The 70649-nt window shown below is 36.0% G+C and overlaps 6 protein-coding genes across 11 annotated transcripts; all 6 read right to left on the bottom strand.

Annotated features, from left to right (window-relative positions):
• Positions 1 to 18668: 18668 nt before the first annotated feature.
• Positions 18669 to 22209, bottom strand: LOC113781233 (transcription factor KUA1). The gene is made up of 3 exons (XM_027327137.1): positions 21566 to 22209; positions 19843 to 20051; positions 18669 to 19396 (listed from the first exon to the last, which is right to left on the bottom strand). Exons 1-3 carry the CDS (start codon positions 21870 to 21872, stop codon positions 18899 to 18901), a joined length of 1014 nt encoding a protein of 337 aa, XP_027182938.1. The 5' UTR covers positions 21873 to 22209; the 3' UTR covers positions 18669 to 18898.
• A 6989-nt stretch (positions 22210 to 29198) lies between these two features.
• LOC113781608 (2-oxoglutarate-Fe(II) type oxidoreductase hxnY-like) lies at positions 29199 to 38306 on the bottom strand. Of its 2 annotated transcripts, none has more exons than XM_027327568.1 (11): positions 38124 to 38306; positions 37320 to 37512; positions 32621 to 32686; positions 32331 to 32382; positions 31808 to 31929; positions 31349 to 31449; positions 31194 to 31252; positions 31033 to 31089; positions 30883 to 30928; positions 30408 to 30468; positions 29199 to 29579 (listed from the first exon to the last, which is right to left on the bottom strand). In XM_027327568.1, exons 1-11 carry the CDS (start codon positions 38205 to 38207, stop codon positions 29464 to 29466), a joined length of 957 nt encoding a protein of 318 aa, XP_027183369.1. In that variant the 5' UTR covers positions 38208 to 38306; the 3' UTR covers positions 29199 to 29463. The 2 variants fall into 2 exon arrangements, with proteins under 2 accessions (XP_027183369.1, XP_027183370.1); XM_027327569.1 differs by having other exon boundaries at positions 29200 to 29579; positions 30389 to 30468.
• A 1667-nt stretch (positions 38307 to 39973) lies between these two features.
• On the bottom strand, positions 39974 to 41854 carry LOC113780840 (probable transcription factor MYB58). Its single transcript, XM_027326623.1, has 4 exons — positions 41661 to 41854; positions 41231 to 41468; positions 41033 to 41110; positions 39974 to 40525 (listed from the first exon to the last, which is right to left on the bottom strand). Exons 1-4 carry the CDS (start codon positions 41852 to 41854, stop codon positions 39974 to 39976), a joined length of 1062 nt encoding a protein of 353 aa, XP_027182424.1.
• Positions 41855 to 42462: 608 nt separating this feature from the next.
• On the bottom strand, positions 42463 to 49466 carry LOC113780963 (E3 ubiquitin-protein ligase HOS1). Of its 2 annotated transcripts, none has more exons than XM_027326757.1 (10): positions 49141 to 49466; positions 47887 to 48277; positions 47423 to 47557; positions 47161 to 47336; positions 46355 to 46765; positions 46120 to 46278; positions 45029 to 45523; positions 44275 to 44412; positions 43180 to 43856; positions 42463 to 43058 (listed from the first exon to the last, which is right to left on the bottom strand). In XM_027326757.1, exons 1-10 carry the CDS (start codon positions 49249 to 49251, stop codon positions 42884 to 42886), a joined length of 2868 nt encoding a protein of 955 aa, XP_027182558.1. In that variant the 5' UTR covers positions 49252 to 49466; the 3' UTR covers positions 42463 to 42883. The 2 variants fall into 2 exon arrangements, with proteins under 2 accessions (XP_027182558.1, XP_027182559.1); XM_027326758.1 differs by lacking the exon at positions 49141 to 49466 and having other exon boundaries at positions 47887 to 47996; positions 48073 to 48103.
• Positions 49467 to 57456: 7990 nt separating this feature from the next.
• On the bottom strand, positions 57457 to 59473 carry LOC113781295. 3 transcript variants are annotated; one of them, XR_003469572.1, is made up of 5 exons: positions 58449 to 59472; positions 58241 to 58306; positions 58030 to 58080; positions 57830 to 57901; positions 57457 to 57510 (listed from the first exon to the last, which is right to left on the bottom strand). XR_003469572.1 is itself a non-coding variant. In XM_027327209.1 (4 exons), exons 1-3 carry the CDS (start codon positions 59175 to 59177, stop codon positions 58075 to 58077), a joined length of 801 nt encoding a protein of 266 aa, XP_027183010.1. In that variant the 5' UTR covers positions 59178 to 59473; the 3' UTR covers positions 57608 to 57933; positions 58030 to 58074. The 3 variants fall into 3 exon arrangements, 2 of the variants coding, with proteins under 2 accessions (XP_027183010.1, XP_027183009.1); XM_027327209.1 differs by lacking the exon at positions 57457 to 57510 and having other exon boundaries at positions 57608 to 57933; positions 58449 to 59473; XM_027327208.1 differs by lacking the exon at positions 57457 to 57510 and having other exon boundaries at positions 57608 to 57901.
• Positions 59474 to 64796: 5323 nt separating this feature from the next.
• Positions 64797 to 69289, bottom strand: LOC113779818 (high mobility group nucleosome-binding domain-containing protein 5). 2 transcript variants are annotated; one of them, XM_027325547.1, is made up of 8 exons: positions 68887 to 69289; positions 67700 to 67807; positions 67347 to 67616; positions 67122 to 67268; positions 66880 to 67017; positions 66659 to 66756; positions 66076 to 66286; positions 64797 to 65076 (listed from the first exon to the last, which is right to left on the bottom strand). In XM_027325547.1, exons 2-8 carry the CDS (start codon positions 67797 to 67799, stop codon positions 64991 to 64993), a joined length of 1050 nt encoding a protein of 349 aa, XP_027181348.1. In that variant the 5' UTR covers positions 67800 to 67807; positions 68887 to 69289; the 3' UTR covers positions 64797 to 64990. The 2 variants fall into 2 exon arrangements, with proteins under 2 accessions (XP_027181348.1, XP_027181349.1); XM_027325548.1 differs by lacking the exon at positions 67122 to 67268.
• Between the last annotated feature and the right edge of the window lie 1360 nt (positions 69290 to 70649).

Here is a 70649-nt window from a genome sequence, read left to right as displayed (position 1 = left end):
TTCAACATGTCAGCTGCACATTCATCGGTTGATAACATTAAATAGACTTTTAAATAATCACCGAGGCCAAAAAGAAAAGAGGAAATTAACTGGAAAGTGAAAAAGCAACCAGAAGCGAGGGTGTGGTTGCTACCGTCATCCACCACTGCCACCGAACTCAGCAAAGTAAAAACATTGGAATATTATTGTATTCTTTATGCGTGCCGTGGTCTTAAAAAAGTGTTGTACTGATTTCATTCAAGAAATTGTTAGACTCTTCTCTACAAAACATACGATCGAAAGTGAAGTTTAGCATGCTAACTGATCGTAAACATAGGATACCGATGATGGTGATCATTGCTGGCCGCTTCACCATCGATGATGCCGATCGAAGAACAAAAGGCATGGATCGCATTATTTTTATTCTAGTCTTGTCCTCCTGAATTTTGGTGGTACGTATTTTCTTCAAACTCACACTTGTCCCCAAAAGTGTCGAGATGTTTTTACAATTTTTTTTTACGCTTCATACTTTTATTGATAATTAAGCTGATGAGTTTACACAAGGATTGAGGGCTCCCGTACCAATTTACATCACAGATTGAACGGTAATCCAACACTATTGCTAAACTATATTGTTTACAAAAGAATGCAGCAAGGGAAACTCCTAATTCCAAACATAGCTGAGATGTTTTTACAATTATCCTCACTATTTCTACAATGGTGAATCTCGAACTGAAGTATATGATATGATGCTATTTTTTTCCCCTCTCTATTAAATGTAATTTACCTTATTCTGTAAGCAAATATTTATTTATTTAGTATTTAACTTTTCTCCTGTTTATATGAATTACTACAAGCCAAGCAAACAGTGATTGTGTACAAATTATTTGCCTACCGTATACGTTAATTAGTATATACATCTTGTATTCTTATGCATATTTTTATATCATTGAATGATCCGAAAAATAATAAATTTCAAACTATAGCATTGGTTTACTATAACAAATATTTATTAGTTGTCCTAGAAATCTACAAGCCAAACAAACATCTTATAAATCTAAATTAATATTATTGCACCCCTGAATAAAGATGCTAACCCCGCCATTGCTTATACCTGCTCTCTCTCTCTCCCTCCCTCTGCACCCTACCCATCTCCTTCTCTCTCTCTCTCTCCTTGCTCCCTCTCCTTGCTCCCTCTTTTGCCGCCTTGTTCCCTTGCGCCAGTTCCTTTTCTCCAGTTAACTCCTACCTTCTTGTTCTGCAAAATGGCCATTGCTGTCATGGGCCTCATGGCGAGGAGATATGCTTGGGAGAATTTTTCTGAATTAATTAAAGAATATATATGTTTTATTGGATAAAACTTTTGTCTAAAAAAAAAAAGCCAGGAAAGTAGACCCTTAATTGATTGCTCCATTTGCTGTGAGTATTGCAATCTTAACTTTAAAGCCATTAAACAATTTGTTCTGGGTTTTTCGTGGTGGCAACATCATAATTCTTAGTCCACACCAAAATTTTGAAGTAATTGTTTTTTATGTTCAATCCATCTGAACTTGGTAGGGAACTATTGGTAAGAGAAGCATGAATGCAGCTCAAAGTTGATTAAAACTAATACTAATAAATAGTCCCATGTCTTAGACATAAAATGGAGAATCATATCTATTTTGCTCATCATTTCGACAGCAATGACCATCAAGATAGAGCCTACTGAATCGTCACATGAAAAATGCAAAAGGAAATCCAAATAATTCCCGAATTGAACTGAATAGTCAAATCGGCTTTTTTGTTGGTTGTTAGTTGTATACTCCTTTTGACCAGATTGAGATGGAAATGTTCCAATTCCCAATTCCCAATGCCAATTTGACTATATGTCTAAAAGTTGCGGCAGGTTGTACAAGTAATGATAAGATATGAAACTTCAATGCTTTTGTAGAGATAAGATATGATGAAACTATTGTAAATTGTAACTAGATGTACGCGATTTATGGGGAAAAAGAAATATATGACGTGATTTCATTTAAAATCTAGCTAGAGAAAATTTTCTTTTTCGATGGAATATGGAAAAATAATTGGTCCATTTGGATCCTAGAAAAAAAAAATTCCTGTCTTCTTATTTTATTATCTATGTAATCCGATTATTACCCAAAAAAGGAAAAAAAAAAAAAAAAGATCCTCGAACCTTGAGCATTCCAATCCAAGGCACGTAGCACAGCACAAGTTGCGGCAAAGCCCTCCTGTAGTTTGAGGAGGACCATGTGGTCGAATCCTAGGAAGACTTCGTATGGACTTTGTTCCGACTTCCGACCGGGACTTTTTGTTCAAAGAAACATTTATACTTTGTGAAGATCAACTGATTAAGTAAGGATTAGTGCATGTAATTATTGATTTGTCTGATGAGTGTCTCATTAACATGTAGTTCAGGTGTTAAATATTTTTTTTTTAAAAAAAAATTATTAGAAAAAGTACATAAATATGAATAACAGTTATTATATAATGTGTACACTCACATGACAAAATTAAGTGTATATAAATGTACTAGAAGAAAAATGTTTTAATTGATTATTTACATCCCAGAGGAAAGATTGTGAATTCAAGGCTTAGAAATAGGTCACCTAGAATTTAGGGAAAATTTTCTGATAGTACTTAGAAAGAGCAAAATACTAAGATGACAATCTATTTCTCAGATTGGTGCCCGTGAAGGCATATAAAAACAATTTATACTACTAATAATAGTAATCAGTGTTTCTCTTGTTTGGACAAGCGTAATAGACTATTATAAGTTGGGAATAGAAACCCGCACTCTATATATATTCATGGACCAATCGCGGTTCAATCTCATGACAAACAGCTATGACCGTTTAAGATCACAAATTTGTTCTGAACACCTCCTAAATGGCATTGGACCGGCGACAAAAAAGCATTTTGGTGAAGGTCTTCTGTACAACTTTTGTTTTTGGAACCCATCCTGAAAAGCATTGGAAGTGCCCAAAAACAAAACGACAAAGTGCATTTTAGTGTGAGACCTCTACTCAGACAATTTCGGGGTCAATTTCGGTGATGGTAATAGAAAGGTTGAATTCTTCCTATTGCCATCACCCAAAATTTCCCCAACTTTTATATAGATAATAATAAAAAAAACTTTACAAAGTTTTTTTATTTTGGGGAGAAAGTTGTGTGAAATGATATGGAGAGAAAAGGTGTAAGTGAGAGATTTCGGATCGAGATCTTCTACTTATACTAAAAAAGAGTTCTTTTTTTTTTTCTATTTTGTATATCCATATATACATCTCTCTCTCTTAAATGGTTGCTAAGATATTCTAGTTTATGTGCAAAAAGAAAACTGTACGAGTTAAGGCATACTGCAAACTATAACAGTTTGTGTAATTAAAAATCAGATATTTTTTTACCAACTAAACTTGTATGGAATGGATTTTCGATTTGTTCCTTGTATGTTTCTCATTGTACATTTGTACTCAATTTCCCGCAAAGAAAGTGCACCCACTTCTTTCATGTAGAAGAAGGGGTACTTTCTACTTCTAGGGTTTTTCTGGATCTAAAAATCTCGGGTTTTCCTAATTAATAAAGCACTAATATTCCTACAAACCCAAAAAAAAAAAAAAAACACTAATATAGTCTCTACAATAATCAACGAAATCAATAACAGTAGTAAATTTTGCAAATTTACAAAAGAGCAAGAATGGTTTTCCTCGTCAATGCTAGGCTATAAATAAAGCTAGGATTCGAAGTTTTCCTACCCTATTCAGATCTCTAACTCTACCCTTATTCATTTTTTTTCTTCTGCTGGCGCATATCTATATCTCATGCCATTAATGGACGCCGAGGAAACCACTATCAGTACTAAAAGAGACCTCTATGCTCCACAGGCTATTTTCATCTTCATTTTCCCCGCGTTGCTTGGTCTTCTTCAAATTAAGTACCAAGGAATAGTTAAATCCCCATTTGTAACCCACCCAAAGACCATGGAGTTGGCTATCTCAAGCTTCTTTATTTCCTGTTTGTCATTTTACGCCAGGTTAAGGATTTCTGCTGGACTTCCCTCTTCCCCAAGAAAGAACATTTACTACTGCTTTGTTCAAAGCGTCACGTTCATTTTTGGGCTCATTTCGGTGACATCTTTGCTCTCCTTCCTTGTCCCTGCGCCGGTTTGCTCGCTCTTAGTTTCACTGTGGGTTCTGATTGCAATCTCTCGACTGCTGCTATCCCAAATTAAAAGAATGTGGAAGAAATTACAAGCAGTCATCATGAGCAGATACACTAATCAACCCCGAACTGCAGCAGCAACAACGACCACTGAAGCTACAGATCATGTTTCATATCATGATCATATCAGAAAATGCACGGAGGTGGTGGAAATGACTGCAGCAGCAACATCCTGCTTAGCTGAAAAATAATGCACGGAGGTGGTGGAAATGACTCCGTAACAAATGATTCAAGTCTACATGGACCTTTAGAGCAAGTACTTCACAATGGACACATAAAACCCTCTTCCACTAAACCCCTTCCTATAAAATCTACCTTATCGTGTAAAACTACATGTGCAGTGGAATGTTTGTTGATATTTACTTCTAGCGTCTTTTGATATCACCTCCACTTTTAATCAAACTTGTGTATTACCCTGTGTTGATATTGCCTCCAGCGTCTTTCAATGTATACGTCTCTTCGACTTTCACATTCCTTTTTAATCAAACTTGTTTGGCAGCATTTTGCTACCTTTCTTGTTGTACGACGATTCAATTCTTTATTTTTTTTTCTCTCGATTTGATTCAAAATTCTTTTTTCCCTACGCTCCCGGAGCTTATAGGGTTTTTCTTCTTTTGTCGTGTTACTTAACAAGTGCATCTTATCAAGTAGGTTCTAACAATCCATCGATGGTAGGTTCTCTTAATCAAGTAACGAGTAGAGTTATACACAAAAGAAGTGGAAAGCTTTAAATTCAACTGTGCCGTTCAAAAAATAAATAAATTCACCTGTGCCTTGAACAGCATTCTCAAAGGAACACTTCCTGGGCGTAATCTATTATCTTTGTGATTTTAGGGTAAAGTATGGTACATACATAACAGGTCAGCCCTCTGCTTATAGTAGAAAAAGTAACTCATCCAATTGTCTGTGTAAAGAGAGAGAGAGAGAAGAAAAGGGCAAATATAGAAACTGCAAAGGTATGATATGATCATCATATTTTGTTGTTGACTAAAACGGGATTTTTGGGATTTCCCCCACAGATACTTTCATTAAGCCCGAAAAAGCATCTTAAATTCCTGTTACTAGAATAATGCATCCATAAAAGTAACGAGTCTTTGTCCATCATCGATCAAATCTCAATTAAATTGGAACTCCGCATTCATTAGTAACTTAGCTGAATTTGAATGTAAATTATGTAATGCACAGACTCTGTAGAGTAAATAAATCTCACAATCACGGACGAATGCTCCATGAAAACTGGAAATTTAGTGTAGTTTTAACAATATGTAAATTAAATTTCGATTAACCGATTTTTGGATTGCTAAAATAAAGTGAGTCCAATCGAATTTCGCTCAAAAGCAACACCAGTTTTAAGAACATTTTGGGGTACCATAGCCTCAGATTTAAAACAAATGCTGTCTAAATAATGTATAAGATGATAGTATGAAACGAAATTTCTGTCGTCATCGCAATAAAGATGTGCAAAGCTATTTTTAAGACTTAATGATCGACTCACTTTTGTACAAAAGGGAATGCCTAAATCCCCGCCTACCGGTAAAACTAGCACTTGCGACCTGAGCCTGCACGGTTTTAAAAGCCTCAGCAGCCCATAACTTTTATTTGATCTTTTTGGCCCAAACGTCAGCCTGCATCTGGTCCTCCATGTTTTGTTTTTTACCATAAGATTTTAAATTCAAAATCTCCCTTTTACAATACTTTTTATCTTTGTCACGTAATCTAAGATCCGTAATTAGTTAATGTAGAATGAATTAAAGAAGGTCTCTGATCACGATTTTCCACTAGGCTATGTATCATGAATTCATGAGATGCTTGACTGTTGGAGACATTGAAAAGATAACATAACCGATGCTCTGTCTCCTAGATTTCTGGTAGTTAGTTCTGCTTAGAATTAGTCTCCGATAGGTATATCTGTTGTAACAGAACACATCCTCTAGGCTGTATTTTGTGTTTAAATACTAAGGCAATCGCTAGGAAAGGGGGAGGGGAAAACATTATATGCAAGCCTCTCTTCTTCCTCACCTCTCTTCTACATGGTATCAGAGCCTATCTCATACGAGATTAGGTTCTGATCTGCAACATCCATGGCAACTGGAAATACTCAGGTTGTTCTCCCAAATACTCATGACCCAAACAGTCCTCTAACCTTGATCACCATCCACAACTCCATCAAACTTACCTCCACAAATTATCTCTCTTGGAAAACTCAGATCGAAGCCATCCTCATAGGTTATGACCTGCACAAATTCATTGACGGTTCGCATCCGTCTCCTCCTGCCACCATCACTGCCAACAATGCAGCTTCCCCCAATCCGGCATATCAGACATGGCTGAGACAAGACAAGCTTTTGTTTGGCGCGCTGGTGGGCACGATGTCACCCAACCTTGTTCCGCTCATTGCTCAGTCAAAAACATCTCATGATGCTTGGAAAGCCCTCGCCAACACCTATGCTCGTCCCTCTCGTGGACATATCAAACAAATCAAGGACAACCTGAAGAACATCTCCAAAGGATCACAATCTGTTACCGATTACATGCAAGCCATCAAGACCAAAGCTGATGAACTTGCCACCCTTGGAAAACCACTTGATCATGAAGACTTAATTGAGAAAGTCTTGGACGGCCTTGATGACACATTCCAATCTGTCATTGACATTCACAAACCCATTCAAAAACTCAACCTCAATGCTGAACTCCACCATCCCACCCTTGTGCCCACCACCGTCAATCAAGCATTGAAAGATCCTCAATGGCGGCAAGCCATGTCCACAGAATTTGATGCTCTTCTTCGTAATGGCACGTGGGAACTTGTTCCATCTCATCCTACCCAAAATTTGGTAGGGTGTAAATGGATTTTTCGCATCAAGTACTTACCTGATGGCTCTGTTGACAGGTACAAAGCGCGTCTGGTGGCCAAAGGTTTTCATCAACGCCCAGGGGTTGATTTCACCGAGACCTTCAGTCCTGTCATCAAACCAACCACTGTGCGTCTGGTTCTTAGCCTTGCGATAAGTCAAGGCTGGTCACTTCGCCAACTGGATGTCAACAATGCCTTTCTTCAAGGCACACTTTCAGAAGTGGTGTTTATGTCTCAACCTCCAGGCTTCATTGACCGTGATCATCCTCACCATGTCTGCAGGCTTCGCAAGGCCATCTACGGCCTCAAACAGGCTCCACGCGCCTGGTATCATGAATTACGCCAATTTCTGCTCACTTCAGGCTTTCATAACTCCACAGCAGATACCTCTCTATTCATATTCACCACTCAAGGAGTTATTCTTTATCTTCTTGTTTACGTTGATGATATCATTGTTACTGGAAACACAGCTCAAGCTGTACATCAGTTTCTTCAGCAACTCTCTATGCGCTTCTCCTTAAAGGATCTTGGGGACTTATACTACTTCCTGGGTGTTGAAACGCTTCCCCATGACGATGGTCTGTTTCTTAGTCAACGAAGGTATATTGTTGATCTTCTTCAAAAAACTCGGATGACTGAGGCAAAACCAGCCACTACACCTCTAGCAACAAGTCCGCCTCTTACCTTGCATGCTGGTACTCCCTTATCTAATCCTACAGAGTATCGCACCATTGTTGGAAGTCTTCAGTACCTCTCCTTGACCCGTCCAGACATCACTTACACCGTCAATAAACTTTCTCAATTCATGCATCAACCAACGAATGAACATTGGACGGCTGTCAAACGCTTACTTCGCTATCTCTGTGGCACGTTAGATCATGGCATAACACTTCGTCGTAAGTCATCTCTTACTCTTCATGCTTTCTCCGATGCTGACTGGGCCGGCAACAAGGATGATTTTACTTCCACCAATGCTTACATTGTTTATCTCGGCCATAATCCTGTATCTTGGAGCTCCAAGAAACAAAGAACTGTTGCCCGCTCTTCAACCGAAGCTGAGTATCGATCAGTTGCTGCCACGGCCGCTGAACTCCGATGGATTTGTTCTCTCCTCACTGAACTTGGCATTTCTATTCCCCATCAACCGGTGATTTATTGTGACAATGTTGGAGCCACAAACCTCTGTGCCAATCCAGTTTTTCACTCGCGTATGAAGCATGTTGCCTTCGACTATCATTTCATTCGTGAACAAGTACAAAACGGTCTCCTCAGAGTCTCTTATGTCTCAGCTTCTGATCAGCTTGCCGATGTCCTCACCAAGCCCCTGTCTCGCCAACAATTCACCATGGTTTTGAACAAGATTGGACTCACTCCACCACCGTCCATCTTGCGGGGGGATGAAAAGATAACATAACCGATGCTCTGTCTCCTAGATTTCTGGTAGTTAGTTCTGCTTAGAATTAGTCTCCGATAGGTATATCTGTTGTAACAGAACACATCCTCTAGGCTGTATTTTGTGTTTAAATACTAAGGCAATCGCTAGGAAAGGGGGAGGGGAAAACATTATATGCAAGCCTCTCTTCTTCCTCACCTCTCTTCTACAGACATTTCTTGGGTAATACTCCTAATTCTGTTCAATGTGGACACCACCATTTTCAACATTCTTGCGCCACCACCTCTGGGCTATGGCAAGGCACACGGGATCTTCAGTGTCACTTTTTGAGTGGTAATTCAGTACCACTTCTATATTTATACTAAGTGTCTTGTTTATTTAATTTATTAAATTTCTTCTACCATCACGTGATAAGTGGGATTGGCACTGGATTTGATACCGAGTAATGGCATAGAGAATCCCAACGAATGGCAAGTACCCAAGGTTTGGCAAAGTTTGCCGTTAATATTACTACGTGAAGGAATGTTTATAAAATTCATCGTTTAAGAACAGAGAGAGAGAGAAAGAAAAATTCAGGAATGAATCTCTATAAAAACAGTATTATAGAATAAATCAAATTTATTGAACGTCATCCCCGTCTCCAAACACATGTTAGAACACATCTGACCGCTCAATTGAATAATGCCAGAGTCAGTCCACCCATGAAATTGTAATGCATGCTTCGTCGGAGTTTGAAGATTACAAAAATCAAACACTCCCAACTGGGCAAAAGCCAAAAGGCCAAAAGATTCTATACAGTTTAAATTCTTTTTCCTTTAAGCCATCAGTTTTATTTTTTTTTTTGGAGGATTTCAACTGGAAAACACGAACCATTTGCGAGTTTCGTCATGCATGGACATGTGAGCCGTGCACTTTTATGTACTAGTTTATAAACTAATTTGCTGTTGGAGAAGTTCCACTTAGTTGCCAATGTAATCAATGTACTACGTTGCATGGAATACGCTCTACAATAGGAGTTTATACACGAGCTTTACTAATTAACTAGGATTGTGACTACTCTAGATGACTGACTGCCTGCGTTTAAAAATTGTGCTGAATATATAATAGAATCTAAAGTTTAAGAAGACAAGGAGTGGATATACCTTATATTTGGATTAATTTCACTTTGCACTTTGGACGTTTCCAACAAGTATCTATTTGCACTGTGAACTTTGGTTCTTGACATTTTGTACTTTAAGGGTGTCTCATTCCACCTTCTATTGTTTTTTCTTTAATGCCTTAAATTATTATCTTGGTTATTTTATACACTGAAGTTACAAACCCATAAAAAATTACTGCTCCATAATCTCGCACATCATCAATCGAAATCCACGAACAATATGTGGTTGGTTAAACAGCATGCTGCTGACTATGTTAGAACACTACGAACAATATTTATGTGGTTACACAGCATCAGTCGTAGAGGATCACAATGAAAAAACAAAAACAAACAGAAGAAGAGTACTGAACTCATCTGCTCTGGCGTACTTCCGCAATTTCTTTCATGCATGCAAGAGCTCACAATCGTCACTTAGCCCATAAAAATCATCTCAAGTCAACGAATGGAATGAAGCACAAGCCAATTTATATCTGCTCTTTTTTTAATTTTCTTTCAATGAGGTTTTTTGACCCCAAAGTAGGGATGTAATCGAACCGAGCTGCTCGCAATTTTTTTAATTTTCTTTCAATGAGGTTTTTTGACCCCAAAGTAGGGATGTAATCGAACCGAGCTGCTCTGCAAAAGCTTGACTCGAACTCGGTCAAACTGAGTTCGAGCAGTTCGATAAGGTTATCGAGTCGAGTTCGAGCATCCAGAAGCGATACTCGAAGGCTCGACGAGCATTATCAAGTATTTTAATTTTAATTATTTAATATATTATTATTATAAAATTACTTTTATACCCAAAAGAATTATCGAAGTTACAAAATATTTCAAATCATATAAAAATTTTAAAAGGGCAATAATGTCTTTTCGCTAAAAAATTATCAAGAAAATGAATTTTAATAACTCGAGCTCGACTGAGCTCGATAAGGCTCCCATGGACTCAAGCCCATGCGAGTCGAGCTCGAGTATTGCGAGCAATCATCGAGCTCGAGCTCGAGCAGCTTTCTTGCATGTCGAGTCGAGCTCGAGTATGGCGATACTCGGGCTCGACTCGACTCGATTACAACCCTACCTCGGAGTCATCCCCCATGAAGGAGGTTGTAGCGTATTTCATTAGTAATTCAAAACGCATGGCAGTAGGTTGCCACCCTGCATGCATAACCTCAGCAGCAATTTTTTTCCAAAAGCAGATGGTACTATTTTTTTTTTCTTCTGCCTACTTAGGTGATGCTTCCATTCTCCTTTTGTCACTCTCAGCAGTAAATAGTAATTGATCTCGAGGTATGCTTTATTGTTTTGAAGTAGTAAAAGTTATTTTTACTCAAAATAGAATCGTAAAAGTTCAATTCTTTTGGCAATCTTTTCTTGCATTGCAATGGCTTCAAATGCAACATTAATGATTCTCAAAAATTCCAAATCAAATTATTCTCAAGTCTTAACTTATATACAATATCAAGTGTCCCATTCCTTTGTCATGGAAAGTCAACCATGTAATGTTGGACAAATTGATGGCATGTCTTCTGCTTAATCATTTTTACGTACGCCACTGATCACAAACCGGCCAAACGGCCAACCCTACCATATCATGTGACTCACCAATCAGACTAAAGAGGATTAAAAATGCCTTTGAATTGAATTCTGATGTTGCTTTCAGAGGTTAAGTTCACACGGATGAGTGAAATGTTTATTATTTGATGCATCCATGGAAGATTAAGGAGGGTTTTCCTGAGGCAGAAAACTCATTTTAATTACACGGTCAACTCCCTGAATGAAAAAGCTTCCACGCACGCTCACTGCTAAACTTCCATGTATGACCAATAGAATAATATGCCGTCAAATTTCAAATTCATAATACAATTTTCAACTTACTTAGAAGGTGCCATGGCCAGCCAGGGACACCTTTTTTTTTTTTTTTTTTTTTTTTCCTTATCATTCTTTTCAATCATTTTATTACCTTTGTTGCTTGTGCTACAGAAAATGAGCAGGACTTTATTTGACACAGGAGACAAGCAGCCAGCAGGAACCAGATTTTATCGACATCCATGTCATTCCTACCGTTAAGGATGTCAATCAATCTCTGTAGACCAGGCACTGACAAATCTGATCTCCGGATATTGTAAGATGAACCAGGAATTGGAACGGTTACCAATGTAATCGTGATAGTTCTTGAATAATAATTATTTGCATCTCAATAAGAAATAAATGTGCCTTGTTTTGGATGTAAATCATTTTAAATATGATGTAAGTTACATTTTTCTTATATAGGATCAACACATATTGTTAAAATTGATTTACAATTTGTAATTTAAATCGTACATTTTTTTTCTTAACAAATCTTGGCCGTAAACCTTTCACGAACCGTTGCTATTGCAACAGTTCCTGCCCCAAATCCTGGCCTAACTTTGGTTAGGAAAGCTCACGATATATTTGCCTTATTGGCCAATATTGAGCTCACATAATAAATTGGATTTCAAGCTGAGTTTGGATTAACCCGAGCTCACTTTTTTAGCCAAGTTATTTCTTATACAAAAAACTAATCCAAAAATAAATACATTCTTTAAAACTATACCAACTAGCCTATGATCTACGTGATTTTCATCAAAGAACTGAAAATATTCTATTCCGACGTACGATTGACTATAATTGCACTAAGTATGACTAAATAACTAAGAAATTGCCGATTAATATATGCAAGTATTATTATAAATAGAAACGAAAAAGAATAAACTTACTTTGTGTGGGAAATCTTCTTGACCATATCAAAGTTCCAATGAGGTTCTGAGCAAAAGAAAAAAAAAATTTGTCAATGAGGTTATCAACGATGTAAGATGCTGAGGTTATACGTGATTATGAGCAATGACTTTTAAGTAATTTCCTCATGGGGTAATTAGGTGCTTAATTTGCCAGTTGGTTGCCATCCAGTTGTTCATGAATTTGGAAAAAATCCATGACGTCTTGGCTGAGATTGCCGAGCTAAGCATGGCCTAAGCTCAATGCTGCCCTTTCTTGGCTCCCTTGAATTGAATTCAAGCAAATATTAACAGTCCTACTCCTACCTACCACTGCCAGCAGATTTCAAGATGAAATTCGTCAAAGCCGAGTTAGCAAGCGCAAGTAACCCGGCCCTTGTGATGGAGCATTAGGTACAAATTTGCCTACGTTAGAGCGCAATAGAACAATCGTATTCGTACCTACTATAGTCTATGGCAGAGCAGACTTGAGATCAAATTAAACCCGCCAACCGGCTTTTTTTTATTCTCAATCATCAATTGTGGTTAAACAATGAAAGTGTCAACTTCAATTAAACAATGAAAATGGATCAATTGGTGGAAGCTGAACATAAGGTTCATACTCATAGCCTTTTCGTTGTTAGGCTCTATAAAAGGAGAAGTTCTAAAAGACAGCAGGAACTATCTCCACAAAGAGGCAGGCTTTTCTCTTGTATCGTGTACGTTCTCGCTCTCTTCTTGTTCTGCTTCTAGTCATCTACCCCATGGCACAGGCTACGACCTCAAACTTCTACAACATCCAACAACACACAAACTCGAATTCAGATGTGAGATATTATTACTACTACTATTTTCCTCAATCTCGAGAATTGATCGTGTCCTCTAGCCAGGCAGCTTTTGCCTTCATGGTTTCAGTGTTGCTTAATTTTCTTCAAGTGAAGTATCAAGGCAACCATCAATCACCATTTGAAACTAATCCAAAGACCACCTTCTTAGCCGCTGCAAGTCTGCTCCTATATTGTCTCTCATACCATGCTGATTTGAGAATCTCTCAGAATCATCAGCATCCCGAAAGTACTTCAAACTACTATACCTACTACTGCTACCTAGTAAGCAGCAGCATGGCATTTTTTGGATCGCTGTCGTTGGCGTCTATATTATCTCTTCTTGTCCCTGAGTCACTTTCTCCAGTGTTGTATTCACTAGCCATTTTCTTGATGTTCTTTCGATTACCTGGAGCCCGGATTAAGAAAATATGGGACTGGCTACGAGCAGTTATTGCCAGGAAATTTCTTCAGCGGCGAACAAGTACAGCACCTGGAGTAATTGCACGAACACTGGTTTCAGTTCAGTTGCTTCCGATGCCAGAAGATGGCATCATAGACCAAACCGGTCTACTTCCTGTGTAATTTTAAAACGGATAGCAACCAAGGATAGCGGAACGAACTATAACATGAATGCAAATTTAGCTTTCAATTAGAAGTTACAAATATGTGCACTCTTCCATGAAGGCGCGTTTCTGTGTTTTACTATTACGTTGTCAAATAGGCACGCCTTTAATCGAGTTTGCAATCCTTTACTTTTTTTTTTTTTTTTTTTTTCTCTCTTCTTGGATCCAGTTTCCAATCCTTGACTTGTTTTATAAAGTTTAAAGTTGACTATTCAGCCGAGAAAATAAGTGGTAATCCTTCACCTTCATGCGGATCAACCTTTTTCTCGGACAAGTCTTACTCAACTAGTTGTACTTTGTCTTCTTGTTGTGCAATATTGTTGGATATCCAATTAACTTTTTTGTTCTATTTTCAATTCCTCATTTTTGGGCATGAATGTTGAAGGCGAAGGGGAAAACTGAAAGAAAAAGACTTGATGAATCGAAAATTTTTAAAGAACTTCGATTCCCTTGCTATTTTTATTAGTAAAACGCAGGATCAAATTAGAAAAAGGTGGTTAGTGCTAAATTATAACATCTCACAATTTGTGTTGAGCGCGTAGTTTTTCTTCCTCTTCTTCTTCTTTCTTTCTTTTTTTTTTTTTTTTCCTTTTTATGCTTTTTTAGTACTTGAAACGTAAAAGTCAATCCAGAGTTTCCGAAACCAACTTCAGGATTGGAAAGAACCAAAATTCCAGTCTTCCCTCGAGACGGCAAAGTCTGCCATAAACGTTAGGTGAAGAATTTCACAAAACTCACCCAAAAAAAAAAAGGAGAGAGAAGGAGTCTTTCCCAAAAAAAAAAAAAAGGAATAAATCTAATTTTAAGAAAAATAAAAAGGATCAAATCTAATTGAATAACGATTATCTAAATCTTGACTATATGCAACAGCGTTATCATGAAGTAATGACACGTCAATTATGCATGCAATTGCTCTTAAAAGGGAGAAAAAAAAAAGCATAGAATTTACTAAATCTCACAGTACCTAATTAACCCGGGGCACCCAATATTTACAAACTAGAACACACCAGAGTGACCAGACCCATCAATTTAATAAGGGTTAATTTGGGAAACCTTCCCTGAGGTTTTCCCTAATCACACCTGGCACCCCTTAACTTTGAGAAATTACACTTACCACCCTTGGCAGAAATGAAGTGACGTGCTGTCCCAATCAGTAGCGGAGAAATTACGATGCTATCCCCTATTATTAAGGAGAAATTACGATGCCATCCCCTATTATTAAGTAATTCTTGCACAGGAAAATGCTGCAAAAATAAATAAAAAAATTGAAGGTACATTAATTGAAAATTGAAAGAACAAGATTGCTATATCATTTTTGGCACACAATATGAGTGCCATTTTTGGAGTATATAAGCCTGATGGTGGGCTTTCTTAGCTAATCCCACCTGAGCATATAGTTGTCGATGAAGAGGTGGTGATAGTTAGACGAAAATCAGTCATCTGGTGAAAGACAATTAACAAATGCTGTTGAATGCGAAAGAGGCTGGGGTGCTCTTGAGGTTGTGGGTTTTTCAGCTTCAACTCCACTAGAGTAGATAAAAATCAGTTTCACCTCCCACTTATACATAAAAAGAAAAAAAGCATGAGCTTTTTAATTTCTGCAGATTTTTTTTTTTGTTGATATTAAGGAATATGGTGAAGATCTTAGCTAATATATAGTATGCATGTTAACAAAATTGAGATAAAATGATGTTTTGTAGTGGTAATCAAACGAATATTTCTAAAACTACAAAAATAGCTAAAGGATTGGGGTCTAATTATGTTCATCCTTACTAATATTGAGTAGCATTGGTACTTAGTCTAGGCATGAGAAATACTTGACTATATATTTAGAGCTATGCAGTTAAGAGTCTGGTCATGTTGTACTTGGATTTCATCAAATTGATTTTGTAATCTAAATAAAAAAAAATGTCGAGAGCAATCAATATTTGATTGATGGATCAGTTGCTGCAATTTGCCCAAGGAAAATTGATGGTGAATGGTATTGGTATCTTGTCTCCAGGCTATTTTATACAGCTTAAGCACCCAACGGTCCTCTACAGTAGCATAGTTAAGAAATTTCTTGTGCTTATTGCACTTACCCCGTTTAGCTTCAAAAACAATATCACAACATAGCTTTATTTTTATTTTCATCTTGTAAATTCAAAACTCATCTTCCCAGCAGGGTAAAAGTGGAACAAAAAATAGTCGCTCTCCTATAAATAATTTTTAAATACTATTCTTACACAAAAGGGCTGACAATGTGATGAAAGTTGCCATTCTAAGGGTGGTAGGTGTAATTTCTGAAAGTTGGGGGTGCTAGGTGTGATCAGAGAAAACCTCAGGGGAGGTTTCTGAAATTAACCCATTTAATAATCCAGCCGTCAGTCCACCCATGAAATTGTAAGGTTGCTTCCAATTCCAAACATGACGTCTTTGGAGTAGTAGGATGAATCAACTAAAAATCTAACACTACCAATTAGCCAAAACACCACGAGATTTTAAACAAATTATATTAATTCTTTTTCCTTAACAACCTTGGAGTTTCAAGAAAATATGAGAGTATGAAATATGTGATGAGTGATTGAGCTTTGGTGAATAGATCCCTACTTATAGTTGTAGAATAGGATAGAGGTTACAAACATGTATGCCGCCTTATTTGTCTAGACATACAGTCATATAAGAACTGCATCATTTTAAATATTATCTCTCTCTTTTTTATATTTATTAATAAAAAGATAATATTAATGAATATTTCTTTGATTGGCCAGGTTTATAGGGACATATAAAGTGGCACAATTTAAGTGGATAAACCATACATATGTATGGATCAAATAACTCTAAATATTATCTCTTTAATAAAGAAATAATTATTTAGATATTTATCCATAATTTTGTCAAATCATAGATACATATGACATGGCATAATTTGATTGGTGGAGGCACCTCAACATTTTCAATTGATCAGGAAACCTCAACTTGACATGTGGAGAGATATAATTGGCCGTTTAATAACCAAATTTCTAAATATGCATGACATGTGCAATATTCGAATGAGTAACAATAAATCATATAAATAATTTAAAGACTAATAGTAATTTTCAATTCATTAAAATTTTATTGTCTACATTATCTACTACATATTCACATACTACACTATGAATTGTTTATTTATTTATTTTGTTTTAAGTGAAAATTCAAGCTTTATATGGGGAAGAGATAAGGTAGTAGGTTTGAGAGTTAAATGGAAATGGATAAATGTTTTCATGTGAATACATTTCATGATTAAAACAATGGGCCTATCTAACGAGTATCCAATTGATGGATTTCAGATATTCATATTTTGGAAAAGCAATGTTAATTAGGAAAATATCTAAATGCAAGATAAGATAATAATTGTTAGTGTATAAATATAAAATAAGATAATAATTATTAGTGTGTGAATTTTAGAGTGTCTATTGTGCACCCGTTAGAAAAAGCCCTAAACATTCATAACGGGTCCAATATTTTTGTCCTATAAAATGTACACCAGGACTTTGGAACTATGTGAACTGCGTGTACATGTCAAATGGAATTGAATGCAATAAAAAATTCTTTCTTTAGCAAAGAGTGTATTTTTGTGTAAATTTTAGTAAAGAATTTGAGTTTCTTATTATAAACAGTTTTTTTATACCAAAGCATGGCATGCTTACGTAGCCAATTTTCAACCGCTAGTGTCCGCGCCGCCTGCGTGATGGTTGATAAGTACAAGATACCCATCCTAGTTCATAAATACTTATATTGTACCCGCCTAATGTATCTTCCTACATATCATTCAATAAAACTTTTGTATTTCGTACATTTTAAAAGTATGTTGAAAAATGTTCATACTTTTTAATTTAATTAGCCGTATAAAATATATAATAAACTTTCAACGTATTATATTTCACAAATTATAATTTATTTTTTTTATTTTTAAATTTTGAATAAAGAGAATGATATACTTTTGGATTTTTACCAAAAAAAATAATAATAATAAGAGTGACACATATCATAATAACTCCAAATGTATACAAATTTAAGTAATAGGGTGATAAAAATTTCATGGGTTTAAAATTGCTATAAATGTAGCATATTAGGGTAATACATATTAAAATTTAACGCATGAAATACATCTTAACGAGTTCCCACAAACAAATCCAAAGTTTAATTACCTGACAACAAGATGCACTTATCTAAGCACGAAAAGTAGACGACGAGCATACAACACGTATCCACTAGCATCTGTTTGGAGGGCGTCTATCTGGAATATAAATGTTAAGCCAAGTAGTATTGTAGTAATTGCCTTTCCGATAATCCATCACTCTCGTACCATCTGTGGTGTTGTTTTCCCTCCCGTCCTTGTTCGAACGTCAAATTTTCAGACGAAGGGAACCCCCCAAGCTACTTCAAGTAAATGTTTTTATCATAGTTATTATTAAACCCGGGGCCAGACGGGACCAAGTCTTCTAAGCTAAAGGAAAACAATTATGGGCTGTTAAATAAGGGGCACATCATGCATTCAGTTACTTGAACCACAGCAAATCGGAGTTCACTAAAAAGTTTTCCAGCCTCACGAAAGCAGAAGAAATAGTAAACGAACCATCTCCATTTCCTGCACGCCATGTATTCTCAACAGGGCAAGTTTCCAGAAATCACACTTCGTTCATTTACCAATCTCTGGTATCTGCTAATCAACAGAGCCCTCTTTCAAAAGCACTCTGGGATGGCATCACAGTTGGGAAAAGCATCTAATATTTATCATGCTGTGAGGCTACGATAAGCAGAGGGCATTTTACTACAAGGCTGTGATTAGAGAAAAGCATCAAACCTTCAATTCTTCCTGCCATAAAATAATAACTCCCAAGTGCAAAATATATAAGAGATTGTGGGCGGGAATAAAATGTCACAAAAATGCTAAAGATTTAAATTCAAATAATTTTATAAAGTAGCTAAAGCATACAAAGTAACATTACTGACTACTTAAACATAATCTAACAGCCCCAGAAACCAACCTTATTATGCTGATCCAACAAATAAAACTAATAAACTTAAACCATGCTAAAAACTAATCCTACGTATAAACAGAAAGCCAACAGGCTCTGAGATATTCTATGCAGAAGAGAGTACTTCTCTAGACTGCATGAATAGCACTATGGCTTGAGTTCATGCCTGAAGTGCCAGAAGAAGGATTTGCATGGAAAGCTGACTGCCTCGAACCATCGGCCAATTTTAAAGATAGAGGAGGTCTTCCATCTCCAAGTGAATCCCCTAAGCTAAGTTTCGACATGCCAACCAGCTCATCCACATTAATTGGGCTCTTTGAATGAACTGCTGTTGGTTTGACCACTTCATGGCTCTCTTGTCTTGTTGGCTCTGTGCCATAGCCCGACCACATTGGGAATGCCACTGGGAAAAAAGGAGCAACATAAGTAGGATAGACAACTGGATAAGAGTACTGTGAGCTATCTGGCTTAGGAGGCACAGCTTCAACGTCATTGGAATTTGCAGAATCTACTGATTCAACCTCTTCCTCCATAGCAGCAGTAGGCAATTCATTGTTGCTTTGTGTCTCAGCTTCAGGAGGATTTCCAGAGAAGAAATCTCTAGAAACCATGGGAGCATCGGCCGACTACATGTGCAAGGAAAAAAAAATGAAAATTCAACATTCTTATACTCTCCTAGAAACATATAATACAAGTAAAACTACTAGGCTATCATTTCAGTTAAATACATAGGATGCTTTTGCAAGAAAAATTTACAATAGCAGAGTCTCAAAACACTTTCCATGCATTTCTCAGTGAAAGCATGATGTACATATGCTATACACCAAAAAGTGCATCTCTCCAGACCATTTGACCAACCTAACAAGCATCACAACCTAAATATTGTCTAGTGCCTATATGAGACTTGCAATACTTTCTAAATATTAATTATTGAAAAGGTAGCAGAAACTCCTCCAGAAGTAATGCTCTCTGACAGAAGATTTTAATAATCCAGGACCACAAGAATTACTGCAATTTTTTAGACAATTTACTTGTGTAATATTCTACTACTAGAGATAAATAATATGCTTACTTCATCAGGCACAATATCAAAGAGGCTGGAGCGTCTTTTTCTCCTGGATACATTACTTTGCCGGATAAAATATTTCTGGGCATGGCTGGCTACCTGGGTAGGTGTTCTAGAAATCACATAATTACGTGCAATCCCACGCCAATCACCTTTACCAAGCTTTTGTAAACCAAGCAGAAACATCCGATGTTCCTCCTCAGTCCATGGAACACCTGCAAATCAAATTGTACAACTAATATGTTAAGTCATCTTCAACCAGTCACACTAGTGATTGTAACAAAGACAAACATGAACAATAACAATTAGATCCCTAGCAAGAAAGCAAACAACTCCTTCAGTCATGCAAAAAATGCAAGTATCCTCGATAAGAGTCATTTCCCCATCTTCCAAGTAGGGGCTATATCCACAATAAAAACATTCACCATTTTCTCCAATGATCTCTGAGCAGGCATTCTCTGTTCTTCAGGATAGCAGACTTCATTTAACAGTATGCTTTTCATCTTCTGTACCCCTTCACCTCTTTGCACGATCATACGTAATACATGCAGTGCACCATACAACTCAATACTTAATGGGATCATCATTAAATGATTATAAAAGAAATTGAAGTTGAAAATTGCTGCAATATTGATACTAGAATCACATCGAGTGGCCGGTGTCCCCAAGCAACTTACATGCAACAAAAAGTATTCAATCTTGAAGTTCAAGTAGCAAGCAAAGTAGCAAAGAATTTGATTCATCCTAGATTAAAAAAGTTGACCAACTCGAAAACATGAAGTTCACAGATTATAGGTTGACTAACAACAAGACTGACTCCTGAAACGCAATTTGATATCTCCGCAGATAAATTGCTTAGACCAAAGTTAGAATCCAAAACTGCATCAAACTCAAAACAAACGTCAGTTCAGGGATCTCTTTTTCGTTGAAAAATAACAATCTTGCCTGATTTGTGAAAATACATAGAACTCAATGGATATTCTAGGCATGTTGTTTCATTTTTTTTTTGTCATTTCAACAATCTTAGACCTATAAAACATTACAATTTATTCAACTTGTCCCTGTAATCAACAATTTGAATATCTCAAGAGCTCCTGAAAATGATCCAACCCACTGTCCTGATTTTTCAGTCTCAGCATAATGTCCCCCATTCTCAACCAAAAGAAATTTTTATTTCTTTTGCATTCTTAGTCCTTTCCAGGTAGTCAGACAAAAATAACCATTTAAATATGCAAATAGTAGGCCATAAATTTGAAAAGATAAGAACAAAAGAGTTTCTCCAACTTCCTTCTTTGCCATTATCATTCAAGCTCACCAGCAACTTCAAGCTGACTCTTGGGAAAAGATGATAACAACAGGCAGGACATTCCATACACAAATAAATGCTATTGCATTTGAGCCTAAAATTATCAGCAGTCAGAAGCAAAAAGTTGCCTAGCATTAGTTCCCCGGCTTTCCAATAAGCTTCAAAACCCTCACGCGTATCAAAACCCATAACGCATCAATACAATTGCACAATCTTACAGTTCCAGACAAAATCCGGAAAATCTTTAAATCTCAATAACACAAAATGAAAAGTTACCTAGCATGATAGTCTTTTTTACAAACCAATTGTAATAGAGAAACTAATTACACCGCCGGCACCACCATAGATCCAAATTGGTACGAATATCAAAAGACAAATAAAACAAAAAATCAATAGAAAATAATTGCCAAAAAAAAAAAAAACCTTTCTTTCTTTCGCGGCTGGATGAAGACCCGGCAACAAAATCTTCAGAAGCATAACCATCGGCGGCGGCGGCGGCAGAGGGATGATCAGGGGTGTCGCCCGGAGAATCATGAGCAGCCAATCCATTTTGAGGAGTAGCACTACCACTACCACTACCGCTACTACTATAGTGGGACAAGTTACCCATACTAGCACTCTTTCGGATCAACCCATCAGTTAATCGGACCCCAAATAGCTTCACGCCCCTGTTCGGACACGTCCTAGAATTATGCCCGTTTTGGCTGCAATGTGAACACCTCCTCGTCATCCTCGAAAGACAGTATCTCACTAATTCTTATCCTTATTCACCTGAAATTCGATCAGACCCGGGTCGTATCAGGATTCGAAATTTTCCCGGACTACCCAATTCGAAACGCCTATCCTGAGCAGCGAAGTTCGGATTTTTACATGATCTGGGAGATGGGTTTTTGATGAAGATAAGCGGGTTCCTTTTGGTTTCTTTTTCTCGGTAAAGATTGATTGAAAGAATGTTTTCTCTGCGTGTTTTAGTGTGTGTTTTTGGTGTAAAGGGAGAAATGGAGAGGGGTGGATACAGATAATGAAATAGATATAGAGAGAGAGAGAGAGAGGACAACAAGGCAAGGAGTACAATATAGGAGGGGGGAGAAGATGATGAGGTTATTAAATTTAGGTCAAGAGATACATAAAAAAGGTTGGAAAATGATTTGGCGTGGGAAGGCTTATGTGGTGGCCTCACAGGAGCCGTTGGTTTAATTTCTACATTTTACATGAATATATTTTTTAATTATTTTTTCATGCATATCAAATTATTACAGTGTCTTTTTTACAAAAATTTTAGAAAATTGAAATCCATTTTTCTTTTTTTTCTTAAGTTATGATAAAGTTTTCTTTTTGGATTTTCTTTCCTCGTCTTTATTTTGATTATCTTTTGAAAAATCTTTCTATTTATTTTGAGCAATAAAGCTACCCTTAGTTATTGTTGAAAGTGAGGATAGTGAAAGAAGAGAAGAAATGAATGCTGCCTCGATGGACATATTATTTAAATTTTGATAAGATTATTTGTATTTCATCATTTTTATTGATAATTGACATTTGGAAATAACTCAAATTAGTTGCCCATCTTTTCATTAATATTACGAACAGAAGAAGTAGATATTTTCACACTTCTTTGAATTATTTAGCTTTCTTCTTTCATACCGTAAGAAAATTATTTATTTTGAGTTAGAGAAATTTTTTTTTTCCTCTTAAGGGGCAATGGGATTTAAAAAATAAAGAGAGAAATGAGGGATTGAAATCTAGAATCTCTAAAATTTAGGACTTCAACCTAAGCTTTCGAGCTGGACAACTTATGTACTGATGTACATAGATTCTTTGATTGGATAGTGTAGCCTCAGTTTGATAATTTTCGATCTTAATGAATTGTCTGGTCTAGTACCATACCCTTTGCGATAGATACTTCAAATCTAGAGCTAAATCCTTCAAAAAAAAGAAAAAAATCTAGAGCTAAATCAAACCAGTTGACAATTTGTCATTTAAAACACTGGAAAGGATAATATAATAATACATTAATGCCATCCAAGAAAAGGAAAAAAGTCGTTTCATCCTTCCCTTGAGCAAACAAGCTTTCTTCTACTCTATGCAACAAGTTATTTAAGGCGGGTTGGTTAGGGATCTCCTCTTAATTGTTTATCAGTGTACCAATTTCAGATTTTGTTTTGCTTACATCATATACACAATTTTCAATCAACTTTTTATTTCACATACATCACATCACAAAAAGTACTACGGTAATTATTTCAAATAAGTATTTCAAATAACCTCCTTTCCAAAAAAAAAAATCTGTTTGAAAATAATGATCTTCCTAAAAACTTGTTTATGCTTGGATGACCATTTCAAACCTCCCCGTTTGGCAAGTGCATTTTTTGGGTATTTGTCTAAAACTTTACTGTAGTTCACTGTAAAAGTTTTTAAAAAAAATTTTTGAAGTGTGTTTTTTTTTTGAATATTTTGAAGTGTATAGTTTAAAAATTTTAAAATTTTTTTTTAGGTTACTGTAGTTAAAGTTTTTAAAAAACTTGTAGTAGACAAACTTGACAAAAAACTTGTCTACCAAACAAATTTATTTGGTTTTAGACTCATAAAGTTATTAGAGTCTATTTGATTGAAACAAAATAATTTCGTTGACAATTTGACTAGTAATTATGGTGTCTATGTCTATAACTACAAGAGAAATGTGTGTGGAGTAAAAAGAGAAATGCATACTCTCTTCTTCTTGGAATTCAATTACCTGTCCAAACCCTCACGGGAGATGTCATCTTTAACCCCAGTCAAAGGCCACAATTATATGTCACCATGCGTTTTGGAAGTTACGTTTGAGAACTGGGTCTGCTTTTTTAGCCCACCATCTCACCAAGAATGAGGGAAAGTGATGATACACTTTTGACAATGATATAATATACTTTTCCATTTTCCTAAACACACTTGAGATATGAACAAATCCATCCCAATCAACTGTAGATTACTTGAACATGAACTCAAAACATTAATGAGCAGACGCTATCAAAATCTCACACGGGTTCAACCCCTGCAAGTTGAGCGTTCCAAAATTGAAAGCCCGCTTGCTTCGGATTTTGGATCTGTCTGCAACAACTTTCTTCATATGATTATTTATAAATATATAGAGTAAATTTTACATACACTGACAGTGTTTACACTATCATCGTTTGATTCATGACATGTATATAAAAATTAAATTTTATATTCAAATTTTATATAGTTGTCATTTGTCCAACGTTGATAGTGTATACACTGTCAGTGTAGGAAAAATTAATCTAAATATATATATATATATATATTTGCAAAATTGACAATAAAAACTTGTGTTACTCCTAAATCGTTTCAAGACAAACATGGGAAGGTATGATTAAAGTTTTCGTGCAACATGTGAATGTTGTATTACACGGTTTGATTTCCATTTGAATACTTTTGTTGTGCATATAAATTTTGTTAGCAAACACAGACAAAATGTATGCATAGAATTGTGTCTATAAATTTATACTGCTAAATTTTCGAAGAATGTTGAACATGAAGTTGCCTGCCTGCCCCAATACCTATTGACAAGTGATAACGTAGCGCGACTTCCCCAAGGTAGTTGCCTAGGATCACATCTGTTCACGTGCCCGCTGCATTGACTCCAATTTGGCCGGATTAAACATTCGGTTTGTCCACCGGCGTCCCGACATACTCGTTAAGATATATTTCAGGTGTTACATTTTTTAAAATATAAAATTAATTAAAAAAAATAAATATATAAAAAAATAGATAATATTAAATAGAGAAAGTATATAAATATAATAAAAAATAATACTTATTAATATATATATATAATAAAATAAATGAATATTATGCGTGCTAACGAGCGTCCTAAAAGCACCAATAGAAGAATCCTTAAATATTCCCTTAGGATCGCCTATCCTTCTAGAGTCTAACACTGCATTGGATTTCTTGCTAAAAAGAAAATGACAAGTTATGCAGGAAGAGGTAAATGCATTGGTTTAGGAGTAAAGATTTTGACCCTAACAAACAATCAATTATTGGAGAAGTCAGCCTTGGGGTTAATGACTATACACTGTTTTTTAAAAGCTTTTACATGATAGTAAAAGGAATCTTCTTGTCCTTCATGGGGATGGATTGGATAGGCATGCAACCGAGGATTACTAATTAATGGGGTTGGATTGGATAAGATAGTGACGCAACATGGTAAAAAACAGTAGAGTAACCATCGTTACTATTGTAAATATCGGACGAGTAATTTACTAATTGATGGCCATTCTATCCCAATGTCTCTGTTTTCTCTTTCTCCTTTCTGTTCTTAGCTATGAGGGGAGTAAAATGTCTACTTTCAATACATACTTCTTGTTAGGGGAAAAAGAAGAACAGAAAATGATACTTAAACTAGGCAATATATACAAGTATTTTCATATGGAAAACTTTGAAAAGTAGAAGCAACTTAGCATGGTACAAGTCATTTATAGACTTACAGGTCAATAAAAATTACTGAGCTTACTTTAGCTTATTGCAAAAGATTTTGGACAAAATGACAAATTCGCTCAAAATTATTTTTCTAGCAGACGTCTAATGGGCATTTATTAATATATCTAAATCACACCTAATTTTATTATGCAAATACACACACTAATAATTATTATCGTCTCTTATATTCATGCACTTCTCCTAATTAACTTTATTTTTAAAAAAAAAATTAATGCCTAAATCACGTCTCAACAAACGTAATAATCAAGTAAATACCTGAATTAGACAAATCATTCATTAATAACCAAGTAAAACAACCTCTCTCGCCACCTTCTCATGTTTTACTATGAATGTTTGCTACGACGTCGTGAGCAGTAGAGAACACCAACAGATTTATGGTGCAATATTTTGGTTTACATGGTCGGTGAGATTTTTGTAATTTTGCGTGGGGCGGACCACATGGGTGACGTAACTTACTGAACAAGGTCACCGTATATTCTACAGTGGAACCGAATAAATGGAGTATCTTATCATTTACTTACTTAAAAGGGGATCTTAAAAGCAAAAAAAAAAAAAAAAAAACCTTATCACCAACTTTATCCAAGTTCGGAGGCGCAGCCTTTTATCTCCATCCGATTATTATTTATTTGTCGGACCCCACTGGGTATGGTCAAAAGTTGGTGATAATCAACGGATTATATTAATTCGCAAAAGGTTATCCTCAAACTCGAGCATCTATCCTTTTCTTTTTGTGTTTTCTTTCTTTCTTGTACAATATATATATATATATATATATAGACAATATATCAAGCGAGACTACTATATATTGTGATCACTTTTTTGAATTTTCTTCTATACCCGTATTTGTGAGGGTAAAATGGACTCAATAAAGCTAAAAAGAAATCCTAAAGTTTAACAACTTACTCATTCCTATCTAACAAAAAAAAATTAATTCATTTATCTAAATGACTACAAGAAAGTTTTATATTTTACTTCAATAATACTTCTCCACTTGTCCAAAAAAAAAAACTTCATTCTCTTTTCTCTAGACACACTATAAATTTAGTATTATGCTTTCATGATTTCTAACTTAAAGTATTTTCTATTATTTTTCAACAAAATGACTTTTGTTAGCATATTTTTATTAGTTGTATACATATGAGCTATGGCTTAGTCACTAGTAAACTTTTAAAAAGGAGGAAAAGGTTAACATTCCAAGGCCCAATGCTGAGTTTAAAGTAATTCATACAAATCCTCTTCCAAGACTTTTAGTAGCTACAGTTTTTATTTCTTTTTTCGAGCGATAAGACTTTAATCTAAACCCTCTTATTTATAATTACTATCACCATGTCATTCAATCCAATTCTCCCCCCGTTAGAGTTAACTTCAAGCTTTCCTTAAATAAGGTAAACGAGTTATAATATTTTTTTTAACTTTTTTTTTTAGGGTAAGTGAGAGGTCTCAAACTTGAGATCTTTTACTTACATTCCCTCCCCTATTAATAATGAAACTCAAATCCAACCTCTTATAGATTGTTAATAGCAAAATTCGAATCTAACCTTTTTTATGCTAGCAATGAACCTTCCCCAGACAAGATAAGATGAACAAAGTCTTGCCAGGAACCAAATAATCAAATAGCAAATAGAAAATATTTTTTATATTTTGTAATAAAAAGTTTGGTGAGTTTAGTTTTGATCACAATCACGGATTAGAACATGTCCTGGAGAGGTTTTTGACTATTTTACTAGCTTCCTTCCAAGTTTCATAAATTTCACTGACTTCTCCAATTAGAAATTTTGAGATCCAATGCTCATATCAATCATGAGAAAATGACTTTATTAGCATCACAACTTTTCAGATGGTACACAATTATTGCTGGCATAATTAGTGAAATCATACTTAGCCATTATTAATTGAATTTAACTACGATTATAAAATATTAAATTATTTAGTTGTTCCACTTTGGGCAGTTGTATTTGTTCCTCCCTTTAACAGGGATTGGTTTCCTCTTTGTTGGATATTCACCTTTTTATCAGCAGGACCTCCATAGAATTCAATGAATCTACACTCTGAACAATAAAAAAAAATGCAACTCGTGTGGATTTCTTTCACTCTCACGAATTTTGATTGTTGCGTTATGAATGCATCTGCAAAACCTGTTCTTGATACTAAATGTTATTGGCGAAATCCATGATTCACCTCCAAAAATTGAAGAGACCATAATTTGTTTTTTCAAGTCTTGAACTAACTAACTCTTGCAAATTCCAACAATACTTAATTCACCGATCCTCAATTGTTGAACGCCAGCCAAGAAAATTTCTTCTCCAATTGCTATCATATGCAGTCTCTGGAAATAGCTGTTGTAAAGAGCCATTCCAAAAGTTTTTGAGATGTTACTAACTTTTGAGTGCTGCCTTGCAATTTCAATGAATTGCACTTACACTCCTTCCAATTTTAGTTTTAAAAAAATAAAATAATTATTCACTCATCATAGTAGATTAACTAGTTAATGTAGCAGATGGACGAACGATATTTGTCTAATCATATTATCTTTTCTCTGTCTCTTATGATATCATTCTTTTATTGTTGGTTGAGGTGACATATTACAAGATATTAATTAATAAAATAAAATAATTATTCACTCATCATAGTAGATTAACTAGTTAATGTAGCAGATGGACGAAGGATATTTGTCTAATCATATTATCTTTTTTCTGTCTCTCATGATATCATTCTTTTATTGTTAGTCGAGCTGACATATTACAAGATATTAATTAATCTCAAGGGAGAGGCTAGTGAAATTTACAAAACCTGAATGGAGTGGAGAGTAGTAAAATAGTAGAAACCCCATGGAAGGTTTCTAAAATTATTCCCGGATAAAAAAAAGAAAAAAAGAAACTCGATACCTACTACCTAGGGAAGAATGAGAAGATTATATACTACTACTAGTTACATTCGATTTGAGACTGGGACAGGGGCCACGTGTTCTTCCAAAGCCGACTTCGACGGCTGGTGAAGACCGTGGCCCCACAGAATCATTTTGAGATGATGATTTCCACGTGTCGTCCTCGACCATCTATCTTAGCCCCCTAATTTGGTCATGATTTCACCGGTGTTCAGATTCCAAAGAAGAGTCCAACACGTGGCTCTGCTTGATTGTTGCATTAATAATTCTGTTTTTGAATCCCCCATTTTCACAGAGACCCGTGACGGGAATGGGAATGGGATTGGGATTGGGAGCCCCATCCATTTGCTTATCCTTAAAGATAGATAAAGGTTGTTAAAATGGATATCACGCTTTAACCTTTTCCTTTTGCCATCAATCGTGGGATTATCTCATCATTTATTAACTACCAAAATATAATGAAGTAGCATTGCGGTACTAACTTGTTTTGTGAAAGATGAAGTGACATTTTACCCTCTACTTCTTTTACTCTGTACATGATAAAAAAAAAAAAAAAGCAAGAGAAGTATAGGATTTGTTATTTAAGTGACGAAAAGGGAAAAGGGAGGAATTGAATTTAGGACTTTTTTTTTTTTTTGGATTCTATAATAAACATCATCCTTTTTTTTTTTTTTTGGCCCAATGTTTTTAAAATTAGATACTATGATGGATATCTTTTCTCCCTCAATTTGGTTCATGGGAACCCATTTGAGCCAAGCAAATTGTTAGGCCATCATCAGGGTAACTTACTTACATTTTGTCTTTTGGAATGTTTCCATCTCTAAAATTTTAAGCAAGATTCTGGTAGCAATTGAATTGACAGTACAAAGCATTTCCCAGCTGGAGTATCAGATTAATATGGAAGTTGAAGCGGTAGGCCTCCTCTGGACTTTGGCATTTTCTACAAAAGGTTTCTTCCGCATACTTTGCCATTCGCTGTCTTCGACCTCACCACATCAACCATAAGTAATCCTAAAGCGTTGCTGTAGATAGTCTCCGATGCGGATTGGAGGATACCTGTCGAATCAGCAAGCCAGTATCATCATCATAATCTTTGCATCTGATAGCAACTGTTGAGAATAAAAAAAAAAAAATGGGAAAGGGAAAAGCAAACTCCTAACTGGGCTTAATAAACTAAGAACTTTTTAAATTTTACTGATGATGAGGTCAAGAAACAAAAAGCTATTTTATTTTCTTGCATAGTTAAATAAGGATAGATACCCCACATCAACACCAAAAGAACAAAATAAATGTATCAATAAAAGCTAAGGTCAACACTCTACCGTGTTACATTTCACCTGGCTTTTTCACATTTCTATCAAATTTGACTCGTCTTTACTTTGGCCAGCTCGTACTATGACCTAGAGAAAAGTATTGTTTTGTTCGGTCAAGCTAGCTTTACCTTATCCAGGTTTAATATTATTATTGCTCTGAAGTCTGAAGACAGGCTTGACCTAGAACAGCATTCACCAAAGGATGCATGATACAAGCCAGTATCTCCAGCAAAGCTTTGAGATAATACTAAAAGTTTAATGCCTGGCATGCTTTTCACCTATGTGAACTAAGCCCAATAAATATGTTTCTTTGACCATAAGGTACCAAAATTTTGAAACTGTTTGTAAAGTAGTATCAAGTAAAGCTATCTATTTGAGACCACGCTTGAAACTTATTAATGGACGAGTTCCACAAGTATGTATTACTGCAACTAGTGGACTGCTAACAGTTCAAGGAACAAGGCAAATGGAGATAGCAGGGACCATAATGCAGAAAGCTTTACAATCACATTCAGTACAACATGTATTTCAGTGCAACATGTATTTCCGTACCTAGGAGGACGGGACTCACTGCAGCAACTCTTTAAGCATTCTACCATGCAATCTGGGTTTCCGTCTAAAAAGAAAGCTGCCTGGATTTGGCAAAGGAAAATTGTTAGCTTCTGCAGTGTGACGATTTAGTTTTCCCATAATAGCATGGACAACAAATTCAGAGCATATATTATATAGGGTGTCCATCCACAATTACGTCTATCTGCTCAGAATACCACATGACAAAGACCCATTTCATGGCAGTAAGCATAAAAAAATTGGACAACACATTCACCTCCAGATCATATACATGTTTCGGTCTGCGTGTTAATATGGACCAAACTGACAAGTAATCCTGGGGGGAAAAGAATATTTTGCAGCCTGATTGATGACAGCCTATTCAAGCAACATATAACCATAGGCGGTGGTAAAAGTAATGAAATTTATTAGAGAATGAATGGGCATAGACTAGTCTGGGACAGAAAAGAAGTACATTATGAGCAACATATCATTACCGAGTAGCGTTCCCCTCCTGTAGGCAGCACTCTGTGCAATGTTGATCTACAAAGAACGAGAAGATAGAATACCACATACACAAACCAGTAAATTGCAATCCTTCTAAGCGACATGAAATTTGTTTTGAATGCAACCAAATATGATACTACCTGAACAAACAATTTGTCCACCTCTCCATCATGTCTGCAATGTTAACTATGAAAGCCCTGAAAAGCAAAAATTTGCCAGAAGAAGCTAAGTTTTGAAACAGATGTACTTTCAAGGATGCAAGTCTGTGGAAAGCAGATATCATAAGCAATCAGAAACCAACCCATTGACATGATGAACATCTTCCCAGACCTGATTTTGCTCAAACTTTTCCCTGGAAATCTGTCAACATAGATAAGATGGCTACCATTGAGATATACAAGCCTGCCTCAACGGTCAAGTGTCCTTCATAACTAAAGCTACTCTATGAAAACATGCCTGAAGACCACCAACATCCTCTGCCGCTAGAAGAGTAATCATTCCATAATCTGAATGAGCAGAAGCACCGTATATTTGTTGATCAGCAACTCCTAATTCAGCTGCAATTGGTAAAGCCAAAGAATTCTATCAATGAATAATTTTCCTGCCACTATCTGAATCATGTAATTGAATCCCTAGTTACTCAAAATTATTGTGAAACCAATTTATTCACTGGGAATTATTTGTTCCATCTTGCTGGACAAACAATTGGCTGGAAAAGGGATTGCTTAGTTTATGATGAATTCCGATTTATAATCAGTTCAGTGCAACATTTGAATTATTTCTCAGCGACATGAGAAATTTTCTTTTTAGCCACTGAGTCAAGATAAAAGGCACCAGTTTGCGAGAGCTGTTATAGTCAAACTCCAAAGGTAAAAGTGTGTCAATAGACAAAAATGACAAAAGTTTATACTAGACCTGGATAGTGTAAAAGACGGAGGAAACCATTCGGTGGATCAAGAGCCCCAACCTTCGTAAAGAAATCTTCATCCAAGTTTAGTGCCAGAGCAACTAAAGAAATCAGTCTTTTTCCAGCATTTCTGGTAAGTGCAACAAAAATCAACCTCAAGTTTTCCAGCATAGACATTTCTTAAATAATGTCTGATTAATAAGGAAAGGAATAGGAAATCACCAGCATTAATACAATTATGCTAAAACAATCTGTTGTGTGACTCAAACCAAAAATTTTGTATTGTTGAAGCCTCCTGAGCCCTACCAATACTTAATAAAAGTATTGATAAAAGTGGTTCATTACGTCAAAAGATTCAGCAAACAATTTACCAAACAACTTACAGTGAATATACTGATGCTCAAACTCTAGCCGAATGAGTTAATAAACATTAACCTAAATGCATCTATATTAAATCCCAGAAACAATGACGCAAATAAACATCAAATCTTGACCATTAACCCCTGAATGCACACCTCAGATGATACTTACAAGACACTTTTATGGTATTCCTCCATCGTAGATCTCCAAAGTGGTAGCAGTTCTGGAAGTCACCAACACAATAGGAATAAAATTACTAGTATGACATTTCCCAAAAACATAGAATTTACGCACAAAGAAAGTTAAAATTATTTAAAAAAGGAACCCTAATATACAAGTTGAGTGTTGCAAAAGAATGAAACCTGCCACTTTATGATTCATACCAAAAAGTGATCACATTTTGGAGAAATGCAGAATATTTCTAGATAAGGTCAAATATGTTATCTGATATACAGAAGTACCTGCTGGAGGCCATTGATTTTTCATATCTTCCAAAGGACCAATATAGAAGCTTTCTTTTGAGTCACCTACTCCAACAAATGAAAATGGTCAAAGAGAGCTCTCCTATGCACTCCCTGTGGTTAAACAAGTCAATAGAAGAGAAGAAAGCATTGTAGTTGCCCGACTCACAAGATTGTCAACTCCCTAGACATGTGAAAAAAAAGAGTGCGCTATCAGGTTCAGCATAATTAACACTGATGTCCAATATACTGATCCCAAGTGTCTAACTGTGACGGCCCCACCTTCCCCTGGGCGTACCCTAGGGTTTAGGGGACCGCCTGCCCAACTTTCGCCAGGACTCACTCACTCACATCAAATAAAATAAGATGCAATCTCAATAATAAACGAAATATAGTTCCCAAGTTTGGAACATACGAATACGTTCATTTCTATCTCAACCATCCATATAGTCCCAAATACATCAAAAGATTTAAGTTCTCAGTACATTCAACCCTAATTGAGCGACTAGTGCGAGTACAATTACAAAAGTCAAAACAACTAGACTACGCTAGTCTGTACACATCTCACGCCTCGTTCGTACCCCTGCAAGGAAAACAAATGGCGTGGAATGTGTACAGACTAACACTCCGAATTTCGAGGAAAATACCCTACGTTATTTCGAAGTGCATGTATGAATTTCGATAACGAAATTCTTTTAAGGGGGAGAGAGTGTGAGGACCCGTAAAATTCTTTATATTTTTCTTAAAATTCCCTTTAATTTGAAATTTATTCAAATTTATTACTTTACAATGACTTTAATATACATTCACTACCCCAATAGTTACAAATAATCATAAAAACAAGGGTTCCCTTTTTACCTTCATCGTTACAATAAATTAGGATTTTTACGTCTTTCCGTAATGTGAGTAATCGGTGCAGAGTGTGTACTAAATTTAGTGAGTAAGAGTGACTTTTAGATGAGAAAATAATGTGTGATTAGAAATAATAATAATAAGTTAGTGAATTATAAATTAAAACCCTAATATACGCGATTTAAGAAAAATCGGCTCGAACCGACGGGTATCGTTCACTACCGATTGGACACATCACTTGACCAACACCTTCCTCACCATAAAATATCATTGATATTGGTGCAAAATATCTCCCTCATCCTTAGCCCTCTTAGCCGAAATATTTGACCAAAAAATGTAAGGAAAAAAAAAATTTTGAAATGGATTTTGGTTGCGACAAGTGGCAACCATCCCTTAAGTATTGACCAACCAATTTTCCTCCATATTTATCATCAAAAAACACACAAATTGCCCTCATTTTCCTCCTCCTAGCCGTGAACAAGAGAGAGAGTGTGAACAAGAGAAAAACAACTTCATTTCATCTTAATTTGCACCATTTGAGTGAAAAAAAATAAGATTCTAAACCGATTAACTTGTAAATTGGAAGTTTGGGAAGCTTAGGAAAGTAAAAATTTCAAGGGGAAGTGAATGAGAACACTAGCAAGCTCTAGTTTTGAGGTAAAATGGTCTGACCACTCTTTTCTTTTTCCCTTAATCATGTTGGAGTTGTTTAGTAACTTGTATTTGTGATTATGATGCTTAAATCAAAAGAATTTGGATGATTGGGGTGATGCACTTGAGTTAGGGTTTGAATGATTTCCTTCTCATACTTGTTGTATGGATGGTTTATGATGTATGTAAACTTGTATAAGAGGTTGTGGTAGTGATTTAAGCAAGAAATGAAGAGATTTCCCTTTTAAACCCCAAAGTCCAGATTTCAGGAAATCTTGTTTTCAGTTCTGCCCGTTTCTGTTTGCTTATGATAGAGGCCGAATTAGGCTTAGCATAAAACATGAAAGTTGTAGATAATGATGTTTTATAGTTTCCTACAAAATTTCAACTCAATCCGAGTACAGTAGCATGTGAAAAGATAAAAATACCCCTGACTGCCATAGGTAGAACTTTAGGGACAGTTTTGACATTTCACCAATTTGACCGCCCCTGTTCACCCTGATGCGTACTGAATTAGCATTTAGCCAAAACACGAAAATTGTAGTGCTATGTCTTAGCTTTCCAACGCCCCTGGAATCACCTCGATTGGACTTCGGTAACCTGAGTTATTGTTATTTAAACATAGCGCGTTTAACTGACCTGTTTGTGCGATTCTGGTTCAGTAATTTCAAATTTTGACCTAGATATACTACGAACTGGACTAGGTGGTCTTCATCAAAGTTGTAGCTCTCTGGCTTAGCTTCGAAACGGTATAAATTGTACCTCAATCCGATAAGCGTAGCTGTGATTGTGTCCGTTACGTAAAACAACGTCAAATCTGTCTTGTGTTAAACTTCATTTCCGCACATGTCCTTAGCTTGATTTTGTACTTGTATGACTTTGAGCCTATTGAACGGCTATTGAAATGAGATTATTTTGTGTGTAACTGTGGGGTTGATTGAGGAAAGAATGATGCCATAAATGGCTGAAAAATAGGTAATACAAAGGGCATGCTGCCCAAATTTACGCTCGAGAGCTATGTAGATATACTTGCGACACAAGTAAGGCTTAAGAGCGAATACCACTTGAACCATCTAGGATATTTGCATTTTCTTTTATCGAAATATATAAGTTAGAATTTGGCCAACCTTGTACCCTTGGAAAAATGAAATTTACGACTCATAGAAATACGTTTTCTCCATTTCTTCGACTCAAATGGTATTTCAAGTGTAATTGTTTCAAAGTTTCAAAGGTGTAAGAGTGAGCATGAATTTTTCGAAATTTGATAAGTATCGTGAATACTACTTAAGCGAATTGTATTTATTTGATTTTCTTGAAGCGAAACTTCTATGTTTCGAACTCTAGAGCGTTTTACATTCGCAAATGATATTTTATCGCAGATTTGGACTCCAACCAAGGAGTTGGACCTGAACGTGACTTTTGAGAGGCACTAGACATTTGGTGAGTGCTTCCAAATACCTGATTGAACTGGACACTTGTTTTCAATACTTGACCAATGTGATCGAATGATATGTGATTGGTATAATCGGGCAAGGGTGTATTTTATCGCACTTGCCCTAATGTGATGTGTACTCGTTATTATTACAATTGACTTGATATACTTGTGCGTGACTTGTAAGTATTGAGCGGCAGTATGTACCACACTCAATCCGAGTGGGAGGTACCTCTCATTCCCGTCTCCGTACTTTTATCTTGATTCAGTTGATTGGAGATGTTATCTCATCGAATTTTTGGGAACCCAAACCCCACTGACTAGTTAATCGAGTCGAGCCGGCAAGGGTTTGGTCGATTAGATAACGAACCATGGGTAGTTAGTGATGTCGAGTGGAGTGTTATCTTCTCGACTAATCGGTATACTAGAGTATTACCACCAGTGTTTAGTTGGTGTTCGGACCCGGTAAGGGGGTTGAATGGTAGACGGATTGGAGTTAAGCGAAGTACTACTGGATTGGTTACTTTACTTGAAAGTTGACGGAGTATCAACTAATATTTGATCAAGCTCTGGTGAAGCAATGTGAACTTGGCTCCTGAGAGCCATCCGTATCGTTATACTTGGAAATGATTATTGCTTATTGGCTTATTGTTTCTTTTGAACAACAAAAGCACTCTACACTCGTTCATTTTGAGATTTGTTACTTGAAGTGTTATTGTTCACTTTTATGAACTTGTTATGCTCGCTATCTTTTGCTATGTTGATACTTGTACTTTTAAATATTAGTCAACTTGCTATTTGGAATCTCACTGGATTTTTAGCTCATTCCACTCCATTTGTTTTTCTTACAGGGGGTACGAGCGAGGCGTGAGACGTGTACAAACTAACGTAGTCTAGCTGTTTTGAATTTTGACTTGTACTCGCGCTATCACTCGCTTAAGATGATTTGTACTTGGATTATATACATTTTGAAGTATTTCGGGTGTATAGAAGCTTTGTATCTTGATTTGTGCATCGATGTATATTATAAGGTTGAATTGCGATGTTACTTATTGTCTATGGATGTATGCGTGAAATACGAGTGAGTGAATTCTAGCGAGAGTTGGGCAGGCGGTCCGCCGAACCCTTTGATACGCCCTAGGGGGAGGTGGGGCCATCACATTAACCATCTAATTATTAGTCCACAAACGAAAGTTGGATATGAACAAAGTTCAATAAAACCTCCTACGGTTTCATTAAGAAATATACATTCGCTCTGCAGAATTTGTTTGAGAAATTCTTGCACCAAATTCAACTCAGAGAAGTGTCTTTAACAAACCAAGCATTTTTTCTTCACACCAATGACAAAACTATAGCTGTTGTAAACAAAGATAAACATGGGAATTCCCATCCATGTCCACAACAAAATCGATGCTCAAAATGTTACAATTTATCAGCCAACCAGGAGAGAGAGAGAGAGAGGCCAAGTAATCCCAAACCCAGCCGCAGCATTAAAATCAGCCCAATCTAAACAAATGCTGGCATCAACAAGAATCTGAGAGCAGATTCTGACTATTAACAATTAGGAGGAAACATTGCACATTGGACAAAACTGACTAAATATGCTTCCACTATCAAGGCCGATAAATATCCCAGTTAGACAAGCAAAATAACATAACTAGCTAGCAAAGTTGAGTAATATCTTTTAGCCCAGTTCAGAGCATCAAAAAACTCTAGCAGAAAAGAAACACAATGATATTAAGAAGTTATATTTAGCGAACAAACCTTTGGATATGGAAGATGGGTCAAGTTTCTCAGCATAGAGCGGTGTATAACCTCGATGGTCCTTTCGAACCACTTTCATTCTCTCTTCAGAGGGGAGCACGAAAAATTTTCTGCTTTCTTCGAACACCCTCTTTAACAGCTCTTCTTCAACTCCATGATTGATTAAGTAAAAGAAACCATATTCCATGCATGCCTAAGTTATAAATGAACCACTTATTGTTTGATTAATTCAAACGAAAATATTATTGATATTACTATAATTCTACCACATAGAATTCACTTCTTTTGCGTAGAGACGACGAAGTAAACATGAGAATCAAGATGGGTGGAATTTAATTCCCGTATATTCCAATTTATTCATGCAAAATTAGTCTTTAACAGCAAATTTAGTGTCTTGGGAGACTTTCTTAAGGTTTCTGCATTAGTAACCAATTTTTGCTCTAAATCCTAACTTTTTTCATTGCGAACAAACTCAAGGAAAAAGACCCTTCCAAATTCATCAGTTAAACAGGAAATTTTGATTTTTATAGCATAGCTCATCCTATAAGGTTTGTGCCTCATCGCTTCTTAAATTTCGCAGAAAACTCTTTTAACTTTCTCAACTGTTTTCACATGCTTACTCTTTAACTTTCTCAACTGTTTTCACATGCTTCTGGGGCAAATGTACCGATTAAAGGCCTGATTACAATGTGATTTTCATTATGACCCAGAAAATCAAGAATTCATTGGAATTTCAAGAACTATGCCGGGATAGGGTGAGTAGTAAAGAGGATTTTAGAAGGTGTTTGAAGAAGAATCAATGACCTGACGAATGGACTGAGCGGTGGAGATGCGGTCGGAGCAGCTGAGGTCGATGATCGGTAGTTGAAGAGCAGAATTCGCCATCATTATTAATAGGATAATTATATCCTCTGTTTCTGCCCTGTTCTTTCTGGTTAGAATGCTTCACCTTGTGCAAGTCTGTGACTCTAATATCAGCTGACTCATCTAACAAGATAAAACTCGAATGCTTCACCTCGTACACGTCTGTGACTCTAATATCAGCTGACTCATCTAACAAGACAAAACTCACACTTTCCCTCCCTTGCTCTTTGGTTTTAAACAGGACTGTACATGGGTCGGCTTATTCCAAATTCAACTCACTCGGCCCAAGAAAAAGATCGATGAGTCTAATTTTTTAAAACCTGATATAAGTCCAACCCTTTAATCTGTATCTATATATATAATTGTATATAATATATTCATATTTTGGTATATATAATTATATATCTAAATATACAATACTAACACTTATACTTATGAGTTATACGTCAAAATATATTAATATATATAAGAAATATTAAATATACAAAACTATGTCAAAAAATTTAGAACGCAAGTAACGATCCAAAACCCTAAATATACTTATGAGTTAGAATTAACAATTCTATTGCTTTCTTGAGGTCTAATAGTGGTAATTCCTAGTTTGCCTTTAGGTTTAGTAATTTTTTGTGTGGGTACGATATTGGCTACTTCTTATGCCAAGTAGTTAGATTATGGTTTAACGGTTTCAATATCTCTAATATGTTACCTAGATGCTTGTAATGGTTGCTTGTATTTTAATTAAGCATATATGGGTAGTTTTAATGACAAAACATGCTTTTTGTATACTCCACCAATTTAAACTCTACATGAACTGGTCACCATCATTTCTTGGTCTATTTTCTTTCTTTTTTTTTTTTTTAAGTTCTCATGTAACTCATGAAACAAATCAATTTGTTTACTTCTATTTGGATTTAAAAGCTGTATTTCTGTTCAAATCAAGGAAATGGAAAAATCTTAATATGAGCAAATTGAGGATCTTTGAAAAGGTATTGACTGTTGATCATATTTTATTACAATTTTATCATGTATTTTAAACTAACTGGATATATTATTGTTAAAAAATTCTTGGTTTATATACTTTTTAATTAATTGTTACTGGTTTGTGTATAGCTTTAATGTTATGGTCCTATAGATGTTAAATTAACTTCAGAACCTAATAGTTATAGTTATTATATTAAGAAAATTAAGGAAAAATAAGTAAGTTTGGGCCAAAATTGAACCGTCTGAATATTTTATGAGTCAAATATATTTATTAATCCAAAACTCATAGTTCGAAACTCGAAAGTGGTACTAACTATATCAGTTGAGTCTGAGCTTATTGAAGTTGGCTTTGATGACCCGATTAACAGGCCTGGTACTAAATGTTACTCTCCTTTATCATCCACTTTCCTTTTCCGGATAAGGTCATTGTGACTTGATTATATGGTTAAAAATTTGGCCAGAGGGGGAAAATGAGTAAGCCATGCTAATATGGTAAAGGGTGATTAAGTTTGATGTTGGGATTAAATACAAACTGCGAAAAAGATGAGGTTCTTCTTTTAACTCAAATTAGTTGGAAAAAAATTCAGCGTATTTAAGCATAGTAGTTTGAGATTTATCAGCCCTTTGAAGTACTTGTTCCCAAACAATATTGACGCCAGCACATTCTTAAATAGATTCTGAATCATTAGAACCAGCCAAAGAAAATCATCCCAAAATGCTAAAAACGCTGATAGCAAACTAGATATAAAATGCAGAAGCTCCTGCTTCTTTGATAGAACATACGTAAAATAACAACGATAGCTAATGAATTAAGAAGATGATCTTGGAACTGCATCTAGATTATCAAGCATGTCATCCGAGAGATCACCAAATAGAGTATCAGGTATCGTCAACATCTTATCCTTATAGTCATTAATCTCACTAAAATTCTGGCCAGTGGCCTCCAATTCATCCAGTGACAATCCCAGGTTATGCTGTGCCATATTTCCAACTTCCAGAGATTCTTGTTGCGTCAACGCACCCATAAAATTTGGCTCACCAAGTTCCGCCCCAAAATCCTGATTTTCTTGCCAAAGGGGAAGGTTATTCAGTGCTGGTTTAGGCTGCTCAGTGCTGAAAGAGATTCCAAAAGGAGGTGAAACAGATGGTTGATGATTGTTGCTCTGGATGCAGAGTTGGGGAGGACTTGTATGCTCATCAACTGCTGGAGGAACACCCGAGATCACACCAGCTGTACCCATGTTTAGGCAATCTGGTGGTGGCAAAATATTGATAGCATTGGCATTTTCAGACCAAAAACAGGAGCAGATATGACATTGTAATGAAGTCTCTTTAACCTGATTGAAGCTGGAAACAGAGGCCTGAAAGAGTAAAAAATTCATCAGAGCAGATAATGCAAAACTCCAGAAATACAACGGCAAGGGGACGCAAGTGAGAAATCAGCCAATCACAGGCAAGATATTGGAATTGGCACAATTCCTTTCCCTCAAACTAAAACACTTGGCGTGGATTCTTAAAAATATTATGGCCCTTTCCAAGATTTCCGCAAAAAGAATGGTACCCCAACACCTAAACTCATAAGCAGACATTATGCACGTGGATTTACTTTATACTGACGAGCACATATTTCTTACTTCTTTAACTTATCATCCGAAGATGTTTTTGCTCCAAAATCTGCAATATGGAAACTAATCAAAACAGACAAAATACAGAAACCGTGTGAGTTCAAATAGTTTGGTAAAAATATGTATGACAAAGAATGTCAACTATTACAGCATGTAAGATGCAACATAAAACTCTCAAATAGAAAATCCATGCAAATGGAAATTTCAACATTATGGCTTGTTAGGTGGAAATGGTGAAATAACCACTAGTGTCGATCTAGTTGACAGAGAAGGGCTCTTAGAATTTTTCTCGCTGTCATGTTCAAGGTTCGAATCTTGTGCCTGTCAGTTAAGGTTTGAGGGTAAAAAGGATGCAAAAAGAGACGGGATGGTAAAACAAAAGCAAAAAAAAAGGTGGAAATTGTGAAATGAAATTGTATAGTGCGGACTAGGAGTTCTCACTTGCAAAGTAGAAGCTTCATTTACAACCGGTGCTTTAGCTGTATGCTTGTGCGCCCTGTTTGGTTGTGATGATGCTCGCAGTATCCTGGCCAGCCTCTTTTGCCTCGTGCTCCAAAAATTCTTCACATCATTATCAGTTCTTCCGGGCAAATATGTAGCTATTGCTGCCCATTTGTTTCCAAGTGTAGCCTGCAACTCCAAGACCACTCTCTCTTCCTCTGCTGAAAATTTGCATCCTCTTCTTTTCACAATGTGTAGAATGCAAGTTCGACAGATAAAAGAACAAGAAGCCGGAACAATTAGCTTAACATGCCTTCTTTAAATTCCACAAAAATCAAAGGTAACAAGATACTCTTAAGTAGAATTATGCAAAATCAATTAACCCCCAAAAATTGAAAATTTTCCAACGACTCAAAAGATATCTACATACTTTTTTAAGTTGGGTTGAAGTTTATTGACCCATCTGAGACGACAAGATTTTCCAGTTCTTGGTAAGAGCCCTTTGGATCGAATGGAGCTCCAGTCTCTGGGGCCATTTTCCTTTACAAAGTTCATCAGTATCTCATCTTCCTCAGCAGACCATGGCCCTTTCTTGATATCTTCTTGGGCTCTCAGTCTTTCCATGTTCAAAATTCTTTGCCTGTTTTCAGGGTTTCTGCCCGTCACAACCAAAATCAGGAGGGGGATGTGATTTTGCTTCTTTTAATATTTTGAATTAGACGTTGAAACAATTTTCTGTTTTCAAACTTGTTAGCCCATGCTCCTTAAACCACGTAGGTTTCTCATTGTCCAAATTTGAAAGTGGCGGTTTAAACGGTTAGTGGGCATGTCCATTCCAATGCATATCCACATTTCCCCATTTTTCTCCCAAATGCACATTCACGTTTGACTTGCACATATGCTCATTGAGTAACAAGGCCGCCATTATTTCTGGACTCCCTGCACGTAATAGAATAACAGAGAGTTTCCAATGAAGCAAAATAATGAGGCTCACGGGCAATGTTTCATGAAGCCTTCAACCAGTTGACACGAAGGATTTCACTGACATTATTGTTAACGAGGGCCATTAAAATTAGCGATAGAGGTTAATGTTGATCAGTGCAGAATACCTGGAATGAGTCGAGAGACTTGACAGCCACACTCTTCTGTTGGAGTTCACGGATAAGAGAATGAGAAACAAAAACAAGCCTTCTAACTCAGAAGCACAACCACAATGTACGGAACCAAAACTAAGGAGAAAAATAAAATCAATCTGAATAACAGATCAGATTTGTATGTACATGTTAGGGTAAAATATTAACATCAATTGTGGTAAATGAACAAGCCAGTCGGGCCTTGAAATTGTTTATCATAAGCTACAAAACTTTGGCCAAACCAGTATGTATAATATAGATCTCATCTCAAGTAGTAAAATATCATTCCGCTATAACTCTAGGATATGAAGTACAACAATGAAACAGCTAGGATCCATCACCAAATTTCAAGCCCTAACTGCAGTGAGGGGCATCCAAATGTTTCCTCCCAGGGCAGTATAGAAATTACCGGTTGAACTTCCTCAGACGGCCTCCTAGTCTGTTGCTTATCTGCTGGTCTCCAATTTTAACTAATCTTTAGCATGAAGAAAGGAACTTCCTTTCATGCGAACCAGATGCATCATCTTCCCAAAACCCTGCCTCTTCTCGCTCCCCTAATGTTCCTTGTATTAGCTGCTGTAACTGCAGTTCTATCCTGGTTTTGATGCTCTTCATCTTCACTAGACTCGTCAGATCGCCATCTGGGCCCACCATTTGCATCTACTCTCTCAACAGACAAACCCCTCTCATCATGACTGGAAAAATAAACAGCAAAATGAGTAAACTTATTTGCCTAAGTCGATCTAAAGCAGGAAATGCAGGCTATGTCAAAGAAACGGTGCTTATTCCTAAAAGAATATGGCATAAGAATTTCACCTCCAAGAGATGTCCATGGAATCATTTGAATGAAGCATCTGAGGTACATCAGTTTTGTCTGAGAATGCAAGTTTGCCAAGCACACTAGAGTCTTGAGCAGAATCCATCAACATCCCAAGGTTGCTCCTAAGGGAAGTGACAGGATTTGCAATAGATCCTTTCAAGTAGGAGCTTCGGCTGTGGACTTTGTTCAAAGACCCATTTTGCTTGGGTATACTCCCAGGCTTTTGTGATGAACTGCTTTTCAACTCTCGGATTGGAGATGTAGCTATATTAGTATTGGGAATTGCAGGACTGACGTCATCAAAGCTAAAATTTTTCCTGAGGCCACTATCAGGCGTCCATCCCTTTTCTGCTGCATTAAAGAATCCCTTGGGGAGCATAGATGCACCAAAATTCCCATAATTATTGGTTCGAAAACTAACAGATCCGCCCAGTTTTGACGAACTATTAAGAGTTGAATGTATTGGTGAAGTCATTACATTATTCGTCCCTTGAACAGAGGAAGAAATGACAGGAGGAACTAATAAACCGGTCAATATAGGTCCCTGTTCTCTTGCATCATTGGAGTTAGCTGGAAAACCACCTGCATTACTAGGAAGCAACCCATTTTCATGAAGCTTTCCATTTTTCAGTTGCTGCTGTATGACATCAGGCAATAATTCTATGCTCTTCTCCTGTAGAACCACAACTATGTATTTAGAAAAGCTAAATCCCTCACCAGAAGTTCCAAAGACATTATTTCTACAACTTAAATTAACATGGCAGTAATAGGAAATAAGACATGCTCCATAGGACCAAAGAAGAGTAGGAAAATATGGTTGGAGTATCCAAGTGTAACTTTTCTTCTTCTTCACCTGTTTGGAAGACCCCAGTTTCATTTTATTGCACAAAAATTAACTCTGGATAGAAACTTTATTGAGCCCATGGCATCATATCTCCAGCAAAAATTTGAACTACAACTAAACTAAATTTACTTAGAATCTCACAGATATAAGCACCCAACTTTGCAATGTCATTTGAACTATCAAAACACCTGCATAATTTTCAGAAGAAAAGAAGCAAAGAAACCATCTAAATTTTGGAAATACTTACAACTAATGCAGATCTCCAGTGACTTGTGGATCTCATCCTGACTAAAATTTCTTCTCGGGCAGAACTTTTCACAATGTACTCTTGCTCTATATTCACGAGCTTCCGATCAACTTCATATGCTTCAATGTATCGATATCGCTGAAACATAAAAAGGAGACAATAACCATTAACAGAGCTAGCAACTCAGAAAATGCGAGGGCTTATTTGCTAAGATTGAATGTCAAAAGCAGAATTACACTTCAATCCCAACAGAAAAAAGCTAGCAATAGGTACAATCAAACAAGCTTTCCTTTACTCAGACAAAAAAGGAGCATAGTTCCTGAAAAAATGTGGTCATTATCCCAAGACATGTTGGCTGAGCATTTACACATGGTATTAACTTATCTAACCATACAACTATATTATATCTGCAATTAAAAGTACTCAATGCCCACATTTCTCCAAACATATCCAAGACTATTTTCCTAAAGTCCAAAATGCAACAGTTATTACATAAATTACTCTTACAAATTCCATTTTGATGAAATAACTTCTATGACTTCAAGAGACATCAAATAATTAACAAATTGAAATACATATAGAACACCATTAGAACCACACGGGGTAATTAATGCAATAGCTGAGCTTTTTAAGGCCCAACAAACCAAGCATCAAAATACATTTATTTGGTTGATTGCAAAATCATTTTCACCAACATTTGCACAAGAGATAGAAAGAAAGAAAATAACATGCAATAGATGTACAAGCAAAATACCTGCAAATAGAACACTACAAGAAGACTTCCCATTGTTGATAAAGGATCATCTGTTGCAAAATCCAACAAACATTTGTGTAGATGTTTCTCCTCATCAAAGTTCCATGGTAATTCTATCATTCGATCTACCAAATTCCTTCGAATACAAAGACAACATATTTCTGTCACCATAACCTCCACCCATTGCGTCCAGGTCCAATGTTCATCTCTTGTTTCACCTGAAGCATTCAGAAAAGATTCATCCCCCAACTTTTTTTCTTTGACCTTCATGCAGACAGCCCTCTGATACATAAATGCTTCAGTAAGAAGCCCACATTCCACTCGCACCCGAACAGTGGTGACAGCCTCCTCAAGTGAAACCAATTGCGCTTCATCTCGACCTGACCACCTCAAAACCATAAGAGCTGCATCAGGATTCTGCCTTTCTAGCAATACTTTGGCCATCTTGGGATGAACTGTGGGGCCCGAAATTTCAGGGAGAAGACGACAGGCTTCCTACCAGGTCAGGATTTCAAGGGTCAGTGCAAGACAGGTACTTTAATAATTATCAATAAGATACAGAAGAAGGTAAACCAATCAATCAATGAAAAGTTCAGGTGTGAGGCAATAATCTCACAGTAAAAAGTAATCGAATCATACTTCCAAGTTGATATCTAGAAAAACAAAACAAATAAGTTGGTCATATTGGTTTGAAGACATATTGTGCTGATCAATTACTCGCATAACCAACCAGATTTTAGGTTTATAAATCTGCCTGTTCATGTAAAAGTATATATCTGAATCGTGGCTAGAAAAAATTGCCAAACTCATAATTTTCAAGATGATAGCTTCTAAATGAACTACTGCAGACTGATGTGCTAAAATTGGCAAGTACCAGGAAAACTGAAGAACCAAAACCACATGTTCAAATATTATAAGGCTGTGCTGAAGATTAAAATGGAATTTTGGCTAAAAGCAGTACACTTGAACAACAAGATATCATAGATTTATTTATAAAAACAGAAAATTTACTTGTCAAGAGATATAAAGGTAGAATCCTAACACCCAAGAAAATAGAGACAAAAATAATGCAGTCACCAGATGGAAATTACCTGAAGAGCTTTGTCAGTATGGTCATCAAGAAGATAAAAGACAAAAGATTCCAGTAAGGAATGCCTTGTTATACAAAAACTCGCTGCAAAGTCATCAACAACATATCTCCATAGGTCCTCAGGTATTGTCCAGTGCCGGTCAAATAGGTAATACAGAAGCTGTTGAAAAGTCAGGGAAAAACAAGAGAAACTAAAAGCGAAGCATAATAAATTTTAACTACATTCACAAGGATACAATTGCTTGCTTTGATACCACCAAATCAGAGCTTCCTCGTAGGAAAAGCACATCAATAGCAGCTCTCATACTCTCAAATGGGTATAATGCAGCCAAACCCTCCAATTTGGAACGCAAAAATGAAGATCCCCCATCCTTCTGCAGAAGTGCAATTTGCAATTCTTCTCCTGGATCATCTATATGTCCCCACTCAGTATCAAGATTTGAAAGTGCTTCTTCAATAAAAAGAGTGGAATTATCTGTCCTTGAGGAGACTGCAGCAGAATTTGGTACTGAATCAGGCCATGCACGCCTAATAGCAGCAGATTTCCTCTCACGAACTTCAGAGCGCCATGATGCAATCGGACCATGACGGGACCTCACATTCACCAAAAAATCATGTCTCGTACACCAAGTTATAACTTCCAAGTGCTGAAAATCCAAAAAAGAGTAAAAACAGGGAAATGTATGTGTCAAATGCTCATCATAAAAACAACTACTCTTCCAATCCCCTACATCAAATTCATAGGATCAAGTTTCACTTCCCTATCCACCTTGGATAGAATCAAAGTCAGGATACAGGGTATAACAGTGTATTTGAAGTATTCATTTATGTACAATATCCAAAACCATCTGAAGTAAATATACAAGAAACCCAGTTTTTTAATTGCTTCTACAGTACTTGCATTCTAAAACACTTTCAGAAGTATCAAAAGTGAGTGAAATTGTTCAACCACTTGAATATCATAACAAACATGACTGCAAAATTTCTCCTCCTGTAAATACTTGATTCTTGAATTTATGGAAAAAAGTTTCAGCAAGTTCACCTGCTTTGTCTTTAGAATGTTTTCTTGAAGATGGTGAAGATCGTGAAGTTTTGCTGATAGCGAACCTTTAAATGATGATTCCAGAACATCTAGAACAATGACCAAGCCAGCTAGCTTCACAGAAAACTTCAATAGCAAACTCAAACATGCTTTCAGCTCGCATACTGCAAGATTATCTATTAAGCATGTCAAGGAATATAAAATTTATTGTTGTACAACCTAAAAATAAACAATTCTAGAACTTTTTTTTTGGTCAGGATACACATAGCTTGGAGATCAGCCACAATATTCTTGAATGTCCGCTTGCACCAATCTTTGACAACCACTTCATCCAGCAAGAACGCAATTACAGGATCACTGGACACAGCACTCTCATCCATACAGACGTCTGTAACATCTGTGAGTGAACTATTAAGGAAAAGAAGAAACAAGTAGCTAGAATATGGACTACAGCAAATAATAATTTCTCACTCTTTTTGAGCCTGAATGTCAATAACAAATGACCAGAATATTTCCAATGGTCTTTTGAAGTTGTAAAATTCTTTTTAACATTTAAGTATAATACCTAGGAAAGAATATATACTCATAGCACATCAAAAGGAGAGGAAAGAACAGGAAGCCATAATTATCTGACCGAATTTCACTCAAGAAAGCAATTCCTTGCCAGAAAGCTAGAAGCTGCACCAAAAAGTGTCATTTGCCCAAATAAACACCAGGAAAGGATACAGTGACATATTAGAGAACTCAAGTTATTCTCCAAGGCAACATCAAATAAAGAATATAAACGCTGAACATCAGCTATAAGTTCTTTGTCACCATCTTCTTTATCTTGCAATCTGTCATCACACCTTTTAGAGATAAGACACGCTTCTATGCACTCATAATAAAGGCGAAGACGAAGTCTACTCCCACCCTTAGGTAAAGGAACTCTACATATTGGGCAAACATCACACCGCTGACTACATTCCTCACATAAGGAGGCATGGCCACATGAGTTTAAGACACTCTGAATGTATCGCCCACAGCTTCTCAAATCTCTAGTTGCCCTACAATGCTCAACTTTAGCTTCATTACACAACTCAATAGGATCAATTGATGCCAGGTGAGCCAAAGCTTCCTGCCATTAAACAAAAATGGCATCAATTAGCAAGAGAAATGTACACAATCCCCACATTCAATGACCACAAATATATTAAAAGATGAAGCGGAAGAACCATCTAGCTAATTAGTGACTCTTCATTCCAGCACAACCACATCCATAAAAATGCAGCCCATGATATTTCCGCAACCTCACAAGTCACCAAGTAGCTCCGAGGGCTCATGAGTGACAATCAACCGACCAGTGACCAAAGCTTGGATGCTCAAATTTCAAATTGCAATATTTAATTCAATTAGTTTAAATTTGGGTAACCAACTCCATTTTCTGTTACAGTGAAGAATTTAATAGTTACATAATTTGTTTAGTTATCTACTTTGCAAGAAACAAAATCCACCGTGAACAAGGTTCTCCCCCAACTGAAGTGAAGGTTACATAACCCCAAAACTACAGAGGAAAAAATTAAGACTTCAAAATAGCGAACTTTTAGAACTTTTTTGATGTGTGTGGGTGTGTGTGTGTTGTGGGGTGTTGGTGGGGGGGAGGTGGGACTCCAATTTTCTCAACAGTCTGCTTCAGTTGGGGAAAATGCAATTTTGCAACTTGGACCAGTTCACCATTGAACTTCAAGTGTTCCGTGAAGAAAGTGTCTATGGCAAATTCCAATTCCAAACCCTAAGCCTGTAAAGCATCCAACCGCAATTGCAACCACACTTGAGTATACATTAAAAAAAAATCAGCAGCTTACTATGAATCCCATTATCATTTGAGAGAAGCAACTAGGGTTCCTCTCAAGAATTCCGGATACGCATAACATACAGCTGGATATAGACACAAAATACTGGCACTGCATCTATTTGCTTAAAAACGTGAAAAATTGAAACCTGGACTTTTGCGCAGGTATAATTAGGTTGACGAGGCGGAACGGAGGGTGTGGTGGAAGCTGCGGTGGCGCCGCCGTTGGAGAAGGCGTCAGTAAATCTATTCTGCTCCATTTTCTGTCAGAGCTCAATCCGAAGAAGAAGAACTATTGGATTGGATTTCAAGAAGGGTTAAAAAATAGAATAAGAATCAGAGATTTAATTCAGAAAAAGGATTAAGAAGCCAATTAGTATTAGAGTAATTTGGATTAGGGAGAGAAAGGAGACTGGTTAGAGTGAGTGAATTGGAGAAGGGTTTTTGAAACATGTTCGGGAGAGCGGTCTTTCGATTCGGGGTTTTGGAGGCCGACTGGAGTGGGTTTTCTTTCTCATTATTTATTATTATTTTATTTTATTTTATTATTTTTTCCGTCATAAGGACAAAAACAAACAAAATTCAAGAACGATTGAGAGGAAACAGAAGAGAGGAAATAAGCCTAAAAATCTACTAGTACTAAATTTTCAAAGTTTCACAGAAGAAAACCAAAGAGCAATTTCTTAGTACTATATGTTTTTTTGATAACGAGGGATAGCAAAAAAAAAAAAAAAGGAATATTGTGGAGGCCAAAATGATTAGTTACCTTGGAAACTATCTTTCAAGATGGTAAAGCAAGTACCAATCATGATTGTATTGCCTAAAGAGTTTGCCACAATTTGTTTGGATTCTACTTTGCGTCATGAAATAGAAGAAAGCAAAATCGACTTTTAGAAAAAATTTTTTTTTTTTTGGGTTTCCTATAATCATTTAAGTGCACCAAATTTGGAGGCCAATTGCGCGTGCAAAACGCCCTTTGCAAATCTATCCATTCTGCAGTGCAACTAAACACCTTTTTCGTATCTTAAACTAGGAGGGGTTCACCGCGCAAGTGCGCGGTGGGAAAATTTGAAAATGTATATGCCCAGGTAGATTCTATTAACGGAGATAATCGAGAAAGGCAAGAAAGCGGAATGAAATCAGACAATAATACATAGAGCATATAAATTGCTATAATGTAGTTGCAATAACTCATAACAGATGGATGGGGGAATAATAAAAAAAGTTCAAAGTCTAGCAGCCATCTGGCTAGAAATAGCTTAAAAATTAAAGGCAAGCGAAGAAAAGCTTAGTTGTTGATGTTAAGGCCATTGAAGTTGATGTGATTGATGTTCATGGGTTCATCCATAGCGTATGAAGTAATTATTTCATAGGCTGCACATTTGATGCCGGCGAATCTGGAAGAGGAAGGTTTAACGTAGAACAGTTTTGTCCTTTTTTTGCAGAGTACGCATGAGGTATGAAGCTAGATCAATTTTCTGGGTCAAGAAAACGAAGGGAAGAAATTAGTGTAAAGAAAACATAAAGGAAAGAAAACACTCGTGACTGGATAGGGATGAATAGGCACCTGTTCGTATAAATAATGGAGTTCAGCAGTTGAGTAGTTAATTAAATTTTCAGCTTCAGTTCCCATAGCAGTAGCAGCCAATGATCCGCTTGAATCAGCAATGAAAATGGTAATACAAGCTCTGTAAGGGAGAAAATGGTATAACAGTTATGAAAAAGTATGGATTTCATGAATTCATTGAGTAAAGTGATTGTATGCACTGAAGAGCTTTAAAAACCTTGGTAAGAGTTCAATGTTAGCCTGACAGTATTCGCATTGAACTATCGATGTGCCTGCAAAGCTGTTTGGTTGATGACATTGGGGGCATGCCATATAGAATAATTTTTGGGGCCTAAAGGAAATTTCAATGATTCCTCTAATCCATGCAGTAGTGGTTCTCTGTAAAATAATAATAATAAGGATAGAAGGGAGGTAAACATGATTTATAGAATATAAATAGCAACAAGACAGTGACCTGTTGAAATGCAGCACTAATACGAAGAATTCTATTATTGGCAACAGGAGGGAGAAGAACTCACGGATCAGTGTAACTTCCATTATCAATTAGCTTGTCTATTGCAAGTGCATGACTATGGTACCTGATATATATAAAATGGGAGAAACGGTCTTTAAGTGGCTCAATGTAAATGGGAAAGCGGTGTATCATATATTTAATAGTTCTGACCAGAAATCAAGATGCATTGCTTGTTGCAAAAATGGAGCCACCGTAATGGCTGAACAATAAGAAGTTGAGAAGCTCAGGTCTGGTATTGAAATAAAAAAAGTGTTAAAACCAACAGCTTTCTAAGAAACATATGCATTTAACGTTCTTGAAGAAAAAGAGAGTAGTATATAGCTACAATTGTTTGTTGTCACCCTGACTCTTGTCGCAATAATGATGGGAAAATGGCGCCCAGGAGCTCTAATGATGGGACCATCCAGTTCTTCGAATTCTTTCCAAAGGGTTAGAATCATTGGTTTCATACTGGGAAGAAAAAGAGAGTATAAAGTCTAAGAACCTTTTCTGGAATCAAAAGCAACAGCCGTCGCCGGCAACAGCATCAGTGCATACAATCATCAGGTTAGAATCATTAGTGCTTTTTTAAGACGGCAATGCATCACGGCGACAGCATTAGCATCCGCCCATCTTTCCTTTTCTTTGCAGCATTAGCATCACGGCGACGGCGCAAAAGCTCGGCCTTTTCTTGCTCTGGCATTTCGGCATAGCGTTTACGACGCCTTGAATTCCTAACCATGTTCTTAGACTGGAAGGCTGAAGAAGATAAACTAAGCCCAACAACCAAAGGAAAAATGACACAGCAACACCCAGAGTGCAGAACAGGCAAGAGAAGAAATGGAATAGATACAATCACACAGCAACAAACACAGAGGCATGCAACAGAGGCACAGAGTAGAGGACAAAACATTTTTTTTGTAGCAAGAAATTCGAGCACAGGAGAACAATAATAAAAATATGTAGAGTAGAATGAAAGAGCACAAGGAAGAACGAATATGCTTAAAGTTAAAGGAAGGAACAGGAGATTAGAATAGTTTAAAAACCTGAACTGGCTCAAACAAGCACTGACTGGAAGCACACGTCTCCAAATCCAAAAGGGCACCAGGTGAAACAGAACTGGCGCAACACACTGCCACAGCTTCCAGAAAAACAACGAAAGGTTTAGCACGCACACAACAGCAGAAGCAACAATGAATAACATGGAGAAAGAAGATAAGAGCAAAGAAAATAGACAAAAAAAAGCACAAACAAGCATTACAGCGAACAAACAGAGTGCAAAAAGGAGAAGGATGAAAGAAAATGAGCAGCGAACAAGGCAAGGTTGAGAGGATGTAAGCGACCAACAAACAAACGAAGAGAGCTAAAAGCTGAGGGAAAATGATAAAAAAATGGCTGCAACGAAAACAAACGCGAACATGCACAGCATCGACGAAGGCAACAACACAAACCCGCATTTAAAAAAACCAGAGGAAGGAAAAGTAAGGAGCTGGAGCTGTGGTTGTGGAAGACAACAATGCAACAGTAACCAGCTACAAGCAAAGGAAAAAGACCGGGAACATGCAGAGGAAATTTAAAACATAGAGAAAATGCAGAAAATCTTTGGAAACAAAAGGAACATCACCATACACAGCATCAGTGCAGCATAAAAAAGCAAAAGGAAAAAGACTAAGAACCTGCAGCTGCGTTTATGGAAGACGGCAATGCAACAATAACCAACTCTAGAGCTAACAACCAGGAAACAAAAAGAATGTAAGACAAACAGAGCTAAAAGAGTACAACACAAAATTTTAAAAAGCAAAAGCAACGGTGAAGACAAAATACACTCACCATAAGCACAGCAAACAAGCGATAGCAAAAAGCAGCGAACAGAAGACAGAGCAATCAAAAGCAAGCTAAATGGAACCCAAAAAGAAAGATATCCAGCAGAAACCGACCGAATTACCCAACGGTTACGAGGTTTCCTAGCATGGCTGTACAGGGATTAAATGCCTCGTTCGTAAAAGCCGAAGCAAGTTGAAGATTGGAAATTTGGCGGTAGAGGCCATTTGACACAGATGGGCACACCCGCAGAGATTATTACCAACAAATACAGAAGTAAAAAAACAGGTAAAAAAAACAAACTCTCAAGGAGCAAAACGTAATTTCACCTCTGACCAAGAGGCTGTTCTGCCGCTAATGACTAATGATGACTATGACTAATGACTAATGACATCAGTTCATTTGTTTTGGGGAAAAATATATATATATATATATAAACCATGCAAAAACTACCTGTCTTAAAGAAGAAGAAGACTACCTGGTACGGGAAGCTGACATCATAACCAACGGCCAATCCCTACAACGCACATGGGCGGACGACCATCCAACGTGGCAGGGGGCGGTTCCCTCTTTATCTATATGGTTGATAAAATAAGTTCGTTTGGAAAAGAATTTAGAATAATACTATAGCACTTTTTGTAATATGATGAATGTGAGATAAAAACGTGACTAAAGAACATACTTATAATACAATTAAAGAATAATTTTATTTTTTGATAAATGTACTATCCAATTTTTTGGACCACTTTGGCACACTTCAAATTAATCTACCGTTTCTAACTCATAAATTTACTCTAACAATATTTAGCGGTAGACCAAACACCATAAGCATGTGTGTGTGTATATATATATATATATGTGTGTATGTGCGCACGCATATATATATATATATATGTATGTATGTATAAAATAGAGATGAATGAGAATTGTAATGGTACTGCATATGAAAATTGTAAAGTATGACACACTGACAGTGCAAATAATACATCCATGAAAAAGACTGGATGGATGGATAGTTTCAAGGACGAAATTAGGGAGGAGGGGCTCACACAAACCCCTCCTTCCCCCCCCCCCCCAAAAAAAGTTCCATATATTTCTAGTTTCTACTTCTAAAATTTTGAGGATTTTGAAAAATTCTCGTAGTATATGTTAAGTTAATTTGCAAAAAAATAAATAAATATTATTCACTTTGTATTATAAACACAATTTCTAACTTTTTTTTTTTATCTCACATACACATCATTACAAAAAAAACACTACAACACTATCCCAAATATTTTTTTTCTAAATAATCTCCTATCCAAACACACTTAAACTCAAATGTTGAGAACCTAAAAAAAAAAATTGGGTGCAGGGATGGGGGGGTTGTTTCCTGATCTATTATACACCATATAGACTATCTAATGAATCCTAAAACCTTACACTCAATTTGATGGGAGTTAATTGATGATATTTTGTTAATTCAAGACTTCATTTTTGAGAGTGTCGACAATGTTTATATGTATATTGATTAAAATGTTATACCGTTAATATAAGTAACTTTTTCGGGGAAGAATAGCCTTGAAAATCATCGGAATATTTATATAAATAACAGAAGAAAATTGTCAATTTTTTAAGACGGGGTTGCAGTTGTCCAAATCATCTATTTATATAAATAGATGAAGAAAATTGATTTGAATAGAGACTGGTTCGTAATTTCGCACCCAATATTCATCTACCCCAAATGGATTAAACTATTCTATTGCTTCCAAAAATCCTAAATCCCAAAACACAATTTGGGTCCTCACAAACACGCTATAGCCCTACTGGAAAATAGAGAATTTAGTGGTCATCTGAAGTTATAAAATAATTTAATCGATTTGGATTGATGAATTTTGAGTGTGAAATGATAAAATTTCATTCAAAATGGGTTACATAGCAAGCTTTCGTCGGCAGAATCTAACATAAGGGCCAAAATGAATCTATTAAAAGAGTCTATTGAATTATTTGATATAAAAAAAAAAAAAAAAAGTTGCACTGGTAAAATAGACTCTTAAAAAGTTTAGTCAGTTAATTTGATACAAAAGATAGTTGAGAGCGGTAAAAAATGGCACTTTTGTAAAGTTGAGTAGGCTATTTAGTATTAAAAATAATAATTGAGTGAATGGAATAAGACTTCGAAAAATTTTGGTGACTTGTGTGTAATTTACCCAAAAAATTGAGAAGATTCAAAGCGCTGAGTCAAGACCAGACCGTCAAGATATGCCGACAGCTGAAAATTATACTTTAACCAGGTCCCAACAGAGAAAACTACAATCGTGTTTGGATTGCAATTTTTTGAGTTTTTTTTTTTAATATAGAAAATAGCGATTTGATATATGTGAGGCAAAAAATGATTGAAAAATTTATTCACGAAAAACGTAATTTTTTTTTTGGGTAAAAAATCCCATTCCAAACAAAGCTAGGCGTCAAGGCCATGCAGCCTCTTCTTGGCCATGTTTATCAAACAGCAGACAATCATTTCTAAACAACAAGAAGAAGACTCCCTCCATCCAACAAATACCCACCTTATATTAATTAAATTCTCAGCAATTTCTTTTAGAGCTTTAGGAGCAACAGAATACAATACATGTTTGATGATGATTCTTCCACCAAGTTACACAGACATATTTCCTGCATTGAATTGACATATTTATCAGTGGGGAATACGGAGCTTAAATGATGCCACTTTCATGTTTTATAGCATCACAGACAAAAGTCATATGCAATTATTTTTCATTAATAGAGCTAGTGAGGAATGAAACATGTTTTTTTTTTCTTGTCAGTGGGGAATACGGAGCTTAAATGATGCCACTTTCATGTTTTATAGCATCACAGACAAAAGTCATATGCAATTATTTTTCATTAATAGAGCTAGTGAGGAATGAAACATGTTTTTTTTTTCTTGAAAAAAAAAAAACAACAGCAGCCACCTTAGCCTATGAAGAAATTGAGTTTCATATTTTTTTCCTCATATGACTATTTCGTAGGAAGGAACGCCCCCCCCCCCCCCCCCCGCCTCAACACACACACACACACACCCCATAATTAAAGATTTTGTGAGCCTCACAACACAACGAAGAAACACATTCTTGGAGGCTTTGCAAAGCCCATTTTCGTGACCTTGACTTTGACCTGGTAATTTCGGAAAAGAAGATTCTCTGATGCCACAGCTAATTTCAACGGTTTCCACACGATTGCCAAAACACCAATGGAACAAAAGCCCATCCAACCATCTTCCCCCCCCCCCCCCCCCTCCCGGCCTAAAAAAAAAATCAGTATGGAATCAACATAATTTAGCTGAACTCGAGAGATAGATGAGCGCAGCCAAAAGAAGCAGATTCTGATGGTGTGATAAGAAACTTAAAATGAGGGAGGATAATCAGTAAGTTCTGATGCAATTAGTAAAGCAAATGAAAAGGAGCAAAGTCAAATTCTTTTCAATGTGATGCAACATCTACTACAAGGTTGGAACACCTATAGTCAACATTTCCACACAAAAAAAAAAAAGAGGAAACATTTCCATAAAGACAAGAACATTACCCTTCAGAGAACTTAAGCTACCCAGGTAATCAACTCTAACACTTGAAGCCAAGGAACTCCCAAGCAAAATGGTAAACAACACAAAAATGTGCCATTCATAATCTTTAACGACTTGAAATCGAGAATATAGTTCAAAATCCAGGGAAAATCCTCTGGCGTTAGTTGTCACCAGCACTGAAGTAGTTTTACTAAAATCTACAAACAGAAAATCAACTATGACTGCAAGAAACAAATTTTTCAATTTGATTCTAAAGTTGATGGGAAGTGTTACAAAACAAAGTTCATGCATAGATGCAGAGGATTCACTGACGAGTCTGGAAATCTATTAGCAAAGCATACGCATAAACAGGCAGAAAGTAATGTTATCAAGATGCAATAGAATGACACTCTTCCAACAGCTGAAGCAGCATGATTGGAGCATTCAAAAATCCAACATATTCAAAAATTCAAAAACATGTTTCCTTAACCTTGAAAAGTTGCACAAAGGCATAGAGACAATAACATCTATGAAGTTGCATAAAGAATTACTTCTGACAGAAGCTCGCAAGACAGTCCCACAGCTTGCAATGTTCACCTTCATACAAACTTTAATGCAGATAAAATCTCTCTGAAGTCTTCTAATAAGCAGAACAGTAACACAAATATTGAAATTTAAAAATGAGCTGGTTTTTGTCAAAACTCTTTTGTGACATGTACTATGCTCATCAGATAGCCTAGAACTTGCAACTATACTGTATATTTGGCACCAAAAAAAAAATCTTTTCTATGTTTGTCAACTTATATCACTCTCTCACAGAAATGAAACTTGTCTGCACATAAATGAATCGCTAAAACGAAATGGCCCACCAAAATGCCAATATACTCATATTTGGTGCAATAACACAACAAAGGGAAAGCATGCAGCTAAAATGCGAACTTTTGACCTCATCAGGTTTTGCTCTTGCCAAAAGAAACAACTGACACAAATGTCCTTCAAGAAGGGGAAGCAAGCAGCACCTCCGTTAGTAAATCTTGAAAAGGATTCACTTTGGTAACTAAATACGATTATGAGCTCTGCCCCCAACAGGGTCGGGAAGCCTGTTAAACGACATCATGAACAATGTCAAGAATACATTTTTCATGAAGAACACCAACACTTATTCCAGAAAAACAATTTTGTGAAATGGCATGAATTTCATTATAATCCAAGCTCAATCGCTCCATAAAAAGGATCCATGTTTTTACATCATAGGCTGTCTTTAATATTATAAGTAAGCAAACTATGCCCTAAAATTTGCACTACTAGTATCTGAGTACCTGGAGACTGGAAAAAGAGAATATAAATTGAAAACAAATATTGTAGATACAGCTACAAAGCATTCTTTTTCGTTTCTTGTACTACATTAGCATAATATACCTCCTGCTGAGGCATCAACTAGCAAACTCCAAGCTTTCCAACCTTCACATTCTCTCTAAATCACCGCAATACCTGCGCAACATTTTCTCTTCGCTTAACCGAACCTATCACACCCCAACAAAGAGCAAAAGAACAAAAAGCCAGAAACAACATCACAAAATTGAGAAGGCTTAGACAAAATATGATATGGCCACACAAACCTTTCCGAGAATAGCAAGAATGTGACATCATCAAATGCATCATATCTACCTCTGCAGCACCCATAGAAAAACCCAAAATCAATTTGTTTTATTTCACCGTCTTCACAATTTTATTACAAACTATATAGTGTACCAAAGGAAACTGAAAGCTTAGAATTGAAAAACATGCAGATACACAACCCAAACCAGAGAAGTTAGAAGCAAAACATACCAAAGAATCATGAACACGATAGGAATCAATACTCAACCCCACCAAATACAACCCTGGAAATACATTCTGCAAAAACAACGAAAACCCATTAGCCCAAACACCCAAAATATACGCACTCATATAAACAATACCGGGCAGAGAAGGAGAAAAGTTGGTTTTTTTAATTTTATTTTTTTAACAGAATGATGCTAGGTAATGAATTACGTACGTCAAGCTGCTTCTGGACAGTCCTGGGCCGTTTCTTGGGCCGGCGAGAGGGCCGAGACCCAGTCAAAGAGTACACGTCCTCCTCAATCTCCTCCTTGGAGAGCGAGATCCATAACTTCCTCTTCTCCTCCACCACCTTCCTCTGCTGCCGCTCCGTCCCGGCGAAGCCCGGGCACGCTACTCCACCGCCAACATACCCCGCCACAGTTGCTCCTCCTCTAACCACCCTACACGAACTCGATGACTTCAATAGAACACTGTCATTACTCATATTACTATTCCTCAAAGACGACCCGGTTTCCTCCTGCAATTTTTCCTTTTCTTTATCATTCTTCCTGAACGACGACGGAGTAGTAAAAGTAGCAGTGCTTGTTGGGTAAGTCACCACTTTCCTCGGCCTCAAATTCCACGGCTTATGGCCTTCTTCCACCACGTCGTCGCCTTGCTCAGCTTTCTGATTTTGATGAGTGGAAGAAGCAGACGGGAAAGAAGCGAGACAAGGAGAAGAAAACGGCTGCGGCTTACGAGGGGTACGAGAGGCAGGCTTGGAGGAGGCGGCGGCGGTGGTGTTGTTGTCGTTTCCAGGAGGGTCGAAGTCGGGTGAATCACGGCGGTGCTGAAGGGTGGAATGAGGAGGTGATTGTTGGTGGGGGGAGTTTTTGTGGACCCATCTCAGGTGGGGCAAGGAGAAGTTATGCAGCGGCTGTGATTTTATCGGAGCGGTTGCCATCAGACCAATACCAGTATCGCTGCTTTGGTCATACAAAAGGCGGGATGGCCGGTGGCTTTGACTTGAAGACAAAGAAAGCTAGTGCTAGTGTGTGAGTGTGTGGAATACGGTCGAAAGCGGAGGAGGAAGAGGTGGAATTCCGGACTTGAGAGGTAAAGTTTGCAGGGAGAACGAGGGAAAGAGAGAGAGAGAGAGAGAAGCGAAGAAAGAAGTGTTGTTTGGGTTTGTTGCGTTGTGGGTTTGGGATGATGGTGGTATTACTAATAGTAGCAGTAGTATTTATATGGGGGATTGAGGGGGTGACTTCTGGTGCGTCTGCTGAAAGCGGGATGCCGTGTTTGGAGGTGTCAATTCATGCCAATACTTGCTGCAAAAAATGCAGTCTTGTAGGTTAAAGGTTCAAGTGCATCTCTCTGATTTCTCTACTACCTCTGGTCCTTCCCTTTTTTTTTTTTTTTTTTAGGTATAACCCACGAGGTGTCTGTATCTGTTTTACGATCTGCAACTAATTTTGTTCGAGCCGGATCAGATCCCTTACCGAAAAAAATTCTCTCAAAATTATTTTTTCTATTCCCATGAGTTTCGAACCAGTCCTCGGATGCAAGTCCATTCTACTTGCATCAACATGCGTTAGTCGTTAGTCCTTCCCTAGCTCACTTGGTTGGGCCTCTCCTCCTAGTCTATGTTAGAATAGGATTGCTGTGTAGACTAAAAGCAAAAAAATGTTAGCTCATAGTTATTTGTTTGTTTATGAAAATTAGGTAGAAGATGGGAACAAGTAACAATGAGAATTGATATGTATCTAATCATATAGTCTTAGACTGAGGAGTTAAATAGGTGTGTGATGTAGTGCTAGAATGAGAAATCAATAATATTGGTCATTGGCTTGTTGATTTAAGATTGTTTGGGAAGTGACTTTGCACACTAGGGTTGTGATCTCTTTTTCTTTTTTTTTTTAAATGAATTTGTTCAATTTGATTATATATTTTACTTCCAACTAATGTTGGATCACTTCCAATCATATTATTTTTTAATTTTTTTTATGAGGGTAAAGTGAAATTTAAGAAGTAAGAGGAGACAAGAAGAATTTCATTCATTTCCTTATGTCATATTCATGAAAATTTTCAATTTACGTGGGCGGCTAAAAATATTTTGTTAATGATAGACATTATTGTTTATCCTTTTATACTGTGGATGCCAAATTCTATTCCAATTAATATCAAATTCTAAATTTTTTTTTAGTAATTTAATTATGACTGATTACATTTGATTCAAAAAAAAAAAAAACAATCATATGGTGCAACCATGTAATATTTTTGTATATTAATTGATAATAATAATTTTTTAAAAAAGATGATAGTAAGAATCATAATTATTGAATTTGATTACTAATGCTGATAAGAAAACGAGGATGTACTTTTTTTTCCCTTTGGTTTTTCAATCTCTAGATGATTTGGTCTTTTTGTTATCCTTTTCTAGAAAGAAAACAAAAAAATGAATATAGGAGCAGCTTTAAACAACTTTTTTAAAAAAAAAAAAAAAGAAAGCAAAAGAGAAGGAAAGTATTGTTTCTATTAGAGCTATTGCAAACAAGGCCTTAGAATGGGGAAAAAAAAAGAGAGAGTAAAGAATGGCATGCAAACAAGGCGGCAAAGCCTGGTCATATGAGACTAATGTTATGTTGGATGTCTACAAGCTTTCAAATTGGGGTACACATTGACCTTCCACCACTTAGGTGGCTGTAATGTGAGGCACTGTCTTCAACCTGATATAGATTTTCACAAATTTCAGACCTCAATCTTGTTTATTTTGAAGAAGATTGAGGTAAAACATAGCATAAAAACGTACCACATCCTAAATTCCTCGACTCTTCTTTTCACTCCACGATTATAACTTATCAGCGGCACATTTAGTTACAAGACATTATCAATGTTGATCATATCATATGCTCATTGGCCATGTGAAGTTGAGTTCAAACCTCAATGATTCCCTAATTCTTCACCAAGATATTATATATCTTATTTACCTTTTGTCTGGAACGAAAAATGAAACATATGTCTTATTACAACTCTCTAGTATGTAACATAATATAAACATCAAGTAAAGTCAATAGAAGTTGGCTCAAATTGATAAGGACTGATCATTTTCTTGTAAAAGGTATTGGTAAGCGATCCGTAAGAATCACTGTAAGTTTCAGAAATTCATGTCCTAACTTTCGATGATGATTGAAACCGAACAGACACTTACGTAGCAATTCTAGACAAAAATGTAGCCCTCGAAACACAGGCTTTAAACTTGCATCAGGTAATTATATCATAATTATGGTCAAGATCCATAGATGATTACGATCAAGAATTAGGTAATTTTACAGAATAATAGACTAATATTTGCGTCGCCGTTGATTTGTAGACAATGGAGAGCGAAATGAGCGAAATGACCGAAATGTTATTTAACTTGGACCAAGGGGTTATTGGGCCCATAAGCTGGACCAAGCAATCATTTTTCCTGATCGGGGCAAATTTGATCCCTCTGGCACCAGGTGAAGGATTTTCTATTTAGTGTCATTTATTGCGTCAATTTGTCACTCTTATTAAAACACGGCCATTTGATAATAACCTTTTAATTAGGTAGCAAAACCCTATTTGTCGAACTTTAAAGCAACCTAATTATTAGATATGGTTAGCTATCGAAAGGGATTTGTTCGGTTTGGCAGTTAATCTCTTATTTGGCCTTTGGTCGGATTCTTAAGGAAAGGTTCTCTTCTATTTTCTCCGGTTATATTTTCCAAATTTAAGGTGTACTGTTTATTTTGTTAATGGTGTCAGGGATATGTATTAGCACACTTATATTACACCTAATTTATTACGTAAATTTATACAATTCTATCTGTCTAATAGGTGCTCATAGAACACTCGTTAAGATATATTTTAGGTGTTATATTTTTGAAAATATAAGATTAAAATATATTTTAAGTATTGTATTTTTGAAAATATAATATTAATTAGAGAATGTAAATAAATATAAGAGATGATATGTAAGATTAAATATGAAAAGTATATAAATACAAAAGAGGATAATAATTGTTAGTATATATACATAAATTGTAGGTTAAGTAATTACTAAGTGTGTTGACGACTGCTCTAAAGGCATCCGTTAGAAAAACCCTTGTAATTATTGTGCCTCTATATTTAGATTCTTTTTTTTAAAAAAACAAAAAAAAAACTAATGCTTGAGGTCATTACGGAGGAAGCCCGTTAGCCAAACCGATTTAAATCACCAATTTTAAAGTTTGGGTTGAACAGTCCTATATATATGTTCCTGTATTCAACATGGCCACTGCTAAGATTTACCATTGCACGCTTTTGTACGCGCCTCAGAATTGGATTCTGTAAATGTCAATCCTCAGAAATTGTACAATCGCCACAAATTTTCTACAAGTGTTCTAAGAAATCATTATGGATCCTTCAAAAAAAAAAAAAAAATCATTTTACAACGCTTTCGAACTCTGACGTATTTTACAAATGAATTCTGTATAAATCATGCCGAATTGCTGTGGATAACCAAGCCCAATAAATTACTGTCATATTCAAGAAAATCCTCTTAAGTTTCATAAAACTTTTTACTTAGTACTAAAATTGGTTTTTTTTTTTTTTACTAAGCTACTTAGTACACTTGTTACTCCACGTAAGTCATTACATGTAGTTTACGTGTGTTCCTGGGTAAGATTTTCCAGAATTCCATTCAAATATTAGTTAAGGAATAATTTGGTCAAAACACTTTTTTCTTTTTTAAACTAGGTCAATGTCTTTGAACTAACGATTTACATGGCCAAGTTTTGACTCAAGTGAATTCTTCAACTTAGTTAACATATAGACTTTTCTAATGGGTAACCTCAGATACTTATTATATGAATGCAAATAGTCATGTTTAATTTAAACACTTTTTTTTTAAAATTAATTTTCTTGTTGCCAAAGAATTAACACTTGAAATTTGAAACCCTCTTGTCGAGCTCTTCCTAGGCACAACCTGATGGGTAATCTTGATCTAACTTGCTTAATGCCTAAGCCCACTTTCAGTATGTTGTCCAATTAGCACCCATCAGCTAAAATGCAGCTACATTTCGTCATCTTTTCATTTCTTTTTTTTTTTTCATTTTTTTTCTCTGAGGATTTTATTATTATTATTATTATTATTGGATGGGCCTGGAGGATTCGGCTTTGTTTGGATAGAATATTATTTGAAATAATTACTGTAACACTTTTTATAATGTAATGTATGTGAAATAAAAAGATGATAGGAAATATAAAAAGGTGGGTTGAAAAATATGTTTATTATATAAGCGAAATATTATTTAGAAAAACTTGCTAGGAGTGTGTTTTTTCGAACGTGTAAATAATTTTAATATAAGCCCCGAACTCTTCCTGATGTGTTTAGTCGTGGAATACCTTGATGTGCTTCACAAAAATTTTAACCTTGAAAGGTGATTTATTTTAAAGTAAATATGGAAAGGTTGTATTGCTTGTGTTTTTTTTTTTTTTTAAAATTTTCTTTGTAATCGAGTTAGATGAACTATCATTTTTTACCCAATTAATACCCATTCAGATAGAATTTTTAGTTTTGTGAGCGGTCCATATTAGAATATTGTAGTTGAAAAAATTTTGTTTGAAATAATATTATACTAGTACTTTTTGTGATGTGATGTATGTGAGATAAAAAAGTAATTAAAAATTATGTTTATTATGTAAACAAAATAATATTTGTAAACTTTTTTTTCCCCAAATTATACTATCCAAACGTATACATTAATATTTGCAAGCAGGATAAAAGTTGTATGGAATATGGATGGTTTGCTGGGGTGGATTGGATGATTAAAGGGAGAACATCTTCGAAAGAAGGTGGCAGATTTGAAGTATCGGTGGTTTTGAAGGGGGAGAGAATCAAAAAGTCAAAAACCCTCGACGCTAGTTTCCAGTTTTAACAAGAAAGTTGTAGAAATTAAGAACAAGTACCTCAAGTCAAGGATACAGAGAGCAGACACAATAATAAAACTTCGCATCTGCTTTGAATTGTTTCATCCATCCGACCTAATATATATATATATGAATGCAATTTGAATCCATTTTTTCCACCAAATTAAAACGAAAAGAACCAAGAAGAATTTTGGATGGGATTACATCATATATGCTGATACAAAAAGATTAAGGCCGTATTTGAGTTGTCGTGATTTATTAAAAAAAACACTTCTGACATAAGTACTTAGAAATTATCAAAAGTTGAACTGTTTAAATTATGAAAAATTAATTACCAAATACTCTAAAAATACTTTTAATACTTAAAAAGATTTTTTTTTTTGGTAAACGCACTGCAACTCCAAACAAGACCTAAAACTCCTTTGAAAAGAAGCACTTTTAATTTATTTATTGAAAAAAACCCTTACTCGTAACCACTCCTCCAATCATATTCTACTTCAAAACTCTCCTCAAAAGTGAAAGATCCTCCATCAACCCATTATCTTTTCTCCTGTAATTCACCACGTAAACGTTATTGATTGGATATGTTTGATGTTCAGTTCTCATGCAAATGTTTTTGTTTCCAATTCCATTGGCAACTGCTCCAAAAAAAAAAATTATTAATGATTTCCAGTGACAACAAAAATCATATTCAGACAGCTTATTTGTTTTTCCTGTTCTCCATCCTTTACAGATTAAAATCAGTTCCATGATATCTATTGACGCACATTCTATGGATTTTAAAAACGTTGCGACTTCAAATAAATTAAGAAAGCATTTCCTAGAAATACATAATAGAAGCACTTAATAAGGTCGGAATTTCCTCGCTGCTCTTAATTGCTGTATTTTCCTTTTATCCTGTTCAAATTTGTCTTGCAGCAACAAAATCTCTGCAAGGAAAATAAAATTTTAAAAAAACTGATATCAATATTATGAGAAAAGAAAAAGCCAGAAACATTCACTTGTAGAACATACAATGAAACATGCTAATCATGATTAAGCAGAAAAAGTTTCTAGCTGATGTGATTATCTTTTATGGTTCATGGAGGAATCTAAATAGAAGGGGACATTGGTTCCACCTGCCGTGAAACAAGAAGTGCGACTTCATTCGTCTATCTTGCTTTGTGAAATAATTACTACTTAAGATAACCCCCAGAAAACCTAGATCAAGAATAAGGCACCCTCCTCCTGCGTCATCAAACCACTTTCAACCATACTAACAAAGTGAAATGGATATATTGCTACATTTTTAACTTCGTCAACTTCAATTTGACAAAAAATTTGGTTTGTTAACAGAGCTGACCAACATCCTAAATAGAGATAGCCTCTGGGACCAGTAATACTCGAAAAGAACATGAAAACTCAAATTCAAGCCATTTAACCGACAAGAAAAGCAGGATGTACCTTGTCAGATATTATAACACAGAGATAAAAAGGAAGGTGTAGAGAGAGGGGAGAGAAGGCAGCTATCTTATTAAGTCTACCAAGTCTTCAACATAAAACCTACTAAGAGTTCCTACATTGTCTACTTCACCAAGATCTTATTAAGTCTACCAAGTTTTGCATCATTCCAAGAGCTAAGAATTAAAAAATTTTTCCTGCTTTTTCTGAAGAATATCCCAAAAAAAATAAAAAAGAAGGTTCAGTGACCAGGTAGGTCAACCATACTAGTTTCTGCCAATGTACTTAAAGATGAAGTTTTTCAACTAGCAAAAAAACCTAAGAAACTATGCAGTATTTGAAGTGTTTTTTTTTTGGGGGGGGGTTTGGGTTGTGGAAGAGGGGGACAAAAACCTTGCATCAGAAATTGCAGAATATTTAGCCAAAATACAACCATCACAGCCATATATTTGGTTCTAAAATCAACTTAATACGGATATAAACCATACCATTTTTCCGTGCTTCCCTTTTCTGAAAGCGATAAAAATCTAGCCCCACTCCTTTACTTTTCCTTTTGGCCATTTTGTCGAGAACAGCAGCCTGGGCAACAGAGCCAACAGTTACTCCAGTTTCAGTATCTGTTGTCTTTTTCCTGCCTCTGTGATGAGTAACAACAGTCCATCCATCTTCAGCAGCAAGGGCTTCTCTTTCTTTTCTTTCCTGTGAGTTCCGTAACATAATAAAAATGATAAAGGAATAAGGACTAGATGCAAGGAATAAACAGAATATGAAAAACCTCAGATAACATAAAAAATAACTGAAACAGTATGCATCAATAGCAATGATACCCAGCAAGTTTAAGCAATTATCTGCTAATTACTGTACCAAGATGAGTAAAAATAGTGAGATCAAATGAAGAATCTTCAGAAACAGAATTTGTATATCTTTTCTTCAGAAACAGAATTTGTATATCTAAGCTCCATTACATTTGGCCACTGAAACTCCCCAGGTCCTCCATTTCCAAGCTAGTGCACCTTGTGCTCGAACGCTTATCAGCAACGAAAATGGTGAATACAAAATAGAAGAAAATACCTGCTCCTCCCGTGCCTCATGAGCAGTTATAAAGTCATCAATTCTTTCCTGTAGTACTTTTAATCCTGGTCTTCGCTGATGGTATTCCATAATCCATTCTATTTCACCAAAAAGAAAAATTAGTGGGTTAGATAAGACAGATTGCCTAGAAAAAGACATGCTTGAAAGAGAGCAATCTAATGAGGCCAAAGAAAGACATTTCCAATAGAAACAATTCATACTTTTCATTCCTTTTGAGTAGTCTTCATCCCCAGAAGAAATCTCATAGATCTCATCTGCATCAGCATCTCTCTTCTGTATTAAATTCTCCTCCAAATTTGATGATCTAGAGTCCTTATTCTGATTTTCTCTCGACTTACCTATGGGAAACCAAAATTCCTAGTTATATCTGTTACAAAATGAAGCAATACAACCAATTCATTATAAGACAAGACAACAAGGAAATATCAAATCTCTCTATTACCAATCTGTTGCTCAGAATTATCTTCAACCATAGAATTCACGTTGCTGAACTGGGCTTTCTTTTCCTTTTTCTTCTTCTTTTTCTTTAATTTTCTTTTCTCATTTTCTTGCACTTCATTGGATCTGCCATTTTGTTCCCCTAATCCATCTGTTACAAAATGAAGCAATTCAACCAATTCATCATAAGACAAGACAATAAGGAAATATCAAATCTCCTCTTTATTACCAATCTGTCGCTCAGAATTATCTTCAACCATAGACTTCATGTTGCTGAACCGGGCTTTCTTTTCCTTTTTATTCTTCTTTTTCTTTAGTTTTCTTTTCTCATTTTCTTGCACTTCATCGGATATGCCATTTTGTTCACCTAATCCATCTTCTGTTTCATGAAAAGTCTTGTCCCTGTCAATACTTTCTCTTTCAGCTATCTGGTTATTCTTTCGTTTCTTATTCCTCAACTTTCTCTTAGCATGATTGTCTTCATGCTCTCCCAGTTCATCTGTCAAAGGCCACAGAAATTTTCCTTAACCTGAATTTGTGCATTCAGTAAATAACAACTACTCTAAATTACATAAAATCAACCTTTGCTATTGGGCTGATCAACTTTGTAAGCCTCATCAGTATTGCCTGTGTGCTGTGCCACAGATCTCAACCTTTTCTTTTTATCCTTCACTTTGGACATATTATCCGCTGGGAAAACAACAGAAGACATGTATTGTCAACCTCTTTGAGCCTCAAAAGGACAAATGAATAAAAAGCAAAAGGTTAAGAGATTACTAAAAAACAATATAGCACAGTGAGCATGCCCTTACATTCTACAAATTAACATCAATCTCGAGCGAGTGTAACGTAATACTGAAGGTTGGGAAAGCTGGCAATAGCACTGCTCCTAGGAGTGAATCCTAAACTTAACAAACCTCAGATTACATTACACTTCACAAGCAGCCAAGATAATATTCAATCTGGTACCCAGATGTCTGAACACAACTTATCCCTTTATTCTTTCTTTTGGTACACACTTCCTAGTCATCATCATAATTCTACGGTATACCGATAGTTAAGACTGCCAATCTTTTTACACCAGGTATCCAATTTATATCCATGATAAGATAAACTAAAGAAACTTCAGTAGTTAAAAAAACCTAAGCTTCTATGAGCAATTCTTTTTCCCGAATTAACTCTCATTCGCAACAACAATCTTTTACATGGTATACTTGATAATGGTATGTATGCAAATTTATTTAGGTACCCTTCATCCCACAGTTTTTTTTTTTGTCAAAATCATCCCACGATTAGTTATAAACATTCCCCCCTGAAGACATACTTTATTCTGCACGTATATTACACATACTTTATTCTGCACGTATATTACGGAGCAGAAGCTACCAAAAAATAATGCTCTGCGACTGGTTCATCAGGAAACTCCACAACAATACTCTTTAAGACTGAATTAACCATTAGCAGCAAACTGGTATAAGGGGGATCAAAGTTATAACTTCAAGCGGACATACTATTTAACTACACCGAAATATTAATACCCAATACAGTCACTAATATTTATCCCCCAAAAAAGTTGTGATTTATTTTCTTGCTCAAATTAAGGTTAAGAAATTCGAAAACAAAAAGAGCGCAAAGAGATTCTATTACTGCCTGAAGAAACACGGTGAGAGATTTAGCAAGAGAACATCAAAACAACCAGTTAATTACAACATCATTATCACCGGAGAAAGAAATATTACACCTCAAGAAGAAAAACAATGGAAATGTACCTCTTACTCTCAGTCACAAGTTGAGCTGGATGTTGATTCTCTCCAACGAGTACCAGGAGACAACAACTGAGTTCTAGTCAGTCAATGGTTACTGCTGCAAGGTGGAAAATTGCCTCCTTTGCAAACTCTGCGGAGATTAGCTAAATTTTTTGCTTTAGATCTTCGCTCTCTGCCTAGGACTTTTTGCTGGGCGGGGGAAATTGGGGCACCGGGTCGAGGACTCGAGGTCAATGGAGGCTGAGCACGTTAGGCGGCAAGTCACCCCGGTGGCAGGGCCGAAAGCGGCGGAAAAGGATGGGTAAAGTCAGCCAGAGAAGAATGCTGCAGCGGAGGAGTAATTAGGATTTAGGGCTCTTTACCAGGAGAACCAACGTTTTCTCTGAACAGATTTTTCCGTCTTTTCTTTTTCTTTTTCTTTTTCCCGTTTTCCTTTTCCGAAGAAAGAATAGGGTGTAAACACTAAAGTAGCCCAATCCAATAAAAAAGAAAAAGAAAAAAAAATTAACTTTTTATATAATGGAGTGATTTTTTTATCACTACATATGAATGATTCATTGATTTGAATTTAATCTAAGGCTCCGTTTGATAACACTGAATCTGAATTCTGAATTCTGAATATTGAAATAATTAATTTGTTGAATTTTAAGTACTGAAAAGAGATATATGAATGTCTGAATCTTAATGCTGAATCTATTTATACTGTTTGATAAATATTCATAATTTAATGCTTAATAAGTTAGATTGTACAATTTTGCCCTTCTATCTTTTAATCCAAAAAGGAAATAAAACCTATGATTTAATTAACTTAAAATTGTTAGGTATGAAAATGACAATGATTGTGAAGAGCAATGCACACAATGACAATGTTTCTTTGAGTGGGAAAAGGGTATGGTTTCATTGTTTTGAGAATGGGAAAACGAGCTTTTAATACTCTAAAAGCACGTTCAATTACATTTCTCAATCTTGCATGTGCTTGGTTAAAGCGTTCTTCTTTTGATCTTGGACGAGAAGCATTTCGAAAATCAGATAACCAATATCTAATATTTCGATATAGTGTCATAAAGCCACATGTGTGTGGATAAGCTGCATCACATAAATAATATTTATCTGTACAAAAAAAATATATATCAAAATATAAATGTTTGTGGTTGAAAATTACTGCAAAAAAAATACTATTGTTAAAAAAAAAAATTGAATAGAGAATATCAGGTTGTTTTGTTTTATTAGATAAGGATTTTGAATAAGGAATATTAGGTTGTTTAATTAGATAAGGATTTTGAATATAATTAACAAACAGGGATATATTTGGTAGATAAGATAAAGTAGTTGAAGTAAATCTCTTGATTCTTATCAAATTACGCATTCAGCTACGATTCTTGTGCTGGAAAAAATACATACAAATTCAGCACCACTTAATAAATTCAGCAGGTGAATTTTTATTGATCAAACACCCACAACATCTGAATGTCTGAATAAATTCAGTTTCAACACTTTTTTATGTTATCAAACAGGCACTAAATCAGTTACTATAAAAAGAAATTATACACTGACAGTGTACAATAGTGTAATTTATTTACTTGATAGAATTGAGGTAAAATTATGAAAACAGTTGTAATATACTTGAACAAAACTTCTCTTCGACCTGAATTAATGGACTGCGTAAATAGCTGAATTAATTGGCCGCACCAATGGTTGAGGACTCGATTCGTTGTTTAAATCACACCCTTTTTCTAATAGAAAACATTAAAAAGAAGTCGTCGTGT

Source organism: Coffea eugenioides, chromosome 8, assembly GCF_003713205.1.
Source record: "Coffea eugenioides isolate CCC68of chromosome 8, Ceug_1.0, whole genome shotgun sequence".
Taxonomy (NCBI): Eukaryota; Viridiplantae; Streptophyta; class Magnoliopsida; order Gentianales; family Rubiaceae; genus Coffea; species Coffea eugenioides.
This window is presented reverse-complemented; position numbering and strand designations above follow the sequence as displayed.

Bases quoted from the DNA above. Each gene is read 5' to 3' on its own strand.
- LOC113779818 (XM_027325547.1), bottom strand. From the start codon at position 67,799: ATGTCCAAAGTGAAGGATAAAAAGAAAAGGTTGAGATCTGTGGCACAG. The intron at 67,269-67,346 runs GTAATAAAGAGG...ATTTTGTAACAG, and splicing joins TAATTCTGAGCGACAGATTG to ATGGATTAGGGGAACAAAAT. The intron at 67,018-67,121 runs GTAATAGAGAGA...GGTTTCCCATAG, and splicing joins TAATTCTGAGCAACAGATTG to GTAAGTCGAGAGAAAATCAG.
- LOC113780840 (XM_027326623.1), bottom strand. From the start codon at position 41,854: ATGGAAAGACTGAGAGCCCAAGAAGATATCAAGAAAGGGCCATGGTCT. The intron at 41,469-41,660 runs GTATGTAGATAT...TGTGAAAAGAAG, and splicing joins CTTCAACCCAACTTAAAAAA to AGGATGCAAATTTTCAGCAG. The intron at 41,111-41,230 runs GTGAGAACTCCT...CTTAACTGACAG, and splicing joins ATGAAGCTTCTACTTTGCAA to GCACAAGATTCGAACCTTGA.
- LOC113781233 (XM_027327137.1), bottom strand. From the start codon at position 21,872: ATGACGAGGAGGTGTTCACATTGCAGCCAAAACGGGCATAATTCTAGG. The intron at 20,052-21,565 runs GTTTTTTTTTTT...TTTGATTTGCAG, and splicing joins CAGCCGCGAAAGAAAGAAAG to GTGTTCCATGGACTGAGGAG. The intron at 19,397-19,842 runs GTAAGCATATTA...TTGCACATGTAG, and splicing joins TTGATATTGTGCCTGATGAA to TCGGCCGATGCTCCCATGGT.
- LOC113781295 (XM_027327209.1), bottom strand. From the start codon at position 59,177: ATGGCAACCGCTCCGATAAAATCACAGCCGCTGCATAACTTCTCCTTG. The intron at 58,307-58,448 runs GTACGTAATTCA...TTGTTTTTGCAG, and splicing joins CTGTCCAGAAGCAGCTTGAC to AATGTATTTCCAGGGTTGTA.
- LOC113780963 (XM_027326757.1), bottom strand. From the start codon at position 49,251: ATGGAGCAGAATAGATTTACTGACGCCTTCTCCAACGGCGGCGCCACC. The intron at 48,278-49,140 runs GTTTCAATTTTT...GTTTAATGGCAG, and splicing joins ATACCTGCGCAAAAGTCCAG to GAAGCTTTGGCTCACCTGGC. The intron at 43,059-43,179 runs GTGAAATTCTTA...TTATTTTTCCAG, and splicing joins TCCATGGACATCTCTTGGAG to TCATGATGAGAGGGGTTTGT.
- LOC113781608 (XM_027327568.1), bottom strand. From the start codon at position 38,207: ATGATGGCGAATTCTGCTCTTCAACTACCGATCATCGACCTCAGCTGC. The intron at 31,090-31,193 runs GTTGGTTTCTGA...TTTGCTTTTCAG, and splicing joins GATGTTCATCATGTCAATGG to GGCTTTCATAGTTAACATTG. The intron at 30,469-30,882 runs GTAATGATATGT...TGCCAAATCCAG, and splicing joins CAGGAGGGGAACGCTACTCG to GCAGCTTTCTTTTTAGACGG.